The sequence below is a fragment of the Trachurus trachurus genome, assembly GCF_905171665.1.
Source record: "Trachurus trachurus genome assembly, chromosome: 22".
NCBI classification, from domain to species: domain Eukaryota; kingdom Metazoa; phylum Chordata; class Actinopteri; order Carangiformes; family Carangidae; genus Trachurus; species Trachurus trachurus.
In genome coordinates this window covers 10,869,551-10,924,043 of record NC_139907.1, presented here as the reverse complement: position 1 = coordinate 10,924,043, position 54,493 = coordinate 10,869,551, and the positions used below count along the sequence as shown (strand labels likewise).

The following is a 54,493-nucleotide window of genomic DNA, read 5'->3' as shown; positions in this document are numbered from 1 at the left end:
TGTCATGGTCCTCCTCAGTTTCATTCATGTGCCCTGAAATGCACTTTGCTCAATAAAAATGAGTTTTTAAAGGCTTTAAAAAAAAATCTTGGTTTGAATTCTATAAAAGTGGGTCGCGACTTAATGACCATGGGAAAATGTGGAGCCCAGAGTGAGACTAGTTGAGAACCCCTGCTGTAGAAAACCAAAGGGCGTTCACGGACATTATCTCCTCTTTTGATAGAGACACAAAGTTACTTGATATTTCGAAACAACACCTGCTTTTAATCACTAACATTCAACATTCAACATTAAATACATTAAAAAAATTAAAGTGCTTTTTATCAAAAGCATACAACTATGGTTTGATACATCTGCTGCAGAGTTTTACAGTAACATGACTTCCTATTAAGTTAAATTAGGTTCAGACCCTCTAACTAATTTTTTTAGGGAAATAAAGTATAACTATGCTGTTTTTCTATATTTCTTTTATTGTCAGTAAATCCCACAAAAAGACCAAAACCAACACTGAATTGATCATGTTCACATGTCTGTGGAAACGTGTTCCTTTAATACAAATAATGTGGTTCTTATTATTGAAGGATCATGCGAGAAATACTTGCTACTCCTGTTTAAGTAATATTTGCCAACTCCAACAATCCCAAGGTGATTTAATTAGTTACATAGCCTGTTTTAACAATTACATATTCATTTATTTCTAATTATTCACACATCCCAGTAAGAACCATTGAAGGTTAGGCTCAGACAGTTAGTAAAGTATTGAGAAATAGAGCAATTTGTTGGTTTTAGTCTTGTTGGTAATAAAAAAAAAAAAAAAGAATTTACAGTATAATCCTTCTAGATGTGTTTTATTTACAGACTGATAACAGTAAGTTTGGCTTTAACGTCACTTTTTTTTGCTTGTAAACTTTCTTACCAGCTGAAACAAAGTGACAAAGTTTTTACTACAAAGAAAATATGTACAGAAAATATGTGACTTACAAAATATAGCTTTTATACACAGCTAAATGCTAAGTGGCTCAATTATTGTTAGTTAAGCAAAAGCTATCTTGCTGTTTAAATAAAAATCCTTGATTTCTGCACCAAAACAACACTAAACCTTTGTTCAAAACCCCTGTTTACAAACCATCACTGAGCACCTAAAGCGTCTCTGTGGAGATCTGCTCTCCCAGTGCATCCAGAGCACGTTCAGCGGTTTACAGTCGGGTCCACTGAGTATCAGCGTAAAGGCCTCGGGTCGGCCAACTGGAAAAGCAAGCAGGCACAGCTGGGCCTGCGTCACCAAAGGAGAAGACATTTAGGAAGCGCTCAGTCTGTGCCACGCTGCCACCACTTTCTCCGGGTTTGCCATCGTGTCCTTCCACTGGTCCACGACCTCTGGGACGGGGCTGTCGAACCCCAGCTGGATCTGAGAGAAGAAGATCATCTGTTGAGTCTCTGGATCACCAGCAAAACTTTTCTAAAGTTACTGTCACAACATTTGTATTAGGATAAAAGGGGTGAAGTGTCCTAACAATCATCTAAGAAAAGAAAAGGTACATTTACAATCAATACAACTCATTCTTGATCAATTCAACACACTCTCTTGTTGTTGCTGCTTTACTTCATTTGGTATGACTCATGGTGGCTAATGTTACCAAACAATCGATAGACAATAGTTTTACTGGCATAACTGAATGATTCATTGTGCTCGATTGATTTTTCTGCTACTGTTAAACTACATTTTACTATATTGAAAAATGTGGACTTGGCGAAGAAACTCCTGCACACTTTCTTACTTGCAATATTATTTATTGTTAAAAGGCCAACATTTCAGTTGTTTAGCCTTCTTAAGGGCATCAAAAAAAAAAAACCTACATTGATTTATTGAAAAATAAAAGAAATTGTTATTATGTAATCACCACCTGTTGAGCTGCTTATAATGTAGTTTTCAGTCAGATAAATAATTGAATAAAAGTAAAATTTAGGGATTTAAGGAATAATTTTAATTAATTATTAGCACTAGCATTAGCAGCTGTTTACTTACCAAGTTTATATAATAAAAGTGTTTGAAGTCCATCGTCAAACTTCATTATTCAAGAGTTGGAAAGCAACTTTCTTATTCTGCTTCTAGTTATTTCAACTTTTTTTGGGGCTGAAGTTAGCATGCTAACGAGCTAGCCCCAGCCAATCATGTCACTTTCCGATACCGAGTCACTGTAGTGTCCAGTCTGTTGTGCTACTCTTCTCGCATCAACAGCTGGTAATCCAAACGTTGGTTACCTAACAGCAAAACTTAGAAACAGTTCCTTGAGATGAGACCAGGGCCATTATTGGTTAATAAGTAGCTCCTGGCAACTACGGCTATTTAACTTTGTTCAGGAAGAAACCTCTGTAATTAAACATACATCCTCCTTTATTGCTTCCAGTAAGAGGTGGTGTCAGGTGACCTCACCTGTCCGAGACACTGTTTCCTCCTGACCGAGCTGCGACTGTAGAGTTTGACGGACAGCGAGCAGGCGTCGTCTAACGCTGCCAGCTGGAAGTGAAATGTCTCCCCCCACTGACACTGACACTGACCCCCTGAGGTCTTCATCGCCCGAGTCTTCTTCTTCGTCACCATCTGCCCCAGCTGGTGAAACTCTGCCTTGACAAAATATGCTTCAGAAGGAAGGAGAAGGAACAAGTTGGTGTTAACATGCACATCAATTACTCTTTCTAAGACGTTCAAGATAATTCAGTGGTGACACAAACCTTGGGCGAGCGGTGAGGAGGATGCTGGGAGATTCTGAGCAGCCAGGATCTGCAGCTGGATTCGTCCATTGACCGGCTGAAAGCAGGTGGTAAGATGCAGCTCGGAGTGACACACCTGAAAGAGCACGCTCAGTCAGTTAGCATCTTGACATGTGAAAGCAGACTTCTCATGGCTTTGTAGTAAACAGACCTCTGAGTCAACACAAAGCAGATGTGGCCTGCAGCATTTCATCTTCCAAGATGCATCATCTATAATCAGGTTTTATCAAAAGTGGAGCAGCACCGTAGCAGCTACAGGCGTCCAGAGATGTGACCTTTAATCACAGCTGTCCCTTCAGGACAAGAGTGTAAATGTTCGGGACGATTGCTTGGAGCTTCACTGTAGGAGTTTGTGACTTAAAAGCTTCAACAGTGACCTTTCATTAAAAGCCCCCCAAAAATGTAATTATCTTAAAAGGCCAGAAGAATGTACAAAGTGCATCAACCGTCCATGTTTTTGTCATCAAAAATACAGTTCGAGGTGTTTAATATTTTGACCTTTATCTCAGGAACCCCCACCAGGCCGGTTATTTAACACCAGAACAAAGTGGAGAAAGGTTTGAGTCCAGTGTGGACAGATGTCTGAGGAATTACATTTGACTTTTAGAGCGATAGTTACACTGTCACATGTCTAACTAGTCACAATACAGATTTAAATAAACGTTGATGATTCTTGTGTCATCAAGATTTTGTTATATAAGTTGTGTATTTCCTTATCAACTTTAATGAATCTGCAAAACATCATTGCATTAGCATTGTCATTGTAAGCATGTCAGCATACTAATTCTTTGCTGAAAGCACCAAACCAAACACCAGTTTCACACTTCCCCGCAGTCTGGTATGATTCATCTTCGACCACCAGCTGCTCTGCTTCCTTTCAAAACGCTGCTCATACTTTTCTCGTAACAGTGTTCAGCTGTTTTGGCCCCTGAGAGCTTCTACTGAGTGAAAGTGATTTGGACAATGTGGGTCTTTTGTGTGCGGCAGATTGGTGAAATCACTGCCTGTTTGAAGCCGTCCCCTTCCGAGAGCTTAATGACGATTCACTGTCTGATCCCCTAAGTGCAGAAACAGTTTACATCTTACTGTCACTGGCCAGACATGCATGCATTTATCAACAGAGCCGCTCTCTCTGCTGTTAAAACACTCTGAGGTTTGACCTACTTTGCAGGTCTTACATTTCCAATCCACACTCTGGTTTCTCTCTCCACTAAGAGCCTGTTTCCCAATTTCTCCTCATAATGAATCCCCTTTCTCTTTTCCCCAAGATTATGCAACAACATGAGGTCTGGTAGGTACATGCCGCTTGGCTGCAGTGCATTATGGGGACAGTTTTATGAGGCACACACAGAGCTTTGTTCTTATTTACTGTGCACATACTCACGGTGATAAAAGACAGAAGCCAATGGAGGAAATGGAAAAGAATAAGTAGTAAAAGTCTGGGATATTCCCACACAGTTTTTCCTGTGGCCGCAGCAGCTGGGTGGCGGCTATGACATTATCAGCTGCCACGACTGGGAATACCCGCTTGTATTTACCATTGTTCTTCCACTTTCATTTTAGTTGTCACGTTGCCATAATGTCATGTAAACTGTTTGCAATTGAGATCGGGACTTGACCAGAAAGAAGGTCATGACTAAAACTAGATGGAACTTTTTCAGCCAACGAGGGTCCAACACTTCCAACATCCATTAACTTGATTGAATTACTAACAATTCATTGTCATGTTGCAGTTTACATCCTTGTCCGTCCAGATTCATATCATAAAGACTCTTGAGGAATCTATTTAAAGAAATTAAACACCACATGTTGCAGTGAAGTTGACCTTTGGATATATGATCACTTTCACCTTTCTTTAATTTATTCATGATTAGCATTTGAAATATTGGGTTATTATAGCAAAAACATTTTTATTTGAACTTTGGCCTTGAACTCTGACCTCTGATCATCAAAATCTTACCTAGTTCCTACAGTAGTTGAATTCAAGTGAATGTTTTGTACCAAATTTCCTCTTGGTGTTAAAGAGACGTGTTCACAAGAGCATATATTGAATTGCTGTGTAAGTGCTGGGTGCAGCATCTATGCTGCAGATGCGTCATTCAATATTAACAAAACATAGCTTTGCCCAAACAGTCACAGGCAGCCATGACATGTCATCCATAATAAATGAAAAAATAAATAAACCTGTGTTTCCAGCACCAGTATCACTATCACCAGAACCAAAACAAAGAATAAATCTTAAGCTACATGTCACCTGGAGATAAACCAAGTTAAATGTTGATATTTTGCTGAACTAACTGATTATACAGCTGTAAAGCCAAAATAAATTCCCTTCTACAAATTGCTGCTGACTTGAGATAATTAGTCCATAACTCCTCGTAATCGTTGTCAGTGTTTTCAAACTGTTTCACCATTTCAACCATGATCAGCACAAAAACAAAGCCATGGAAAGAAAAACCGGACTTAACACCCACAAACGGACGTAAGTGACTCATGAACACTCACAGAGGATTTGGACGGCGGGTTGAGGTCGAGCCAGTGATCTGTCTCCTGAGGACCGAGCTGTCGCAGGGAGAGGACACACTCGGCCACCGTGCGCTTCCTGGGGTTGTGCGTCTGCAGCCGCAGCACTAAAGCACTGCAGCGCAACTGTTGGAGACGAAGAGCAAACACGAAGGTCTCCATGAAGGGCACGTCCTATACAGCAGAAAGGAACAGAAAGTCAAGATTAGACCTTTTATATGTGTCATCAAACCCTCTCCTAAAGCTGGTTTAGAAAATATTGTTACCTGACTGTACTCCTTAACTGAGCTCTTGAAGTGAATTGGTTTGGGGATGGTGATGATCCCTTTAAATCCAATCTTTTGTTGTTCCACTCCATCTGGAGAAAGGTTGAGGTCTGAACACTGATGAGAGAAGAGGAACAGAAAAATAAAGATGTCAGTCGAGGCTGGTCAAATCTATTTATAGGCTCAACCACTCTTAGATAAACAGGTCAGGGGTAAATTGTACTTCTTAGCAAAAAAACACAACAGATAAAGAAAGAATTCAAAACAATAATAAATCAGTCATTTGTAATGAGATCACATGAATAATTGTTACTGTTTTCAATATTGTTAGAAACAAAAAGCCATTGTAGTTTTCTTCAAGAAGACTGTGCTCTGTTTTTGACATAATGTCAGACAACAAAGGCGTCTGTTCATTCACACCTTCTGTATTAAAATGTAAATAAAGACGTGAGGTTCAAAACAAACTGGGTTGGCGGCACAATTGAAATACTAGTACGATCACACTCATCCGGTCTCACCACAGTGAACATGCAAATACAGGCAGGTATATGGTTTCATCACCAGAGCTTGTTAGTTTCTCTTTTTTTTTCATAGTCGTTTGTGCTTTATTGCATTTTCAAACTACTGTGCACATTCTTAGCAAAACATGTACATTTGATTTACATTGTTCTGCCATTATTGGGTGACATCAGGTGAATTGATTTACTACTTGTATTTACAGTATATGCAGGCCCAAGAAAAAGGATGTTTGGGGGCGTTGATCAGGCCAGTTAGTTAAAGCAGAAGTAAGCGATCCGGTCGTTTTCGCTGATGCTGCGTTCGAGGCAGGCTTTTGAAATCGTAAATTACAGCTTCACGTCACAACTTATGACTTTGTAGCGTTCCAGGCAACCCACTCATGTTTTTCCGACCTGTTTTACCTGTGAAAAGTCACTATAACGGCCACTCGTAACTTCCGACCCGTGAACTCGTACCAGATCAAACTGGTATGACTTCACAGGTCGGAAAAACACGAGTTACGAGTTTCCTTGAACGCACCATAACAGTCCTCGTCCCTACGTCTCCACATGCACGGCGTTCCTTGGCTGCACACACAGCCCTGCATGCCGTTCTCTCTCCTCATTGGATAAAAACTGTAGGATACGATAAATGTTTTCTCCTCGGCTCAGAGCAGAGCAGAGTGACTGACAGACCCGTGTTTCGGTCCAAACACTCTATGTAAGTGATTGCTGTCGGAAGATACAACTATTTAAGACTTATATTAACACAAATATATCACTTACTTCTGCTTTAAGGGAGTGAATAAAACCCATTCATTGAGAAGTAAACGTGTCCTCATTTGTCCTTTGACTATTTGGTCCCTGATCAGCCAGGATCAACCTTTTTTCCTCCTGAGTGTCTGAGCTAAAGGAACAGAGCAACTGAGATGGAGCTGACAGAAACCCGTTTTCTGGACAGACAAAGAGTCCGTTGATAAAATGTTACAGAAGAGCACAATGCAGGTTTCTGTCTCCCTCAGCTTGATGTGTAACCTTACCTGGACCAGAGTGATCCACACCTGCTCCAAAGCCTCCTGGTAGCTCAGCCGGACACATACCTTCCCCAGTTCGCGTTCGTCCCCAGAAAGGGTGATGGAGTCTGTGATGTTTGGGAATCCACATCACAACGCTATGTTATTACACAGTAGAAATATATTTATATATGTATAATTCACTGCTGAGCAACGTCTAATCCTGCATATCATTGTCACATTTGTATGATAAGTTCACACATTAGTAATAGAAGCAGCAGTTTGTGCAGGACCTGTTTGGTGACGTAAAACATGAACTGTGATTAAAAGACTTTTTTTTTTTTTTATCAATACACAAACTGTTTAATTATTACGATAACAAAGCTAAGCTGATTTCACTTCATTGAAAAATACAGTTCTTAGTAATAGGGCTTATCTCTGATTTTGAATGAAGTGATTAGTGTGACTGTGCCTTTCATGTTTACACAATGCAAATTGATCTTAATCAGACTGAGTCACATAGGGGTGTGAGGGTGTTAGAGGCCCATTTTTTTTTTTTTTTTTTTCCTCACCAAGACGAGGAGTCTGTTAGACAAAGTAGATCCAAAGACAACATTTGGGAAAGAAAGTGGAGATAAAGCAGAGAAAAATAATGTTTCACTTACCCAGGCTGCTTTCAATGGAGCCCATCACCGAGGACGTGCCACTGAGGACGCTGGAGACGGAGTCAAAGCGCTGCAACAGGCAAACAAACAGAGAATGTCATGATGACATCTAAATTAAACTTACAACTTCATCATTTAACTGTGAGGCTAGAGTCATCCCTGCAGAGGATCATCACAGTTGTCACATGCATGTCTGCACCATGACATTACCACCCTATAGCTGCCGTGACATTTTACTCATATCCACAAACTTGAACCTGAGGGCGTTTCTCTATATAGTCAGACACCATGAGCTTCAATTGGATTCATCCTCCTGGAAGTCACGGACATCAGTAGAAGATTGTGCCAATTTACCTGATATTTCTTATATATACTACTGTATATATATATTGGCTTTGGTGCCTTTAATTGATAGCTGTAGAGAGACAGGATATGATGATTCAGGCTGATGGGGTCGGTGCAGCGAGGAAAACGACGCCCCAAATGTTGAGATTTGTAACGGCTTTAATCTGCTGGTGGATCACCAAAATCCTTAGGGTTCATCCTCTTCAGACCATGAATGTCTGTATAACATTTCGTGACAGTCCATCTTATGGTAGTTTCTCCTTTTACTTCTTCATAACTAATACTAAGAGTAAGTACTTTCCTACTGGAAACAAGGGGTTTATTTGTTCATTTTTAAATCTATTGCCGAGCCGCTGAACCTTTTGTGCGCTCATGATTTACTACTGTTTGCTCACAATGTCGCCAAACTAAACATTTGAGCTCACTGAAGTTTAATTTGCACAGTTGAGTTGATGAGAAAGAAATTAACATATTATATAGGAAGTGGTGTGAATTGCTGCATGCATCCATATTTGTTGAGTGTATGCAAAACATCAATGACATACTGAAATGTTTGACTGAGGTTCAGGGTGCGTCATCTGATACGCAATACACCACATCCTATATGTGAGAACCAAACACGCCCATACAGTAACTAACTCATTGTTGTACTTAGTGTAACACTGATTAAATAACACTTCGCCCAAGACAATCAGGAGGAGCCTTAATCAGAAGTGATGGAGCTGAATCACATGTGGCAAACAAAGAGATTCAGGTGTAACTGTGTAATTGGAGGAACCGTCGGCCAACGAGTTTTTAAATTCATTTCCATAAACTTTCAGATCACTTTGATGATTGAAAGAAAAAACTTATATGGGACCTTAATGACTAAATGTATTGATAAAATATAGTTATAAAATTAATAGATGTAAAAAGACATCCTATAAACATGCTATTGTGTTTTTTATTTTATGTATATGCTCTATTTTCTTAGGAGCTTTCAATTAATGTTTTACTTGCCATATATCACTGTACACTCACTTCATAGTTTTGATTAAGCCGGTGCATATTCTCATTTGCCCAGGTCATAGTATTTCAAAGGAGGTAAAATCGAAAGCAACTGGACTTAGTTATTTGTCTAGGAAGACGTTTCACCTCTCATCCAAGAGGCTTCATCAGTTCATGTACGCATCTGACCGGCTGGGACTGGTCCAACTATCTGGTGTGGAGACTCACTATTAGTAGAGAAACCATCCCTCAACAGGGGAGGTGGTCTCAGACACCATCTATCTCCAATTTACAATGCTGCCCTTTCATCCCTTCCCAGGAGATTCAACAATCTAGCCTCAAAGAACAACCACTGTTCACAAGTGGCAAGTGACTCCAACGATCGTTATAATCGTTATAACAACATAGGGCACTAACGAAGTCGAAACCAACTTTCCATCAAAGACAGTCATTTAAACGACTGTCGTTGGCACTTGGGGCACAAAAGGGAACCAGTGACATCATCACCCTTGTGAACGCCCACACAAGAGGTTAAATAGAGAGTCTCCACACCAGATAGTTGGACCAGTCCCAGCCTGGTCAGATGCGTACATGAACTGATGAAGCCTCTTGGATGAGAGGTGAAACGTCTTCCTAGACAAATAACTAAGTCCAGTTGCTTTCGATTTAACCTCCTTTGAGAAACATAGTTTTGATTGTTTTCCTCAATTTTCAAAATAAGATGAGACAGAAAACTATGCTTATTTACATCGTTTAACTTTTTTTTTTTTTTTAAACAATCAAAGCAATATGGTAAATATGGAGCTCCAGTTGTCTTGGCTAAGCATAAGGACTCACCTGACTCAGTCCAAAGGTAATGAAAGCCATAACCTCTCTGAAATTTACCAATCAACAGATTAGGCTACGTCTTATTTGTTTCACCCTCCAAGAAAAGAAAGTGTAAAAAAGGATGTTGAACTCACAAGATTTTATGAGGTATTGTGTGTGTGTGCATGTGTGTACAGTGTTATGAGCGCTGTCAGAGAAGTCACCATACAAATAACTCCTCATAAAAACCACAGTACATTGATTTTACACTTCATTTAATTTAATTAATTTAAATCACCACAGCAAACAAGCTGCTGGTTGCAGTTTTATTTTTTAACTGAGACATGAGACTGACATTAATTTTGGTATATAACTCTTTAATAGTAGACAAAGCGTTTGTTTCCCAAAATGTAATTTAATTTAATTTTTGTATTTCGCCACAATTTCCACTTTTCATATTTGCTTTTTTTTTGGTCACATCTGGGGCTCCATAGACCTACTGCCTCTTTGCCGTTAGAGTCGTTTTTTCTGCCTAAAGTGTCTCAATTTCTTCGATAAGGACTCATATTTTGAAACACGTGTTTACATTTTGAAGTTATCTCACACATTTTATAGAATAAAACAATGTGCCTCTGTTTCAGAGTGAAATTACCTCTTCCTCCTTAAATCAAAACTGGTTTATTTAGTTTGTTCTCAATTATTTTTTCCACTATGCCACTGAGGACAGTGGAAACTGTAAAACTATATTTAGTCTTGGTTGACACAGGGTGAGAAACACTGTGTGAGTACAGATTAGATAGAGAACCGGCCTCACCTGCATGTGACTCTGAGGGCTGGACAGATCAAACATGGAGGTGCTCATACGCTGCTGGTCGCCCGGCTTCAGGGTCCAACCTGGAAGAACAGCACCACTTTATATGAAGATGGTTGTGTTGAGCTCTGTTACTCATGATTTTGTCATTTCATGTACATCTATCTATGTATGACTTCCTATCACGGTATTTACAGCACTTTTCTCTCTATAACTGTAAAGATACTGGAAATTAGCACCAACATCTTAATCTATTTTACAAAATGGTTTGGTTGTAGTAGCTACATCATTTATAGTATAAAAGTTGAGTTTTAAAGTTTATTACATGTGAAATATATGTCACTACATCATTATCATGATATGTTATTTAATTGAGATTACAAAATAATACCATTCATCTCCTGTATTCCTTTGTAGTTCAACCATGAATGTGTTTCAGTGCAAAAACCAAGTGCTGTTAACTTTTTATGCCTTTTCTGTCACAATAATTTTGATCCACAGTCTCAGAGGAATGGATTGACTGTGCTCTACTCTACCTGAGCCCTGTGGACTGGAGTTCCTGTTCTTCAGGACGTCTCGGCGGGTCGAGCCAGGTGAGATGTACTCGAACATCTGACCCTCTGGGCCGTAGGTTAAGTGACCTGGGCTCAGAAGCTCTGCCTTCCTCTCTGCATATGTGCACCGGGCTGAACCTGCAGACGAGGAACAGGGCTGGAGGTTAGCATGTTTCTACTGTGACCAAACTATTCTTCTTACACAGTAAACTAAACAGCGATTCATAATTTTTTTTTTATATCTGGTACTTGTCAAACAAAAGAAGAACAACTGATTTTTCAGCAGCGACATACTCTGCAGCCCCGACTGTAAATTGGGGAAGCGGGAACCTCTGGGCTGGATGTATGAGGCCCTGAAGGTCGGCAGGACAAACGGCACCTCTTTGCCATCTGGGGGGAGTTTGGACAAGAGGTAATCTTCTGTGACCCCCCTCCTCCCTTCATCTGACTCCCATCCCACTGCTTTGTTTGGAGGCATCTTGAGTTTGATCACTTGAAAGCACAGGAAAGGGTACAATCAGAAACCAAACAGTCGGTCTGGGCTGTTGGATGTGCAGCCGTGCAGCCGTGCAGGGCAGCAGTTTACCTTGGGTCTCCTGCTCCTTCCCATTTTTCTTCAAGAAGTTCTTGCAGCAGTTCTTGACGCACTCCATGGCTGCAACTGGAAATAGTTCAATGTTGGACGAGTCAGTGGAAAAGTTTTTCTGGGTAGTTAATCAGGAGGTGATAACACCAAATCCCAAACTTTGCAATGGTGGCCTCAAATCCCCAAAGTTTGGTGAATAGCTCTTTCAAAACAAGATAGCTGATTGTTTTGTCTTTACTGGGCTCCAGTAGGGTAAAACATCAAAATAGCTCATTAAAAAAAAAAAAATACAGTATGTGCTGAGATTGCCAATAAATATGTTCTAACCTTAAATTAGTTCAAATGCTCAAATAATTTGTTGTAAAAATACAGTGTACCCCAAACTCAGACTTACCCCACTATTTCAAATCAACATAACAATCATTAAAGTGTATTTAAATATCGTATAATGCCCAAATGCTATCGTCCCAAAATGTGTTATGGTGCCCAGATTGGTACAAAAACAGCAAAAGGTGTTCATTATTAGGATCCCCTAATTTTTACAAGTTCAAAATAATCCTCTAAATGTATCATTATGCCAATGCATTTGTTAATACAATCCAAGAATTTTAAATAGTGCTCAAACCTTGTTGTAATAGTAATTTACTAATCTTAACCTTTCTTGAGGCTGCTGTACTCATAAATCATACAATTTTAGATTTAAAGAAACATTTTTTATAGAGAAACTTTATTTAGGATATCTGTCCTGTCATGCATTTCAAAATAATTTTTTTTTTTTTGGTAAATAAAGATTTAATAGACTATCTCAGTCTGTTTGTGGACCACCTGGACAACTGACAAACACAAACAAACAAAGAGTGACCAGTAATTTCAAGAGCTCAAGGTTAACTAGTCAACAAACACGCTCTTTTCACTTGTTTCACGTTTTTCTACTTTGATAAAAAAAAAACATTATCTGTGATCAGATATTAGTTCAGAAACACTCACCTATTCACACGGTGTCTTTACTGAGAGAGGATGAAGTTTGCACATCCAGAGGAGCAGCTCATTCTCACCGGCCGACTGCAGGGAAATGACTGAGCTCAGGTTTGCTGTTCACTTCAGTCACAGGTCTCTCTCTCTCTCTCAGACGCACACAAACACACACTCTCTCTCTCTCAATCTCCACCTTCTCTTCCTCCTCCCTCCCTCCCTCTCTCTCTTTACCACTCTAATTCCCGGACAAACAGTCATGTTAAACATCACTGTGCTTGTTTCCTCCTCTTTCATCGATGGCCCAAATCCCACATCCCTGTCTACATCATCCTGGTGGGAACTACACAACATCATACAGCTCTGATCAGCTCATTCACTCCTTCTTCAGAGAAACAAAAATTATGTAAAAAAAAATATATATATATAGGAGACGAGAAACTAGCAGGCAACTAGCGGTTGTGTGGTCAGGATGTCTTTTTCAACCTAAAGGAATTGCTCAGGTTGCAAATATTTTATAGGTTTTTAAAAATCTATCAAATTGGGTTCAATTAGTTCATATATAATCCCAAATTTTCCATGTCACTCCCCCATATTGTTTCATAGATGAATTGACACCACACTCATCATCACCCCAGAGCAATTTGTAAGTCATTTGACACCTAAATGTGTTTTGCTTTAATCCTTAAAAACTGCAAAACTTGCAAATGTGCTTTTCAGTCTGCAAGGAGACACCAAAAAACAAGCCCATATCGTTTGTTCAGCAGCTAGTTGTGACCCATAGTAACATTCTTTTAAGCCGACATCTAGTGGCCACAGTAATTATTACAGAAGCAGAGAGACATGTTGCAGGAGTGTTGACCAAAATCATGATCTTTCTCTGACTCAAACAAAGTTTTAGAGTCCAAAGTTCGTGAAGAATCTAAAGTGCCTAAATCCAATGAAGTACTTTTAGTGACTTAACTCTAAATCTAACTAGAGCTAAACCCGAACGAAAAGTTTTTAGTGCCTAAAACGAATTGAGTACTTTTAGTGGCTACATTTAACAGAGTATTTTTTGTATCTGATGAAGCTATGACCATTATTTCATTTACCATGGCAACCATCAATACGCCAGTGCGGACAACAGAGGTCCATTCATCCAGGAAACAGTCATATGATTTGAATGAGATGGTAAAAGCGACCCATGTGGTTGTTATATGGTTGTTTAGGTTGGAGGACCTGTTGGAGAATTATGAAATCCACCAAACCCCCCAGAATTTGGGTTTGGTGTCCACAAAAGGTATTTGATTTAATTTGATCCAACAACTTTCTCGCAGTCTAACAGGATGAAAATCTGAGGTTTTGTTGCTTTAGTAGAGTTCAGGAGACGGTTCATGGCCGGGACAGTCGTGTGGTGTGAAGACATTTATTGGTCTTAAAACAAACTGTGATCAATAATTCAGTTAATGACTGATTGTTACATCGTTTCAAATATTACGACTCCAAATGCACAATTACACATAGACTGCTCTGATAAACCTCCTGTCTCATAATGACAAATACAAAAAGACTTTGCTCCACTTGTGATTCAATGGCGGCTCTTGGATTCAAGCTCATTCACAGCTTATCTGAGGGGATGGAGATTCACAGACAAGTGGGGAAACTGTACTGAGGATACACTGAGTTTCAATGACACGGTAATTTCCATCATTTTCAGGTCATTTTCTAAATAGAGGATGTCAGAAATTGTACACCATAAATATCCCTCTGTGTCGAAAGCACATTTCGCAGCCATAAAAGCTCAGTGTCCATTAAACCAGGGTGGGGATTCAAGCAGATGGAGGATTTCCCATCAGCACAACGTGGCTGAGTCTTTATCGGACGTGTCTTTATTGAGGATGACATAACGTTTAAAAAAAAAAAGAAGTGATGAGCTGTCTCGAACAACAAAGCATTACATCAGCTGCAGATGAACGCACGCAGCCTGATACTTTGGGGGCGATGAAGTTCATTTGGGACTCTCAGAACGGGTGCTCCGATACGTATACCGTCAGACGTATGATGGAGCTGCCTCTGAAGTTGATGACGTTGTTGACGGTAACCATCTCCAAGTCCAGCACCAACTCCTTGGGCCCCTTGATGGGCCGTGACAGGACGAGAGTGGCGCTAACATTACTGGTTTGCTGTATGAAAAAGGAAAAAGAGGAAAGACATATAAGAAGGAGGAAGGTGAGGAGACAATCAACAGAAAAACAATGAGATGTGACAGCTGCACATTCTGCCGTGTTGTATCGTTTTCAGCTCGTAAATATGCACAGGCACAAAGTCAGTAAAAGCTGATGTGTGTTTCAAAGCGCATGAGGTCGGATTAGAGATTGTAGGATAACACAGGAGAGCTCATGTAAAACTTAATGTTTTCTTTTCATTATTATAACTTTATATTCCACTGTCTCTGTATTTAATACATTGAAACTACAAAATCAACCTCTCTCACACACTCACTGTGTCCTCACACACTTATTGCTCCATCTACTGGCTGCACGCTGCACTCAAAGTCCAGGTGCATCATGTTGAACATCCTACTCCCCCCCTTTTACAGTCGCTGAGCCCTTGGCATTTTGACTTGAAAACATATCTACTATGTTTACAAGTGCCCCAGTAATTTAGTCATCATAACTTTTTGCTTTTTCTACTGTAACTTGCCTTGTGTGAAATAAAAATACATGTATGTTTTATGAATTTATAAGAAATGGAGCTCAAAATTTGAGTTACGATTAAATATTTACTCTATTTCATTTTATTTGACCTTTATACACTACACACACTTATATACTAAACCACTCGGTAGAGGGCAAACATTAGATGCACATGGACGCACAGAGGTTAAATATTTAGATATATGTATCCACAAAGATGAGTATTGATTCTTCTCGGAATCGAAAATGTGGCTCTAAATACATAAACCTATCCCAGGTTGTGTTTGGATTCAGACCCAGTGGTGACAGGTTAATGGGATGATGGTAAGCAAAATAAAATGAAGTTTGACTTCCTGTTGGTGGCGATGTTTTCTTTGTCTGTCAACCTGTGGAAGCTCATGCTCCGTTTACTCAAGAGAAACTGTTTTTACTTTCTGCTGTCAACAACACAAAAACCATTGTTTTAGTAACACTTCCCTTTAACCTCCACATTTATTATCACTTATTAAATAGTTTGCAACAGACAATGACGCAGTTTTAAGTAGATATAGGGGTAATGAGGTATATTAATGTTGACTACTTGTCAGTCATTATAACTCTCATAAGGTATATAATGACAGTTTGCAGTATCACAGCAGCTTCACACAGGTTTCCACATGAGTTACAGTTGTTGAAAAAGCATTAGTGAACACTTCTATCATCTTACAAAGACAGTACATTATACTGTATATATTTAATCTCTATCCCTAAACCATTTATTAAATCTCTGCATATTGCTTATAAATGGTCTAATAGGGTGTCACCTACAGGAGTGACTCATTTCATTCCCTCGAGGTGTTGATGCCTGCCTGTAATAATGATGATTGTGTAACTTGGGCTTCACACCTGCAGCCAGGTTCGGTGGAGTGTTACAGTAACACGTCTAATAAATCTACTCACCCTCATGTAAAACTCCCGTCCGTCGTTGCCCGACTTTATCTGGAAGATGTAGAAGGCACCCGGGTAGCGCGTGGTGGCCTGCATCTGGAAGATGTCTGCAGGCACACTGCGCCCCGACGACAAGTCCATGTGTCGGTACAGAATGGTGAAGGGCTTGTCCCTGCAGGCAGGGTTCTCAGCTGAACACATGCACTGACTGCACGGGAGGAGACACAGCGGGTCAGTTAACAGGTTCAAAATGGCTGTGATGGGGGGGGGGGGGGGGGGGGGGGGGGGGGGGGCGACGGCGAAGATGCATTCATTCACAGGACTGAGGAAAACACACGAGTGGAAAAACTCACTTGTCACTAACTTCGATGTAAGGAGCGTGACACTCTAAAGGATCCAGGCATGTGTAGCCTCCCTGGAAATTGAAACATACTTGTTCTGTTGTACAGGTGTTGTTACCAGTGTCACATTCATTGAAATCTTCAAAATCAAACACACAACAGTCAGAGTCAGTTAAAACATCATCATCATCAGAGAAACAACATTTCATTGACAACATATGAACACAGGTAGTGAGAAAAGTGGTGCCTGAAAACGGCACAAAAAACAGAGAAAGAACATAATATCAACAAATAACACAGCATGTGTTGTAAATATTAGCTGATTAATTTTCCTGAAATATCCGTAAAGCAGTTTGTAGGTAAAACAATTTAGGTGACAGAAGGAAAATATTCCTGGGAAAGTAAAACAAGATTAAATCATGTTCCTAATAAATAGTCATAATAATAAACAGCAGCAGCTTTTTGTTTATCTTAGTGTTTCCATCCATCTTCTGCGACACTGCAGCTGTGACATTAACATTAAATATAAACTACAGGCAGCAGTGACTGTGTCGTTAGTGTTACCTTCACAGTTCCTGCCATCCTCATACACATAATATCCGGGTGGGCAGATGCAGGAGAAAGAGCCAGGTGTGTTCACACATCTGTGCTGACACAGAAACTCAGAGAAGCTGCACTCATCCAAGTCTACAGGGAGCAAAAGAGCTGGATTAATACTCATCAAAGAGAGTGACAGAGGGTCACCCGACAGCAGCAACAGTGTTGTCTGGGTGCTCTGGTGGTTTCCTCCGAAAGGTCCACAGTGCTGTCTTTTATGAATGAATAGATAGACAGTGTTACTGTGTTACTACATGTTATTTAATGTCAAAGGAAACACTAACTTTATCCTGAACTATTTAACTATTAAGTGAGCTTATACTTGAATACATTTTGAAAGATATTTTGGTGCATTTTTGCTTTTTAAAATAATGCAATCAGAGATAGATAGATAGATAGATAGATAGATAGATAGATAGATAGATAGATAGATAGATAGATAGATAGATAGATAGATAGATAGATAGATAGATAGATAGATAGATAGATAGATAGATAGATAGATAGATAGATAGATAGGGGAAGAGGGAGGGGATGACACGCAGCAAAGGGCCACAAGTTGGATTTGAACCCATCATGGCTGCTGCTGTTGGGACACTCTTGGAGAAAATGTGAATTTTAAGTCTTCCAGTTTTAATACTTGATATGTTGAAGCTGCTGTCTTATGATGCATTAGTGAACGTCAGCTCTGCTCACCAATGCACGTGGTGCCGTCAGCCGCCAACTCAAACCCCTCGTCACAGTTGCACATGAAGGAGCCGTAGGTGTTGAAGCAGCCGTGACTGCACGGGTCATCTTCACACTCGTCCACGTCTGAGGGAGGAGAAATAGTGTTAATAACGACACTGTGTGTGTGTGTGTGTGTGTGTGTGTGTGTGTGTGTGTGTGTGTGTGTGTGTGTGTGTGTGTGTGTGTGTGTGTGTGTGTGTGTGTGTGTGTGTGTGTGTGTTGTGTATGTATGTACCTTGACAAGTCCTGCTGTCAGGGTTGAGGATGAAGCCGGGGTTACAGGAGCAGGAATAAGAACCAGGGACATTGGCACACAGCTGTTGGCAGTAACCATAGCGACATTCGTCAATATCTGGTTGAAAAGAAAAGAAAAAAACAGATGGTTTATCAAAACATATACTCATGTTTACTGTTATTGTCATCTTGGGAACTGATTTGATTTAACCTTTGCTGATCTGCCTTACTGCTCAAAACCTGAAGAGGGTGTTGTTCTAGTAGAACAGCTGCAGCTACCAGAGGTCACAGGGGCATTTTGTCAACGAGCAAAAGAACGGGTGTTGACTTTGCTCTATAATGCAACAGTGTTTACATGAATTACGGTAATAGTTCATGTAAGTACTTGCACTGATATCACAAATTTAGGCATGGGCTCATTTGTTTACAGTAATTAAATTTAAGTGTAATGGGCCATTTTAGTGGTTTTACATGATTTCGGCCATTAACTACAAATCATGCAACTACTTTACTGCCAGATCCATTCTGTAGCTTGATGGCAGCTATTATTTATTTCTTTATCATTATTATTACTATTAATAATAATAATAATTTGCTAATACTGATAGAGAGAAAACATCTCAATGGATAAATTACTCCATGTAATTTATCATTTACATTATTGCCAGCAGGGGGCGTAAGACAACTCTTTCTTGCAGGAAACTCACTGTTTACCTGTTACGCTGCACACAACTGGAACAAACTACTAGCAGAACTGAAATCAGCCCCAACTGTAAACACTTTTAAAAACATTTCTCTTTTCATGTGCTTATAGTTGAGCTCTTTTTAAGAACTTTAAACTTGATCTATTTTCTTTTATTCTACTTTTTTATTCTTCTTTGCTCCTTCTTTTAACTCTATGTTTAATGTTTACAATTGTTTATGCTGTTTTACGCTGTTCTTTTTTGTGTTTTGTATGTTTTGTCTTTATGTAAAGCACATTGAGTTTCCTTGGTATGAAATGCACTATATAAATAAAGATGCCTTGCCTTGCCTTGCCTTCCTTCCAGATAAATCAGCCAGAAAAGAAATCTTGTGAGAAGCCTACAATGCCGTATTTTACAACAAAATCCCCAACGTCGCAGCTTCCTTGAACACCACATTTGGTAGTAGCTTCTGAAGTAACTGATATAACAGCAGAGCATCATCTTCTTCCAGTTCACTCACCCTGACACTGTCCACCAAGGAGCCAGTAGCCCTCAGTGCAGGAACAGGTGTATCCTCCCAATGTATTGATGCAGACCTGGGTGGGGTTACACTGATGAGAGCTTGACTCACATTCATCGATGTCTGCAACAGAGAAGAGGGGATAATTATGTTAATATTTAAATAATTTTCTTTCTTTTCTGAGAGGAGATTTACTAAACGGCTCAGGTTTGGTGAAATGGCACCAAACCTGGTACACTCTCCGACTACTAAGGCTTTAAATGAGATATAATTAATCCAAAAGTGAAATTGCGTACTATTGGAGCAGCCACACCAAACACAGGACAACGTGAAGACTCACTGAGATCAATACAAAATTTGCAATCACATTAGGACTAATACCTTATTGTTGATTTATGTTAATAATATTAACATAAATTAACAATATTCAGTAAGTGAAAAGACCAAACATCAGTGGAATCCAAAAGTCACAAATCAAGTGTTCACTTACTTGAATGTGTTTCAATTTGACTAAATTACATTGCACACATATTTTCTGGTTAAATTCCACAGTGACTGTGGACAACACAGTGAGTAACAAGATACAAGAATATTTCCTCCAGCAAGTCTCATATATTTCTTTAATTAAAAAAAATGAGTGAAAGATGGTGATTGATTTCCACTGTGTGTACTGTACCTCAGTTCTTGGTCTGTTATTACCAACAAGATGAAAGAAGCACCTCAACATTGCTCTCTTATCTCTAGTTCTTCTACAATTCTGCATGGACTTGGTGTGGTTTTGACTTCAAATGGTTTTGTAGCTTATTGTTCTCCTGCACCTATAAAACCTTGTGCATGTGCATCAAGCCACTTTACATTTTGGCTGACCCCCCCGTTACTACTAATTCATTGATATTAACTCTGCTGCAGCAGTTGAGGGCATACCGGTAAACACGTTTATTATTGTGGTGGACATTTTGAAGTTTTCCATATTCTCTTTAACTTGTTAGAATAGTGTTAAACTATTGATCTCATTCCGATATGATGTCATAAGCTCTGTATATGTGACATAAATGCCATGTGACAACATTCCAATATTATGTCATAACTCTGATGTCATAAATGCCATCATGATGTCATAATTTTAATATTATGATGTCATAAACTCCATGTGACACGTGTCAAAAGCAAACTGGCTTTGATATTTGTGACATCATTCATATTATGATGTCATAGCACATTTCAAAGGATATAAACCAGTTATATCAGTCTGTCTCAGAACCTCAATGAATGCAGTTGTGCCATCAGGCTACACACTTGATTTATGAGAATTATTCCGTAATTAAGTTGTTTTCTGACTTTTTCAAACAGCTCGATTTGTCCGTGGTCGTGCAGGCCGAAGAGGAAATTATCCTTTTCCTTTGTTTAACTAGCCAGTTGTTGCTGTGGTATTCTTTGTTCATCGGCAAAAGACCTAACAACACAGCGAGTAATGTCTCGTAGGAGTTTGCGTCTTGCGTCCGGTGGATACAACAACGCAGACGATGAGTCTGACCCCAACTTATCCTCCCAAGAGAACTCTGTTAGGGTTTTCAAAAAAAGGGCAGGGACCCGCAAGACTTCCCGTACTTCCCGCAGAGCCAACAACAATGCTAGTTCATCCAGCATGGAAACATCCTCCACTGAAAGCCAGTTTGGTTGTCTGAGACAGCCCTTAAGGACACAGTCTGAGCCCATCAAGCGGACAGTACCTTTCTTTTCCTCCACAGTTATCCCTCAGCCAGCCCTGACCCCATCATCAAGCTGGAGTCAGAGGCCGAGATTCAGCAGTTTACCAAGCTCATTCTCTGGACTCTACAGGTCCAGCCGGCCAGCATTACACCTGAGGAGGCCCAACCAGGAGCTGAGTCAAAGCGAAGGGGGAAGCTCAGGGTACTTTTCCTCTGAGGATACAGACAGTAAGTCCACAGCTTCCACCAAAATAAACAGTATAATGAGCAGTGACAATGAGGCTCCCGGTGCCAGATATGGAAGCAAAATCAGCCATTCCTTCTTTAGAACGAGGGACTTACTGTCCACGACAACAAATTCAGAAGTAAAGACAGCTTTAGCTAATGATGTTGGGTTGAGGAGGAGGAGGAGCAGTCGCATGAAGAAGGCTTTTGTTGTGTCTCTCCCAATGGTCATCCTACTTCTACTTGCTTGGTCCTTCCTCCCCTCGTTGAACTCTTTCATCTCTAGCATGAGCGTTATAGAGACCCTGACACAGGAAGAATCCAAGATTGAACCTGTGGACCCAGCTATTGCCAGCCTCAACGCCAGGGTCCAAGCTTTGGAGGCCAGTCTTCCTATGCTGTTCCGGGAGCTGTCAGCCATCCAACAGAAGTCCTTTCCAGCCCCATGCGTCACAGACTTTGGACATCCCCTTGCTGACAAAATGGTTGCATTCGCCCTGGTGACTCAAGGTGCCATTGTGACAACCACCAGGTGTTCGGTGACTTATCGTTTTCGCCCATCGCATGCGACCCTGTTCGGTTTCCCCCTGTGGTATCTAACTGCAAGCCCACAAACCGTTGTCCAGGATAACCCAGTGTTGGCAGGTAAATGTTGGCCATTTCATGGTGGCCAGGGAGCCCTCGCAATCTCTCTGTCTCACCCCATAACGGTAACTCATGTGACGCTAGACCACCTGCCACTCTACAACTCCCCAACTAGCAGCATAGAATCAGCACCCAAAGACTTTGAAATCTATGGAATGAAAAACGACTCAGAAGAAGGAATGCTGCTGGGGACATTCACCTACGATAAGCACGGCGAGCCGTCACAGATGTTTAAGCTTCCTGATTCCAGTGATGAGATTTACAAAGCTGTGGAGCTGCGTGTCCTCAGTAACTGGGGAAATGCAGAATACACGTGTCTTTACCGCCTCCGTGTACATGGAAATGACGCTAACCCATGAGAGGCGATGAGTTAGAAAGTATGTGTGTGATGTGATGTTTGTTAACTTCTTTTTTTATTTAACCAGGAACAATCCCATTGAGATTCAGAATCTCTTTTGCAAGGGGGTCCTGGCCTGTATCCAAAACGAAACAAAAAGGACAACAACGGACAATGCTTTCGTTGGGTTTTCTCCGGGTGCTCCGGTTCACCCACTTCTTTTATTTGAAAAAAAGGACAAAAGACAACAAGATGAAAAAAATCGTAAAGGTCACTCTTAAAGACATTCTCAACTTATCCACACACCAGATTTTCTCAAAAGTTTTCACCAGGCCACACCACCAACACTTTCCACCCACCCCTTAAAGCATTCATTTTGAAGGAGACCAGTATTAGGTTCTCTTGTGATGTTCTTGCACCAATGATTTTCATGGGTACACGCAAAACATCCTTAAACCTAGAGAACTGTTTTCCTTCTAGATGAATGCTTTCAAAATTGGGTTTTCTCCGGGTGCTCCGGTTTGCCCACTAATTTTATTTAAAAAAAAAAAAAATCCTAAACACAAAAAACCCTACCCTTGTTATCTCTGATACCGCCAAGTCAAACATTATTCATCCCATTATCCCATTATTCCCACTGCACTGTAAAGAGGACATCCCAGGCTTTCTAGTGTTACAGCTGTGGGGGTGTGGCTAACAGCACACATGCACTCACTTGGTGGGAATCACCATAGATAAAACATTTTTTTTTTAAACTGTCTCTTTCTTTCACTCACTCTGCCCCCTGCTTCACCCCCACACTCCACTAAATGAAGACCCGGAAAAGACAACTTGATCAGTTCACCTCCATCCTCTACATGCTCCACCTAGGCAAGAGCATCCGTCAACATGGTCTCAAGTTTCACTGCTATGCCAACTTCTGTCTCACCTTCAATAACTGCACTCTGTCTCCCTCATCACACACCCGCACACTTGGAATCATCTTTGACAGTCAGCTAAGGTTTGACCACCACATCAATCAATTTGCACGCACTCCTCGCCACACGAAGGTATGCACACACACACACACACACACACACACATATGCGTGCGCACTCCCTTACACCCACACACAGGTGACTGACTGTCTGTCTTGTGGGTTTGATTCCCATGTTGACAAAGATGGTATGCCTGGCAGTAGCTCCCGTGGCCCTATCAAAATTTCCCAGAGGAAACCCTTTTCTTCTTCTGCAGGCTTCACCAACAATATCAAATCAACAGTGCCCGACTATGAACTAAATGTAACATAGCATGAACATTACAGATACCATGTTTCTGTTGCATAAAAAAAGTCTATTGTTTCTTTAATGTGAAAGTCTTGACTTTGACCGTGGCTCAGGAGTTAGAGGGGGCCGGTCGTCCAATAACCAGAGGGTTGGTTGTTTGAATCCCCCTCCATCCCAGTCGCTGGTGCAGTGAACTTGGACAAGTCACCTTACCCACCTTACCCACCTTACCTCATGTGAATGTGTATGAATGTGTATGAATGTTTGGTGGTGGTTTGGCACTCCTTCTGCCCCAAAGCAGCTGTGGCTACAGTCGTAGCCTACCACCACTAGGGTGAACGTGGTATGAATGAATAATGGTTTCTGTAAAGCACTTTGAGTGCCCAGAAAAGCTCTTAATAATTCCAAGCCATTATTATTGCTATTACTTCAATTTAGTACGATTTCAGAAATGTACAATAAATCTACACAACTTTTATTCAATGTACTTTGTAGGGGACAGCAGGACTTGCTACCTGTTTTTCACCAATTTGGAAGAATGGATTTTACTCAGAATTGTAGAAGAAAGGGAAATTAGAGCATTTTTATTGAACACAGACGCACAGACACGCACATACACACCCACACACACACACACACACACACACACAATTAATTAAAACCTTGATTTGAGCTTGAATGCACATCCACTGCACTTGATTTTTTCCTGTTGACTTGGGCAGTGCACCAACAGAAGTCTAGTCAAAAGTTTGTTTCTGCAGCTCTCAGGTTTTCACCACCCTGAGTTTGAAAAAACTCTTAGCACAACACAGTGCATATCAATACATTATCAGCTTACAATTGTTTTTGCACAGGATTAGAGATTTCTCCGATTACAATCTGAATTCCTCTAACGCCCCAGGAGCAGCTCGCACACTTCATCATAATAGCCACATTTCCTTATCAGGATATGACATATCAAAAATTCCAGCCTCTGTTTATGGTTCTCGGACCATGAAGTCACCAATCTCCTGAAAACCGGTAGGGGGAAGTGGGTGGGGGCCGGGCTTTTTGTTTGAACAGGCAGCTATGATAAGCGATAACGTCTGTCGGTGGGACCATTGCCCTTTGTGCCAACTTGGACCACTGGTTCTTCTGGGGGGTGGAGGAGGCCCAGAGCATTCGGCCACCGGCCAACAGCTACACAACCCCGGCACCTGCTTGCCGTTACAAGTCAAAACCTTTCTGAGTGGCCCTCATCTGCACCCCATGTGTAGCCTGGCTGCAGATTTCCAACATACACACACAAACTGTTTCAGTTCAGCTCCTTATATAGACTGTTTCATGAGCAGCTCACAGGCGTAAGGGGTCGACACTGACAATCCTGATCAGTTTTACAGAGGATGTGACCAAGGGGTTTTGTTTTAAATGTCTGCAAATCAGTCACAGTACGAGTCAGACAACTTAACAGCTGAATGATTATGATGCCAAATTTGTTCCCACACTGGCTTTAAATCAGACAAGGCCACCTCCTCTTGTTTACAGAGAGATTAACATGTCAGTCAAATTCATCATCTCCTCTCAAACAACATGGAAAAATGTTACAAACTATCTTGTTCTCAGAGGGACTATTGTGAATTTTTGAGTTTATCTGATGTGTTTTAGGAATCCGCAAGGTCGAAAATGTTCTCCTGAGCCACAGAGGAGTGTGTAATTCGTCACTCAAGCAAAAACATGAAAATACCCCCAAACTGTAGCCATGAGCGGAAATTAATATTAGTCGTGTGGGAAATGAAAAGCACAGGACGAGATGGTGTATCTGAACTCCAGAGGCTGAGAAATTGATCTGCTGCTAAAAGGGTCAGTTGACCTAAATTACAAAAACATATTCAAATGCAAGTTCAGTCTGTTGTCTTACTTGTGGCTCTGCAGAGTTAGACTTAACATTAACACTAACACTAGCATGCTAACATGCTCTCAGTGACAATTCTGCCATGCTGTATTGATAAATCAGGGCCGATGGAAACTGACAGGTATTTTGACACACACACAAAAAAATAGTGGACAAACTGAACTTTTACCCAGGTAATGTCACTGGATGAAACGTTTTTAAGAATAAGTTAGTGCAATTCATCTTGAGGGCGGCAATGAACATGTGCACCACATTTCATGGCTATGCAGATATTCCATTGTGGAGCAAAGTGGTGGTCTGAGTGATGAACCACAACATGTGCACTTGGCTAGAAAAAAAACAAAAACCTTGAGAGCAACATTTCTTTCCAGAAACAGTGTCATTTCTCTGATTCAACAACTTTGGCATGTACACTACTCTAACAGTGACTGCTGGACATATCTTATCACCAACATCAGTGGCCAACTTCAGTAATTCTCTTGCGGCTGAATGGGGAAAAAAATCCTGCAGTCGTCGGGCTAAGAAACATCTCGTTAATGGAGGCTATAGTTTAATCTGCATGATTAGAAATCACAGAGGGAAGATTAAAAAAACAAAAACAATCTGACTTTTTGTTATTTAGGTGAAATAGTGCAAGGATAGATTATAGAAGAGTGGGATAATACATTGACACACCATAAAAAATGATTATCAAATGCAACTGCAATGCTATCTGGCCTTGTAAAAACAAAGTTACAGATGCATTTAGACCCAGGGGCTAATTTCTGCAATTGTTCTCCCAGACTGGTGCCATTAGTGACACTGATGGAGCTTATAGCCATTAACTTAGAAACAAAGCCATGTTTGTTACAGGTTCAGAAGGGAAGTCACAGTCTGTGGAGTTTCTGCCCCATAGCGGCATCAATCAACAGCCCATTACATCACCACACACACACACACACACACGCACACACACACACAGAGCAGCCTTTAGGGGTGTAAGGACTCATTACGATTGGCCCCCACAGAGGCATGCCTGTTCTCCAGGCCCAGCTCGGGCACAGATTTGGCAACAAATGACCTCATCTTTGGCGTTCTGATGGTCTAGTTTACCCAAACAAGGTTGTGAGCGATTCCCTGACAGGCCGTCTCCCCTACGAAGAGAAACAGTCCGTATTTGTGCATGACCTAAACTCTAAAGCTCTCTGTCGAGGCAGGAAAACTGTACTGCATGTGTACATTTTCCAATCATTACATGGTAACGGCTGATTTATCCAAAATGACACTCCAAATGGACTCTAAAGAGGCAATTTTCAGCAGCTCGTCTCCGCTGGACTCAATGGGGCAATTATGTTAAGATGTATTTAAGACAGCTGGGAGGGAACATCAGACACTTGAGTGTTTATCTGACAGCTGGGGTCTCTTGTGGCTATGAAACGCAACAGAATCAATCAGAGAGCCCGCGTTTCCTCAGTGTGAGGAGTCAAAGGTCCCTTTGCTCCAGCGGGGTGACGGCAGACAGGCCGCTGCACCGAGCATCAAAAAAAAAAAAACACATCTGTCCCTGTGAGCTGACGAATTTGGTGCATTCCCCTCAGAGTTCAACCACAATCTTTAATCACTCACAATGAAATGTTGGCCTTAATCGCCTTTTTTCCCTCATGGCACCTCGTCCAACTAGCTGCACTGTTACATCTGATAAACAGCAGGAGGTGGCAGATGTCAGAGCTGTTTCTTTCTCATAAGATTCACATGTTTAGAGCAGAGTCGCTCGCCGCAGAGACTCAGGAAACAGCTGCAGCAGAGGACAAACACCCTTCACCTTAAGATCTCATACAAGAAACAGGGAACAAGAACAGGTATTTGAGATGATAAACAGAAGGAAAAAAGATATTATTTTTCAGGCATGGTTGCACGAAGACCGTAGGGATGGCTGAATTGCTCTGATGATCTTCCATTTTTACTCCAAACAGAAAGATGGACAAATATTGGATGGATTACAATGAAAATTTGCACAGGCAAGTAGGGGTGGGAATCACCAGAGGACCTAGAGTATGATACGATATTATCATGACACTTAAATCTTGATATGATGTTATTGCAAACATTTTGCAACATCCTGTCTGTGTGTTACAATAACATAGTGATACATTGCAATTTATTTTCATTCATTTTGTCTTTATCTCTCCCTGTTTTTTCTTTATTAATAAGATAAAGTGTGTTTTATTTTTGCACAACACAATCATAAAAAGCACTATTCTAGTACTAAAAAAAAAACTCCAGTTGATATTTTTTCTATTTACATAGTTTTTTCCTCTAAATTTGGTGCTCCCCTGACTTTTCTTTCAGTGCAACCATAAGCTTGCAATTTTTGGACAACTATCAGATGGATTGCTGTGTAATTCACACACATTTATGTTTCACGTTCCCTTCAGGATGAACTGTAATAACTTTGATCCTCTGATTTTTCATCTGAAGCCACCACCAGGTCAAAGGTCAAGACTAGAAATGTGTTTTCTCACAACAGAAACTGATAAGTGAATAACATCCACATCTGTGTTTAGTGAAAAGGAACCAAACATGACGAGTGAAGATGATGAGCACTGAGCATGGTGGATATCACATCCTCTAAACATTAGCATGTTAGCATTTTCCTCAGACACTATTATGTCTATGCACAGCCTGGCGGAGCTGTTAGTGCATCTGTGGGCTCCTGGATATATATATATATATATATCAGAGGAGGCTGGTCCATTGAGGCAGAGGAGGTTGGTCCTCCTCTATTTTTGAGAGGCAAAAGGAAAATTTATTTTTTATTTAAGAAAGAGTAACTGGTTGAAATAATTCATTACCAAATCTCAGTATAATTTATAAAATATTATATATGTATTTTATCATAAAAAAAGTTTGTTTTTTGGAAGAAAATCCACTTAAAACGGCTCAACTGCGCCGCCAGCAGGCTCAGGAGACAGAGCAGGCTGTGTGAGGAGCAGGGAGCAGGAAGGTGGGGGCTCTACGGAGGTGGCAAGATTTTTACCTCCCTAACTGGCCTCGGGGCGGGATCTTCTTCCATTGACTCAATGCATTTAGGATGTCTTCATCCTGACCTGTGATTGGCTAAGACACGTAAAATGACGTCATGACGGAGGAGGCTCTTCTGTACCAATCAGCAATCAGAACACAAGATTGACAGCAGGTTGGTCCAATGACAGTTCTCCAACCCCCCTTGGTTACTGTTGCTATGTGCGCCAAACTTTCACTCCCAGCCGTGCTGCTTATGCTGCTCCTAGCACAAGAAATACGGAGTTTTCAGAGATATTGGCATCGATTTGAAAGGAAATATCAGCAGATTTCTGGATAAACTGTTAGGAGATATCAGAGAGAAGCAGTCAGAGAGATTGTTAATAGTTTTCAGTTACGTGACCTGGGCAGCTGGAGGGTAAACAAAGACACGACCGGACTTTTTTTTTCTTTTCTCCGCCATCAGCTCAGGTAAAAGCATAGCTATATCTAAGAGGTAAAAGCCAAATATGTATGTAATTTGAGTGGAACACTTTGTTTTGTTATTAATAATTACAGATTTTCATGGTTTTTGTTTTTCCTTTTTAAATCAGAGGGTGTAAATCCCCACTGTGGCATTTACAGGTGTTGAACACTGGTCTGCTTTTTTTTTTTTTTACATCCCACATCCAAGATCATGGCTCTGTCTTTTTCATTAGGCCTGTGTTAATCTGAAAACAGTACGATTTAATAAAATTATGTTGTTTTTAAGAAATCTTGTAAGACATTGTTTTACTGTTTAATTTTCATTGAATATAATAAAGTAGGGAGAAGTAGTGCTATAAAATAAAATGAGGCCGTGGACTGGTGTTCCTCCTGTCCTCCCTAATTTTTTCAGTCACCAGCCGCCACTGATATATATATATTTTTTTTTTACACCCTCAGGCCCCGTAACGTAAAATAAAACACAGTGAGATGAAAAAGTTATTAAGTAGACACAGCTTCATTTTGAGGAGGGGGTCACAGTCCCACTCTGCAGCCACTGTGCCTGCAGATTTATCAAACTGACCTCAGGCTCGTTGGCTGCGTTCACTGGCTCTGATGAATGGGAGTACACACTGACCCAGTGTCAACAACCACACAAGGTATAAGCAAACAACTGGAAACAATGATCAGGACTTTTAGGAAAAAGGTTTTGATGTGCGAGACCACTCGACTTCTTTCGCATTTTCCATCTGTCTGTAAGTTTTCAGCTCAACAGGAAGTAAACTAGCGATTGTGCATGAGTTTAAATGTTTGACATTTTATATGGAGTTGCATGAACTGTCCTGAAACTGACAGTTGTTACATCAGAAGTAAATATGTGCATTCACTCAGGTTACTTGTGCACTATTTGAGCCTTTCAGTTTCATGCATCTTTATATTTCTAAGCCACAAAAGTGAAAACATCCTTCACATTTATCTTACGGCTATAGTTACTTTACATTTAAACCATATTACGAGACTGTGAAACACAAAGCTTTGTTAAAAATGAACCCAGCTGTTCCCGGCTCGGTTCTGGTTTGTAGCCCCCTCAAAGTGTCTTGTTGGGTCTCCTTGTCATGAGACATGTGCCCATGGGTTAAGAGGAGACAGATCTTCTCTAAACTTTCTCAGATGGTTTCATTTCGAAACCCTTTGGAGCCCAGAGCAGTAAAATGACCTTATTAAGGAAAAGACAAAGACACAACTATTCTCCTATCAGAACTTTGTTTTTTCCTCTTTCCTACCACATTAATCATGTCAGGATCAGGTGACCCTTTGGAAGGCACCCGAACACTAAGTAGTTCCTGTCCCACTGCGTTCACTGATATTATCGAGTTCATAATCTGCTATTCTTATTGCACTTTCACTTTTGTTTGTAGGGCTATGTTTAATTATGTTAAGCATTGTATGATAATGAGCTATAAAAAAAAATCAGCCTTTCCTGTATATCATGGTGTGTTTCTCTGCAGAAATTTGGTTGCATGTTGTTGATGATACTGTTTAACTTTAACTTTTTCCATTGTTGCACTGATACTTTTAAAGCACCAGAGTTCAGGCTCCTCCACTGAAACCATGCGCTCACACATTGACGTGACTCACCATTACAGGTGCCGTCCTCTGCAGCAGTATATCCCAGGAGGCACTGCGCGGTGCTCCTCACTCTGGGGTAGCTGGGCTCCACAGCCCTTCCTCCACCAGGGAGGAAGGGCTCTGAAAACCCCACCGATGTGTCCGGGTAGGCCGGCTCGGGCAGCAGCGGGGGCTCCGGTCTGAAGGGCTGGTTGTACAAGGCCCTCGGGATGCATAGGTAGCCTCCATTCTGGTTCACACAGCGCATTTCTCCCCGGCATGCATCTGGCAGGGTCCGGCACTCATCCACATCTGGAAGACAGAGCCGTGCACTGATAAGGAAATTCCTTGCATCCAGAACATCTGTGGCCTTGTGATTCATGGACTTCACACACTGTTGGTTTGGAAACTTGATCTGCTTCACACTTCACTTTTCCCTTTTCCTGATAAGATTTTCACATTATGAGACAGTAAAAGTCTCATCACTCACCTATACACTGTCGAGCCCTGCGGTCATATGCAAACCCCTCAGTGCAGGTCTGTGGAGAGATGATAGAAAGATGGTCTGACTGTTGCATGTTGTCTGGAGCTATAAACTATTCATGCAACATGGTTAAATTTCTGCAAAGCACGTCCTTCACTCTGTAGAGTTGGATTTACTGGCTATTTAATCACTATTTAATCTAATTAGAGCTGCAGCCTACATCAAAATCAGATGGCAAAGCATTTGCAGACCATGACCGTGACCTTCCGTCTGTATGAATGAAACTTGAAGAGAGGGAAGGTGTTGTGTTACCTGTCCATGTCCGGGCTGGATACAAAGCAGACTAAATAGCAGAGCTGCCAACATCCTGCAAAAGAAAGAATTTCAAGTTAGAAAAAAAAACTCTGAAAAAAACAAACAGGAAATCTGTGCAAATTCATTCAAACACATAACTGAGACAAAACGGCTCAACTAAATCTGCACCTCAAAGATAAACGAGGATTAAGGAAAGAGAAAGATTACTGACCTTGGAGAAGATGAAAACCTGAAGCCACGTATTTCAAAAAGCATGGTTTATAGTTTCTACTGCGCTCTTTCTCAAAGGGAAGACTTAGACGACCCGTAAATTCTCCCCAAATCCCCGTCGTCACTACCCAGCAGGGCTCTCAATGCCCCCCAACTATGCGCCTTTACGCGAAAGCCGACACCAGGTTTTCATTAACCGCTGTCTGGTCGAGCTGGAGCTTCGGTACATTGACCAAGTGTTGCAGGAATGCCTTTTCCAAAATGGACTGTGCCGTTTCTGCCCCACTCTGTCGGCTCTACAGATTATTTAGCAATGCAAATTGACGGGCCCCCTCCGAGCACTTCCACAACAGCTGGATTCAATCAGGGAGAGCCAGCCCCCTCCGGTCAGAGCGCGCAGATCGGCAGCGGCGCACACACTCCAGCAGGCGGTGGCTGCCGGGCTGTTGGGGGGCAAGAAGGCATAAAGCATATACACAGCGACAGTGTCTGTTTTCCAGAGATATAAACAACCCCCCCTCTTCTTCTTCTTCTTCCTCCCCCCCGCCCCCCTTCTCCCCTTCTCCCCCTCCTCCTCCTCCTCTTCACAGCTCCTTCCCATACAGCTGAATAACTCTGAACATCTGGCGCGGCCAACGCAGGCTGTATCCACGCAGTAGTAGCCACATCTGGTTTGCAAGAAAGGCGCGTTGGAGAAAGAAATGACAAAATGAACACCAGTGCGGGGTCGGGAGTACCTTTATTTGATTTGAAATTCCAATTCGGTCACGGGTACTTTAACCTCTGGGCCAAAGATCATCCAAGTCCAAGGTGATCCAACTCCTGTTTGACACCTCTGCGTAAAATCTCCTTTTACAGTCTATGCTCTTTAGTACACCTGGAGAAACCCTGTAACATTCCTTCTGCAGCGCCTGATTGATGTCTATACAAAAATGTAGAGCAGCTCAACCTTCAGTGCTGGCCAGCTCTGGTCAGGTAAAACTTTTTAAATGTGCAGTTTTTTGTTTTGTTTTTACATTTTGTAAATATATATATTTATATTAACCATTTACAATCCTGATTATACAACTATCTAATTAGCAAAAATGCAGGCACTTTACTTTCAGAACTTCCTTAGTGCCTATAAATAGGAGAAAAAAAAACGCCACCCATTTACATATATATAACTATATAATAGTACTGTACTTAAACATAGGAGCAGTCTGGAGCCTCTGATCAACCACAGTCAGCAGTTACAGCCATAATTACAACGCTTGTTGCATATCACAGTCTGGCTATCTGGAGAAGACAAGATTTAGGAAAAAAATGTAGTTATGGTTTTAACAGATGTACTGAACCACATAAATCTCTACACGAGCTGCTGCCAGAGAGTTTTTAAGGAAAGTCCTGGATCAGAAACAGTTCACTGCATTGTTGAAAAGAATAAAAAAGAAAAAAACCCATAGGACAAGAAAAATAAAAATGAAAGGATGAAAACTGAAAGACAGGAGATGTTTCCTCTTGCAAACAGAGGTGACGATCACTCAGCTCACATGTATTGAACTGCACACAGTGAGTGTACAAGGTCACTTGCGTTCAGAACCGGTGCGATGAATAAAAACATAAGAAGTAGCTAATGAACTACTCCTACTCCTCTGCTCGCGCTGAATGACCCACATCTTGACAATGTCCTCATCCTGCGTCCTTGTGTGGAGTTACTTCATTGATCATTTCCAACTTTTGCTTTAACACCTACAGTAATCATAATGCTGAATATGAAACACTTTGACTGATGTCTAAAGGGAGACTCTGTTGCATAGAACAGTAATTGCAAATACATCTGATTCTAAAAAAAACAAAACAAAAGTTACATCCCCTCCCAAACGAGAGAATATTAATCCTTTGTGAATTATCTGGCCATTTATTTTGGCAGGAAATTAAAAAAAAGAGAGCAGCAATTAAGTAGCAGACCTGCTCAAATATCTCAGTCTGTGTAGTGAAAAACTCATGTTGGATGAATTCAGGCGCTCCGCCGATCACTGCTTTAACAAGTCTTTGAGCACGGCTCCGCCACTGGCCTCCGCTGACACTGGCACAGGTGTGAAGGAGGGCAGGGCTTCAGAGATGGGCTTCATCAGCAGGTGACCCCCCGAGCCGCCGGAGCTGGAACCGGCGAGCAGAGGCACGGCAGCCGAGCGAGGGGCCAGGAAAGGATTGGACTCGCCGGCTCGCTTGCTGGCCGCTGCTGCAGCTCCTAAGAGGAGAGAGAGACTTCGATTTAAATAAGAGGCGACGTGTTTGGGAAAGTAATAGACTAACAGCTCCCGTCTGACATGACTGATTAAGCGGGAGAGAGAGAAACATCCTGGCGGCGGTTTCTCTCCAAAGGGATCGTTTACCTGCGGTGGAGCTGGAAGAGGCGGCGCTGGTTCTTCTTGGAGGCACGGCGCTCAGAGGTTTGATGTCATAGACTGGAAGCTTTGGTGCTGGCAGTGTAGGTGTCGACTCTATCTCCAGGAACCTCACAAACATCTCTGAGAAGGACTGCAACAGCGGAGGACAAGAGAGGTGTTTTAGACAAGTGAATTACTCAGAGGTTTTTTCTGATCCAAGCAGCAGAGTGAAGCCCGTAGCTTCAGAATAAAACCCTGGCTATATCACTGTCTTACCAGCTACAGCTAATCTGGTGTAATAAATGTGGATTCACACTAGCAAACATGGATGAATTTAAATTCTCTGCGTAATGCATACACTGTTGTCATCTTTTTGTAAATTCCTTGAGCACAATCCTGTAAGATCATACTGGGATGAGGAGACTTTTATTTTGAAGGACACGCATAAACACTGCAATATTTCATACATTCACTTAAGTGTTGTTAATATATCATACTAAATGAAACATTGTGATGTAGCAGGAAGTTCACACAGATTTTTCATCTTGGACTCGATGGGAAGCATTTCCTTCTCTTTCACACTTTCACCGAGGCCGGATAAACAAGTGCACACTCTCATGTAAACAATAGTTAACATGCATTATTCTCTCCTCTGTTTGTTCTGGACTTTCCTCTGAGAAAGCACAGGGACCCTGTTGATACCCTGTTCCTCTGTAATTGCAGCCTGCTGAAAGACAGTCCTGGGAAGTGCGACCACTGCTCATTATACAACACAAAGCAGAGTGAGACTCTCTGTTCGTGAGCTGCTCTCTGTCCCACTGTTCAGGTTGGAGTGTACACACAACAACAACTGTCTTTAATTACTACATTATTACATTATTATGTTATTATCGTTACCGAGTTGAGCCCCTGGCCGCTGGTGGGCCTCTGTGGAGTATTTGGGACACTTTGCGCTCCTCTGCTTCCCAGCCAGCCCGACATCCACCCGGTGACGCCGTGCCGTCCGTCCTCCTCCAACATCTACACAGAGAAAGACGAGAAAAGGTTGTTGAATTCTCAGAGGAATTAAACTTTTCAAAACATCTCAGACTACTAATATTCTGCGATAAAAATACACAACTGAAGATTTTTTATCCTTATTTGACCAAAAAGAGTTAATGGTTCTGTCTGCTCCTGTTCATTCAGACCCTTTTTTTTTTTTTTTCTTTTTCAAGAGTGGATTTTCTTCTGTTTTTAAAATAATGGCTGGATTGTTTCAGTTTTAATTGCTCTTGGTTTCCTCTCTGCTTGCCACCGCTTTCTGGAAAATTATTTTGTGGATTCACTCACTAGTTAAACTCGTGTACAGGCACTGCGATTCACTGCTGACAGCCCACACTCCTAGAAGGAACTTGTGGCTTTATCATTCACTGCCATTCATACTCCCCTAATCATCAGCGTCATTTGCTTGGCAGGATTCAGCCAGATGGACCCCATATATAGGCTGTATGGATCACAGCCCTGGGCTTAAAACGGCCCTGGAAGGAGGATACAAGCTGCTCCACTGAGGCCAATTCTGAAGAAAACGGCTGCTTTTGTAGGACACTTGGCTGCCGTCAAACACGAGTTGAGTGGAAAATTTAAATAGCATTAACAGGAGATGAGGGCAAGATAAAAAAAAAAGAAAAGAAAAGAAAAAGTGGAACGACCTCCAACACAATAAAAATGGGTCTTATGATGAGTTGTAATCACATTTGCCCCGCACCCTGTATCTGTTTTCTCTTTAGGAGTGTTGGGTAATTTACTTTGCAATCGCTGGACGGAGTCCCACAGGGCTCCTGCCAGAAAATCTGCTTAAGGAAATGCTTTGTCTTTTAGGGCAGGCAAGACTGCAACTGTTGGACAGTGAGTTTTGCAGTTGACTGTCTTTCAAGGACATGTTTAACTAATCAACCATTTCAAAAAACTGATGATCATCAAAACATTACACTAGAAATAAACTGAACTTGCTGTGTCGGTGAGTGGTGGAAGCCCTGAAGTATTTTAATGGTTATTATGTCTTGAGAAATACCTCTGTGAAGCCGAAGACTGTGCCACAGCAGTGTTGATTTCACTCTGTAGTATTTATGAAACTATTTTTATATTTCAACTAGAGAGCTGTAAATGAGAGACCTGGACTCAAGTCAGACTCACTGCAACTTACAAATCTGACAACATTTTCCATGAGAGCTTGATTTGGTCTCACCGACAGTCCAGGACACAGTCGCCTGTAAAACCGCAACCTGTCACTTTTTTTACAGGGATATAATGTGTGACTTAGTGAGCTTTAGACAGACTGTTATTTTTAGCCTCAGACAGAGTTGGGCTTTCTGTTCTGTTTTCTTCTGTCTAAACTAAACCATGCTAACAAATGCTAGCTTCATACTTACCAGACAAACACTTGGGAAACATTAGAGAGATTAGGGGTGGGGGAGTGGGGGCGATTCATAACAGCATAGTATTTCAATATTTTGTGTGACAATATTGTATCAACACCAACTATCAATCTTTTATTGTGTAAACTGCAATTATGAATCTACGTCCTTATTGCTGGAAAACTAGTGGAGGTTTTATGACTGTGTTTATCAGTGTGTGTTTGATTGACGGCCCCATTTTGCAAGAACAACAGACTTAGACCTTCAACTTGATCAGATGAATTTGCAGTTGCAAAAGGTAAATCAATCAAAATACACCACAAAATGTTATTGCAATATTCAAGATATCCAAGTGCTTAAAATCACAATAATATTGTTCTTCGCACAGCATAACCAGAAGCTGTGAAGTGGTTATAAACATAATGTATGAGTGTTTGTTTTGAATATACATACTATAATTCTCCTGCAATAATAAAATGTAAAATCAAATTAAAAAAACAAAATTAATTAATCACCCACAAATATTCACTGCAACTAATGCCAAGATGCTAATAAGAGATTTAGAAAAGAAAAAAAAGGTTTAAAATGACACAAAATATTTTTTTTCCCATGAACAGAAGAGGAGTATTTAAAGGTTATTATGACATATATGATTTGAGGCAGACGCCGCGTTTCTGTATTTATCATAAGTCACTGACTGATTAGAAACTGGATCATTTATACAGTCTGCTGCCTAAACACATAATCATCGCATTGCTCACGCAAATTCTTTGAATGCGAGTCAAGACATTTCTCACCTTATCGACGTCTTCTCGGCTCAGGCCAAGAACACTTCCCATGAGCCTCAGTACGTCGGCACGCTTGGTCTTAGGTGTGTGGAAGTATCCCAGGAACAGGTTACGCATCAGGACTCTGGATACACAACAACATCAATAATAACGAGTCATGATGTAATTTAAGGTTCAGAGGACGTGGTCTCCATCCAGCTTTTCTTCAAGCTGTGTAAATTATCGACTAACTAGACATGTATGATGCTGAATATGTGTTTATCTTTGATTCTCCTGGGAAACAGCTTTATTTTAAGCTTTATTTCAAGCAACACTTGACAGCAATTACTTAGGGATGGGAGGGTTTATCTCTTCCTCATCTCATTTATCTCCAGAATAACTTCAGGAGCCAAGAAACACAGCCTTATTTTCAGCTTTGTAATGGTCATCTGACAATCGAACATGTTTTTTTAATGATTTTTGCAGATAAGTAGCCTATCAAGGAACAATTAGTCAGCCTGTAAACGAGAAGCCTTATCTGAAAATAAAGAAACACTAAAATCAGAGACACACAGTTTTCTAAAGTGCTAAAATGCTAAAGGTTCATGACTGGATTTTTTTTTTCTTCCAAATTTACCACAGTGCAATGAAAACCATGTGAGCGTCAATTCATTATCTCATTTCGCAAACGAACAAAGGACCGAATGAACCTACTTGTCTATTTTTCCCTCTGTGCTGTTGAGAAGATTCATCAGTTTCCTCTGCGCCTCCTCCAGCATCTCCTGTCTCACATCCACTGCAACACACACACGCAAGGACAGTTAAGTCAGTTCAAGTCCCTGTTGACCCCGTTTGTGCCTCTCAGGTATTAACATACCACTGAAGTCATAGTCTCATGAATGATAAGATCTTTGAATAACACTTGTCCATGTTCTGAGGACATTTCCCAAATCCCCAAAGAGTCTTGTAGTTATTGGGATGAAGAAATATCCTGTCCATTGCACAATAAACATCCTCAACCCATGAGAAGTTGTGGATATACCCCCCTGGCCTTGTAGTCAGAGATATCCTCGCTTTTAGTTAAATGAGCAAAAGTTGAGGATATAAGATATTACATATTAAGACAGAGGATACACGAGAGGTATAATATGAGAAATGGATTTATGTTATAAACAAGAGAGAGAAAGTTTTATCCCCAAAAGATTAATGTTACTTTTTCCACACGAAATATGTGTAATATTTGGTTTAGATGTTACCACAAGACTGATATACACTATGATTTCTTGTTACTTGGAAGAGAAATTTACTTGAAATTTGAGAAATAGATTAAAAACACTTTTATACTTCCAGCTGCAAACTGAATACTTTCTCATCCAGATGGATTTAAGAGGCTTTAATGATCCTGGAAATTCCTGGAGAAGTGTTGTAAGTGTTGTTACAAAGATGGTCAGGTATTTACTGGACATCGCATTCTTGGCTCTGTGGCTTGAATGTAATAGAAACTCAGTGTTTGCTTCTCGTCGCAGCACAACACTAAATCAACTATTAATAGACCCAATGTACATTTCCCATAGGCAACTGAGTGGTAAAGAAAACACATGGCCTCATCAAGTTTAAACAAATGTGTGAAAATCAGCCAGAGGAGGCTGAAAGAAAAGCAGTCTGAGAATTTGCTGTGACGTCATGTTCATATCTGAAAGTGATAAGAGTCAAATCTGCTGAGTATCACTCTAAAAGTAATAGAGGAGACTCTAAGCAGTGAGGTTTCAGGGGGCTTATAGTTTCACTTATTATGTCTGCTATTCAGCCGGTGATAACACTGAAATAGAAATATGAGCTGGGAGAAAGACAAAAGACGTCAAAGCTGTCGAGACAGTGAAAACCATAAAGAACTGCAGATTCCTACCATAACGTCGGACATAAATTGTGCAGAGAAGACATTTATTAAGCCATAAAACGGGACAGCTGAAATCTATAAGGAGTCTTCTATCATAATCTAGTCGTTCCTGTTCAATGTCTGCAGTGGGGAAAAAAACCCTGTGTGGATATGTAGAAACCGACTCACCTTGATTTTTCAGCTCCTCGAGCTGCTCCTCCTTCAGGTCGAGCTGATCTGTGAGACGAGATGCTGAATCTAGAGCAGCGTTGGCCTCGTCCAGGTTCATCTGAGCACAGAACCATTAAAGAACTTCACTTAATGAAAAGTGTAGGAACGTCTTCACTTTTGAAAGCATACGTTGACAATAAATGAAGTGAATTGATTCTTGAATAATCAGTTATTGATTGTTGGTTTACCTGTAGGGCGGCTGTTTGGTCTTCTAGCCTAACAGCCTTGTTCTTCCACTCCTGCTTCTCCCTCTTGAGCTTTTCAAGCTCCGCTGAGTACATGGCTTTCTCTTCTGATGGAGCAAAGACGGAATAAAAATGTACATACAATTAATAATCTTATAATATATAATTAAACTACACCATGGCAAGATACTAACAGGCTGGTGAAATCTACATGTGTGCATTGACTAGGAAGGTATAAGAAGCTGTGTAACTTGCCTTGTTGAAACTGCTCTAGCACCATCTGCAGGTTGGACAGCGACACTGCGTACTGGTTCACCTGCTCCTGCGACGTTCTGAGCTGAATGAGCGCGTCGTCCCTCTGCTTCACCACCCCGCTCAGCTGCTCCTGCAGAGACTCCACCTGCATGGAGGCCTGTTGGCTGGAGGACGAGGAGAAACACAAGATAAATGACATAAACATCTGAACTTAATTTGTTCCCCACAGAATGAGATGGAGCGCTCGACAGTGTATAAAAACAATATCTAGTGATAGTGAAATACACTTTGGTGTTACGCCCTAAAACATGCTTATTAAAGACAAATAATATGGGACTGAAGACTCAAAAGAGAGTTGGTATCAGAAAATGAGGCGCCTTGTACCACAACAAACCACAGTAAGATGTAATAGACAGATGTGAGCTATCATACACTGCCTCACCACTTGGATGTAACACCGCTAATAGGTCAGAGCCTGCCCTCCCATTGGATAATTATTGCATGGATGATTATGATTCAGCTGGCAACAACTTATCTAACCCTAACTGGTGCAGTCTCATTTCTTAAACAACCATGTTGGAGGAAGACGCATCCTGTGGTCGTGGAGAAGATATCAATCTGTTTCAGAAGCCTCAAATTATTGGTATCAACTGTGAGACTACTAAAATTGGGGTAATAACTGTCCAACGCATTATTAAAAACTGGAAGGATAGTGGGGAACCATCATCTTTCAAGGAAGAAATGTGGTCCAAAGTGACCCCAGAGTCCAGACCTCAACCCCATTGAGAATCTTTGAAAAATAAATCCAACTCTGGACAGAAATAAATGTTGTGACATTGCAGAAGCTTATTGAAACGATGCCACAGCAAATGCATGCCGTAATCAAAGCTTAAGGCTTTCCAATGAAATATTAGAGTGTGTGACTTTTTTTTTTTGGACGGGCAGTGTATCATGTTTACACAACACGCCATTTTGTTTAATATTAAGTGGTTCATCATAACATCAGTCAAGGAAACCAGAACAAAGATGCAGCTCTTGTCCTAGAGTCTTGAATAGAGCTGCTATAAATCCCTGTCTTTTATTAGCCTGCGTGGAAAGTGCAAGGACACTCTTGTGTAAGATATTGACTTCTGTGAGGTTATTCTAGGTATTTCTGCTTTTTTCTATTTCTTCCCGGCCGGTAAATCACTGTCACCACTATTTTATGCAGTTCTACCATTTCCAACAAGTTGCAACAGACACCAACGTGTGTAAAATCCAGATCACATGTGCTATCAATGTTGTATTTCAGCATCACATCTGATACGCATAAACTGTAGGTTTAGTTTATGCTAACCTGGCATTCTCCACTGCATTAGAGGAGGTGGCCAGTTTCTCGTCCAGCATGTTCACCCTCCGTCGCAGCTCAGTCTCCCTGTCTTCTGCTGCCAGAGCTTCTCTCGTGTACGAGTCCTCGATCTCCAAGAGGTGATTACGCAACCTCTCCAGCTCCAGGTTGAGACGCTGTTCTTTATCCCGCACATGCTGAAGCTGTGAAGGAAACAGAAACCACTGTCACGTATGCGGATCTGAGAGAAATTCATAATCATGGTAAGATTAATTCTTTTTCATTATTTCTAGTCTTTGATAAAACTTAAATGTGTTCACTGAGTTATTGAAGATTATACAGTGTGATTCATGACAGAATATCTGCAGCTGGATAACAAGAAGCATTATCACCTGTTAGTTGTTATCTAAAAGTATGTATACTGTGAACTCTCCTTTTAAAAGATGGAAAAAATTTGGAGATTAATAAATCCTCTGTATTTTTCTTTGACATACCCAAAATGTTTCAACTCCAAACAGTGAGCAAACACAGATGCAGGGTCTCAGGCTTATTGAGTAGAGTTTTCAACGGGCCCAAAAATTCAAGAGTTTTCAGAGTTTTTTTTTTTTTAGGGAGGGTGCAAAAAATGTAGACCCCCCTGTGCGCCAAATACTGTGACTTAAATACAGTATCTTTAATCACTGAAAGTCAATCAATCAATCATGTCCCAAAATTATATTACCAATAATATTAACAGGCAGGCTTCAACGTCAGCCTGTCAGCCGTAGCGCTGCATTTAATGAGCCGCCTCTGCACCTGAACGCTGACTGAACTTCGCTCACACTTCACACAGCTCAGCATATCTTGTTTTAGTATTATTATTTTTTTAGTCAGAACGGAATTCAGCATTCTTTATTTTTATAATTTGCATATTCTTCTTGCTTAATTATTATAGCCCCCTACTGTTAAACTAACCCCCTTACACACACAGCAGACAATACTTAAACTTTAACTCGAACAATTTATTAAAAACTAATAACCAAACTTCAACAACATAACATTGAATAATGAATTAAATAATTTTAACAGATAAAAACTATTCTGTTTTTTTTTTTTTATCTCTCTCTTTCAATTAGTTGGCCCAAACTGACCCGACCTGTCGGGCTTACTCGGGTCAGGCTCAGGCTGAAATTGAGAACTCTGTACTATTATTGAGTAGATATCATCGTTCATCCTACCTCACTCTGTACTGCACTGGTCTCCATTTGCTTCTGCTTGAGCGCCATCATCACCTGATCCCTCTCGTGCTGGAAGGCCACAGCTTTCTCCTGCATGGACTTCAGTTCGTTCAGGAGCTGATTCAGCTCACCAGACTTACCCTGCGTCACATTATCAGAAAGAAATCGCACATCAATGAAACTATATGACACGCATAAAAAAGAAAAGAAAAGACATAAAAGCTAAAATGATGCAAATTTTCCTCTCGCTGACCTGCTCTTTGTCCTTGAGCATCCTCTCCACAGTTGCAGACTTCTCACTCATCGCAGTCAGTTCGAACTCCTTCTCCCTCAGGAGGAGAGACACCTGCATGTTGGTTTCCTGCAGCGCTCTGAACTCCGACTCTTTTTCCCGAGAGCGTGCAGCTACCAGCTCGTTCTCCTCCTTCAGCTTCCTCACGTCCATTTCCAGAATGAGCGCGCGCTCTTTCAGGTTGGTCACGGCCTGCTTCAGCACCTCGTTGTCATTCTCGCGGTTGCGGAGCGCCTCGCTGACCTGGATGAGCTGGTCTCCTTTGGTTTTGATGAGCAGGTCTTTCTCCCTAACTGATCTCTGCTGGGCGTCCAGCCTCTCTCTGACCTGCCGAACCTCCTCGGCCTGACGACTCTGCTCGTTCTCCGAGGCCGATGCGGAGTTGGAGAGCCGGTGGTTGTTCTCCTGGAGGGTCCTGATTATGTTCTCCCTCTCAGCCAGCTGTCCTCGTAGTTGTATGAGTTCTACCTGCACTTTCCCACTGCTTACGGGTGAAGATGTTTGTTGGATCGGAGCATCGGCTGCGAGAGAGAGTTCGCCTGACTGAGCAGCTACAACGTCCGGACTCTGCGCTACACTGTCCAGCTTACCCAACAGGGCGTCCTTGGTGGAGCTGAGCTGAGTGATGGTCTGCTGGACCTGCGCCAGCTCCTGACTCAGATTTCCCAGCCTCCTCTCCTTCTGCTCGTAGCTCTGGATCAGTCGAGTGTAGTCCACCGACAGCTTGGAGCTGCAGTCGCTGTCGGCGGAGACCTGACCCTGAAGTTTGATCAGCTCCTCCTGCAGCTGGGCCGACTCGTGCTGCATGTTCTTCACCGTGGTGATTACCTGCTGCTTCCACTCCTCCATCTTCTTCACCTGCTGCTTCAGCGTGTCCCTCTCCTGCAGCAGCTCCTCGAACTGGTTGCTGCTGACGCCCCCGGAGCCGGAGCCTGGTTCTCCTCCCGTGGTCTGCAGGACGGTCACCAGGGTTTGGCACTTCTGGGTCAAGGCGTCGATCTCGATGTCTTTCTCCCTGATGATGCGCGACAGGTTCTGGATGGTCTCCTTGAACATCTCGTGGCTCCCTGAGGGGTCGGTCATGTTGGAGAGGCGCTGATTCTCCTGCTGAAGCTTCAACAGAGCCGCTTCCTTCCCCGCCATGATGTCCATGAGGCGGTGGTAGTCGGAGCGGAGCTGGCTGTTCTCTCTGGTTTTCTCGTTGAGCACGGCCAGCACTTGCTCTCTCTCCACAGCGTAGGCCTGCATCTGCTGCTGCAGGAACAGGACGTCCTGGCTGTGCCCGCCGACTCCGCCCATGGAGAGCCTGGCGTGAAGCGCCTGGATCTCCAGATCCTTCTGCAGGATCATCTGCGAGAGCTTACCCACCTCGTCGCGGGACACCACCAGCTGATCCAGCTGTTTGGTGAGCGAGAGGTTCTTCTCGTTCAGCTGGCTGATCTCCGTCTCCTTCTCCTTGATGCCTCTCACCAGTTTCTCTATCTCTACCTTCGACAGGTCGTGTTTCTCGTTGCCGTTCTCCTGGTTGAGAGTCTGCGTCTTGTCCTCCTGCAGGATGACCTCGCCCTGCACGGGCGGAGAGTCGGCGCGGCCTCGACTCACGCCGAGCCCGTCCACCGTGTGCTGGAGACGGGCGATCTCTTCGTCCCTGGCGTGTATGAGGGTGTCGTAGTTGAGCGTGGTCTGCTGGTGGCGAGCGTGAGCCTGCTCCAGCTCGCTCTGGAGAGCCTGGAGAGACTCGTGGGAGCGGAGCAGAGATGCCTGCGTCTCCTCCATGGCTCTCCTCAGGGTCTGGACCTCTTCCTCCAGGCCGTTCCTGGCCGATTTCAGCTGAGTGATCTCCGTCTCCAGCTCCGTGATGATGTCCAGAGTCCTGGGCTCGGCCAGAGGTTGAGGTCTGCTCTGCTGGTCTCTGAGACGATCGATCTCTTCTTTCAAATGGCTGTTCTCCTCCTTCATGCCCCCCAGCTGTTTATCCTTCTCCTCTAGTGCCAGCCTGAGATTCTCGGCTTCTTTGGTTGCTACTGAGATATTGTTCTCCAACTCCGCCTGTAGATCCGCAGCGTTCTGCTTCAAAGTGTCCATGAAGACGTCCTTCTCCTGCAGCAGGTCCGTCAGCTGCTTCTGTCCCGAGACTGTGATGGAAAGCATCTCGTTGGTGTCTCTGTGGTCGGACGCCAGCTGCTCTATGTCTCTCTTCAGCTGAGCTATCTCCATGTCTTTCTCCTGGTTCAGCTTGATGGTGCGTTCGAGTTCCGTCTGTAAAGCCGAGGCGTCCATGGAGCGGGATCGCGTCAGCTCGTCGACCGTCTGCTGGTACTGCTTGGCCTGTTCAGCCACCGTCCTCTCGCTTTGCCTCAGTTCGCCGTCCAGCTGATTCTTCTCCAGCTTCAGAGCTTCGATGCGAGTGTCCTTCTCCCTCACCGTTCTGTTCAGAGCAGCCTGGTTTTCCTTCAGCTGCTTTGTTAACTCCTCTACTTTGCCCAGAGCCTCCTCGCTCTCCGTCTTCAACCTCCCGTTCTCCATCTTCAACTCGTAGTCTGCGGACATCACCTTCTCCTGAGAGCTCCTCATCTCATCCAAATCTGTCCTGAGGTCAGACAGCTCCCTTTCCTTCTTCGCCAGCTCCTCTTCAGCTCCTTGTGCTTCAGGTCCTCTCTCCCCTGCATGATCCAGCTCTGCTTTAGCAGCAGACAACAGCTCCTCTTTCTCCTGCAAGTTCTTCCTCAGCTCTGTGATTTCTTTTCGTGCCTCCCTGCTCTGCTCGTGAGCTTGTCCCAGTTTGTCTTTCAGCTCCTTCGCCGTCCGTTCCAACTGCTGTTTGCCCATGTGAAGGTCATTCAGGGTGAAAGCGCTCTTGCTCACTTTCTCCTTTTGGTCTTCCACCTCTTGCTCTAGTGTCCTTTTCTGGTCTTTGGTTGTGTTGAGCTCTGCAGTCAGTCTCGTCAGCTCTGCTTCTGCCTCCTTCAGCTGTCCAGAGAGCTGCTCCTTCACTGAGATCATATGCTAGAGACAAAGAAAAGGTACAAACAAAACCAAAAGTCAATAAACTTAAGTTAAAAAAAAGCCCCTTAGTGGACTTTAACCACATTTTCCTTTAAAATGTCTTACTTTTGCAAACCTAAATAATATTCAAGCGTGTCACTGCCTGATTTTTTAAAGACAACACATTGACACGTTATACACGAAGGAACCCTCAGAGGTCCCTCTGTCCTTTTTTGATTTGCTGTATGGATTTCTCCAAGTTTCTTTTTTGACAAATTTTTAAAATCTAATGTCAGTTACTCTTACAGGTCATTTATACACTGGTAACAAGTTTTGCACCCTTTCAGGTCCCTCGTGTCCAAAAATGGACACACAAAAGAACTGCTATAAAATCATCATATCAATATTTTTTTCTGCTTGTTTTGCATAAATCTCTTAAATCACTCCAGCTTTGCTCAAAACTGAACTTAATGTTCATTAATTTGGGGGATTTTAACCCTTTATGCCAGTTTGAAGACTGTTCAACTGACTACTGCCTCTTGTTTTATTAAAAACACAAAATATGAGATTTTATTAATACAATTAATAGTGGGGGGTTGGGGCATTGCTGTTATCAGAGTCTTGATATGTCAAGCACCAACATTGATTTCATTGCATTACTAGTTTTTATGTGGTGTCAGATTTTAAATTTTGCACCCATAGTTTTGAGCAGAGCTGGAGTGGCTTAAGACATTTATGCAAAAAAAAAAAAAAAAAAAAAAAGGAGAAAAAGATATTGATTTCTTTTGTGTCTCCATTGTTGGACACAAGGGTCCCGAAAGGATGAAAAAAAAACCCACTAGGGTTAAAAAATCAGGCAGTTTATATATTATTTCACACATAAATATGATCACAATATCTGAGATCACAATGTGGTTAAAACCACAGAATACGTTGTGATTATTTGTTTTTATATCTCAGCCCTTAGAGCTGCATGTGAATGTCAGAAAAAAGACTCTGAGTAATGTCAGTGACACGATAACAGAGTGATCCACTGTGATGAGTCGGACCTGTGTTGCCTCCTGGTTCTGTCGGTCCAGTTCTTCCAGCTCAGACATCAGAGTGTCTCGTTCCTCCACAGTGGCTCTCAGGACCTTCTCTCTCCTCTCCAGCTCGACCTTCAGATCCTCCACCGTCTCCGATTCTCCAGAATCAGCTCCGTTATTGCTACTGCCCATTTGTTCCTCTGCCACTTTGAGTTTTTCTTGCAGATTCAGCTGTAATAAAACGGTGAAAGATAAATAAATAATTAAATAAAGGTTTGCACCTCAGGATCTGTTATAAAAATGCAACAGAGCTCAATTATTTCAAGTTTTTTGTATCTTGACATTATTAGATCAGGAGTTATCAAGTGCAACTAATCAGTGACATAAAATAAAAAATGTTTCAGTTCACTGATGATCGCTCAGTAAAGCAGTCAAAGATATTTTAGGCAGACAGTAATTAAAACAATCAGATCAGACCTTCTCTTGCTCTAGGACTTCCTTTTCTTGTCTCAACGCTCCAATAATGGTGTTCAGCTCTAAGATGTCTGCATGCTCAACTTCTTCCTTTGGTTCTGCCTGAAATAGTCAAAAAAGTAAAAAAAAAAAAAAAAAAGAATCATTGAACCAAAACTGTAGAAAATAATCAGAAAAACCTACAACTACATGTTTTACAATCACACTTACTTCATCCAGGTTTTTTAGTCTCTCAATTTCTGTCTCTGCAGCTGGAGGGAAAGAAATATTTAACATACATGACGGAAACACAAAATAATGCATCTATACAGAACAGATTTTAGGTTTCAAGAGTAAAAAGTATCACATAACAGAAAACTGATTCAGCGTTTCTTATAGTAATTAGAAGCTTTAATTATGTAGATTAGAAACAGCTGTGTTCAGTAGAAGTGCACCTGTTAGATTCTGTCTCAGGACTTGGATCTCGTGGTCCAGCTGAGCTTTCTGCAGAGCCTTCCCCTCCTGCTCTTGTACCCGTGTCTGGAGCTCAGCGACAGACATCTGCAGCCGGGTGTAGTTCTGCAGCAGCCCGGCGTTTTCCTCCTGCGCTTCGTCCCTCTCCACCTGCAGGGAGGCCTGCTTCTGCTGCGCCTCCTCCAGGCTGGCAGACAGCTCGGCCAGCTGCTTCTCCCGCTGCTCTGCTGCTTCCTGCAGGGACCGTATGGATTTCTGGAGTTCAGGCAGCTTGGAGGTGTCTGATGAGGGACTGGTTTGACCACCTGGAGAGAAGGAGGTGGCGAAGGAGTTCATTTTGTGTCTTGTATCTAAGAAGAAACACTAAACACTAAAGGCAAAGTAAAAAAAAAGTTTGACAAAAGTACAATATTCGGTAAGACACTGCAACACATTTTAATTTCTGAAGTGACAATAACAAATGTCAGAGTGAGGCTGACCGCTCTGAATCTGCTCCTCCAGCTCCTCTATCCTCTCCTCGTACTCCGCCAGCTCCTCTCTGTGTCGCCGGGTGACGTCGGCCATCTTCTGCCGCTGGGCGTCCTGCAGGGCCGTCAGTTCATGCTGATGTTCGTCCACCTCACGACTCATCTCCTCTCGCAGCTCCTGCGCCACAGCAGCGAGGACATCGAGGTTACACTCTCTGTTATTAATCTGTGCGAGACTTATGGCCTACAACTAAGGAGCTGTAATAATTACCTTAATGGTCCTTTGAAGTTTGAGAATCTCACCCTGGTCGCCATTACCAGCTCCTGCTGCTGTCGACGCCTTGAAGAAAAATGTAGGTATGTGATTTCCAGGGATACAATTCTAATGTTTGTTTTTTTTTAACATATGGCAGAAAGGAGGAGTTGAAACAGTCACACTAATAATACTCTGAGATGGTTTATTTAAAGGTCCAGTGTGTAATAAATGGCAAGGTTTTTTGGCAAAATCTGAATATAGTACCCATGAATATATTTGTGTATAATCGCTATAAAATAAAATGTATTTGGCTTTTGTAGCCTTATAATTATTCTTTCATATTTACATATAGCAAGGGCCTTGCTAGAGAGTGTCACCATCTTGTGCCGCCATGTTTGTATGGCAGCCCGAACGGAAAATCCAGCCAACCAGAGAGCTTCGTGTTAACCAATTAACCAACGAAGAAGAAGGCAGAAGGAAAGAAAAAGCAGTAGGAAACAGCAGAGCGTGAATATGGTTTGGATCTTCACCTCATCGCTACATGCTCCTGAAATACTCCCAGTCATGATAAACAAGTTTTTTTTGTCCTCGGGGGGCCACCGAGTGAGCGCTGCAATCTAGAATCTGAACGCTAGATATCACGATTTCCCCCTATTTTAAACACTGGACCTTTAAAAGCATTAAAAACTCTTTCCAGAAATAATCTATTTTTCCAAAGGGTAAGATTTATTTTCACTGGGATACTTTCTCCAGGAGGAAGTATTGTGTGGTTTAACCTGAGGACTGTTTCTGGAGAGTAGAGTTGGTATTGTGTATTTTAAAGGTTCATTTTCATTGTTTTTAGCAAAACAAACAAATATTTGTCCAATTTGAGGTCCATTTGTGAGAGGTCATAATGGTTGTCAGTGATTCAGAACATCTTAACGGTCCAGCATCTCGCTCTGTTTCAGAAACTCTGATATTCTGGTTCTAATGATTTTTTTTTTACCTGAGACATTCTCCTCCAGTGCGCCACCTCCGCCTCCAGACGCATGACCTCCGTCGACAGCCGGTTGATCTCTTGCTGTGACCAGATGACGTCGCTGAGGTCCATTTCGTCGCCATGGAAGCCCTGGTTCGCCCCCGAGGGCCGTGACAGGTAAGACGAGGCGACGGAGGAGGAGGTAGTGCTGGAGGAGGAGGTGGTGACGGGCAGCACCGCGGCGCCCAGGGAGGAAGACTGGGCCGTGTGCTGCAGCTTGTGGACTTCCTCCTGGAGTCCACTCTGCCGAGCTTTAAGGTGACTGATCTCCACCTGCAGGACACAAGTTTAACTTCAGGCCCATTTCATGAATTTTAATTAACTTGACTGACATGACATGGATGTGTACTTTCCAAATATGGACGAAAGCAAATGCACATACATCTTTCTGTTGGAGAAGAGCTCTGTATTCTGCAGACTGTTGTTTAATCTGGATCTCCGAAGCCTCCAGCTTCTCCTCCAGCTCTGCATGCAGCTTTCTTAGTCTGTCATGCTGCAGCACAGAGAAAGAAACACAAGTAGTAAACAACACAGAAATATGAAAAAATTTACATATTTCTTGTCTCCGTTGCAGACAGGTCAGACATCACTGTTATGGTGGTCTTATATCTGTCAAAATAGTCGGTGCTTCTCTGCTGTGTTTGTGTTTTATGAAGACAGAAATCTGTGTGCACAAAACCTGAATATAATCAACTCAAAATAAAAGGTTTGTTCTTCTATTAACCCAAAATGGCCCTGGTGACCTTTGACGGCACAAACATGGTAGAAATATAAGGTTTTTGCCTTTTTCTTTTCGCCATACAGAAACGGAAACAAGCCTTAGTTTGGAGCCAAAGTTACAAGTCTGAACGGTTTTTGTGTCTTCAGTCTGATACAAACCAAAATGCACGTAAAATAGCTCTACCAGAGTACTATGCCTGTGAATGTGTATTTTCAAGGTTATGTCTTCAAATAATATATACCTTCATCTTTAAAAGAGCTTAGTATTTTATTTTCCTACAAATGGCATCAAGCCCTTAAGTTTTTTTTGTTGCAGAAGTTACTTCAACAGGTCTAAAGAGTGAATTAGCTGGGAGCTATTTTAGCTGCAGATTTCATAGCACTCCTATAACATGTGTTATGTGGTAGAGGTGAGAGCATTCTTACCATACTCTTTCCAACCCTGACATTACTACAAACATCAACTCAGGAACTGCTGCAGCTCTGGACCATACAATCCTGAGGTTGTGGTATATGGGTCTTTTTTTCTTCACAGGAAATATTTTACTTGCCAAAAATGGTGTAAATAAGCAGCTTCATTGTTTCAGGGCCCTGGTGTCAGTTACATTACTGGCTCACTGTGGTGGCTCTCTGGGACAAAGTCTGTGTTATCATGTTATTAGTTGCACCTATGCCGTTCCTGTTATGACAAGTGAAAAGGTCCACAGTGATAAAGGCCTGCAGAAACACTCCCGACTCTGAGTCAGTGAACATTACAAAGAGTCTAACCTCAGATTTCTGAGTGGTAAATGAGGCCTCCACTTCAGCCAACTTGGAATTGGACACCTGCAGCTCTGTGGCAGCATCTGTTGTTACATGGAGAAAAACATTGAATATATCACTTACAATGAGTAAAGTAAATACTTGAATAATACCTGCAGTTGGAATAAAATGAAAGAAAATCAAAGCTGCATGGATGATTCCCACCATAAACACAGTAAAATAACCAAAAAAAACCATCATTAATATTATTATTCCGATATTTGATAACATAACTTTTAAAATGAGGAATGTTTTTCAGGTTTATCTGCCAAGACTCAGAGCACAGTCAAGAGATAATAACTGCTGACTTTTCCAATCTCAATCTTCGCCACTGTCTCTCTCAGACAGAGACAGAAACACACACACACACAGATACACAGAGGGAGGGAGAGAGGAGACGGATCTGTTTAGCTCTTCTCACATGACAAACAAACACATGCCCGGCTGAACAGACCAACATTTCTGGAGATCTTGTCTGAGCTATGTGATCTTAACAACTGGATGAGGCTCAGCCAACAACGGACGTTCATTCCTACACAAACTGAAAAGGAAACGTACAAGAAGATCCAGAGTCAGCTATCGTCTTCAGTTTACTGAAAGGACGGGCTGCTACGGCCTAATGCTGCACAGCTGCTCCCTGCACAGCGATAAGAGTTCACTTCATAGTTTTTTTTTTGTCAGGAGCTGTGAGGTGGAGATCTGCGACCAAAGTTCTCTCAGCGTCAATGTTTTATCACTCATGGTCTGTTTGCTTTAGCGCACTGGCGCATTTGGGTTTAATTGGACAAATATGACGGTGGACTTTAAATATGAATCATGACATCTTGATTTCATTAGAAATCCAGTCAAAGAAAGGAAGTTATCTGACAAAAATAAGTGACACAAAACTGTGACTGAATGTACATTTTCATCGTGCAACGGCATTTAGGTAGAATAATTACAATAATTATTGTGAGCAACCTGCTGTCACAAAACCGAATCTCTGTAATCTGTGTCGCCATCAGGGCTGTTACAACATCTCGCTGACAATGAATGAAAGAGTGACTACACACTCTGACTATGTTTGCTTTAGATTTTATCACCAAATTAATTTCTATTTCAAACTTTTACTTTAAATGGGAAACACTGCTGTAGATGAAAACGTTAGACATGCAGCCTAAGCCTATACTTCAGAAGAAAAAAAACCAATGCCTGACTTTGGAAACATCCCTCTAATGTGGACATTTAAAATCAAACTTTATAGCCACATTACAAGAAGCAGCTTGCATGAGGACAACAGCAAACAAACACACTGACAGAAGTGACAACATTAATATCACTTCATAAGCTGTCATTTTTCTGTGTCCTCTTGTCCAAGCGTCTAAACTCTGCTGACACAACGTCTGTGGCCTGTTGCTCCAAATTCCTTCTCTGGTGCTGAACAGTAAAGTGATCTTCACTGGAAAACCTTGTGGGACGCTGCTACGTGGTGGAACTGACTCAGTGGAAGGAAATCCAGGGTTTTGGTTGAAGTTTATTCATACTGTACGTTCAGTGAGCTTGTACCACAAGAGCACAACTAAATACACATTGTGTAGCATTATTTGAACATATATTATACACTGTGACTCAAAAGTAATTAAATACTTAAGGTGTTAATTCAACGTTACCGTTAATTTAGAGGATGTAGTTTCCACACATCCTCTAAAAGTATATGTCAAACACTTAGCTAGTAGTTGTCAACCAAAGATTAAATTGTGCAACTTGTAAACATTCACTGATTCCAATTAATTCAATTTTTATTGGCAATTTTGGAAATTGCATTAGACATTTGTACTATTTTCATATATATGGTAGGATTTATTTCAAGACGGTTGCAATAGACAGTACTAAATGACAACTGAACGAGTCTTAGGATTGTTTCTTGCACCATTTAAGCAGCTCTCCTCTGCTATATGACTAATATAAATGCCTGGCTGGTTCCCTATAAGACAGCTTTTCAGAGAGAAGTGCAGTGTCTAGTTTTAGTGCTGACATTTGCTTCACATAATTACAGCTGAGCATGCACTTACAAAACAAAATCTTTGTGTTCCTGGGTCCATTTATTGACAGATTCACTAAAAACACCAATTAGCCAATATGTAGGCTACCTGCAGTATGTGTCTGAGTTTGTTCATAACACCATGTAGCCTAATGTTTCCCAGTTCTCAGACTCAGACAACTTTATTTATCTCCTGGGGGCAATTCAGTTTACCTTGAAAAAAAACAGAAGCAAACAAACAGGAGGAGAAACAGTGCAGCACAGCTAAATCAAAAAGCCTTAAATCAAGATAAACTAGACAGTGTAACCACAAAGTACACAGAATAAGTAAACTGAGTGAATAGATGACAGCTAACTTTTTTTTTTTTTTACTAGGAGCACAGTGGCCCATAATTTAAAATTTTATGAGTGCAACCAGAAAACTTAGGGGTAGACACAATAAATTGACTTGGAAAGCAAATATTCACATTTCCTTTTCATTCATGATCCTCACACACACATTGTCCTGACACCTGTAATAATGACAGATACCAGATTCTACTGAGTTGCCGCTTCCATGTTTCACCAGTGTTAAAAATAAAAACAGCCAATTAACTGGTTGTACATGTGCAAGTAGATGGAAGTGTATTTTACTTGCACTGTCTCAAATTTTAGGGGCAAAGTCTGGAGCCCTGAAACGAGAGCTGAGTCTGATGATGTGGACACACAAGACACATGAACACAAACTCACCTCCGACTTCTTCCACTCCCTCCAGTAACATGTCTTTGGTAAAGTTTGATATCTGTCCGGTGAAAGACGACAGGCTGCCGCCGACCTGGCCCAGAGACTGACCCAGGCCGGAGCCCAGTCCACCCAGCCACGATGACATGATCCTTCAGGTAAGTTAGGGGTTATAAAAAAAATACCCCAAACAAAAACAACAACAAAGCCGAGCCGAGCCAAGCCAGGCAAAGAGAAGAAGGACTGGGGAAGAGGAGGACGAGGCGGAGCTAGCTTAGCTTAGCTGCTAAAGTTAGCTTGGTCATTAAAATCAGCGCTTAAAACAAAAACTACGGAAAGGCGGTTCACTTAAAGAAAAAAATCCGCTTTTAATCCTCAGCAGCACAGTGTCTGTCCAGGCGGAGGGTCGCTCATGTAGCTCCGAGCCGGTCCGGGGCTAGTAACAGCTGACGGTCCAACCGGAGGAATTTGTCAAGACAAGCGACATTTTTATCCCCGGTTTAACGGCTGCAACGGCTCCGTTAAAGTGCCGCTGTCCTCCGCTGCGGACCGGAGGGAGGGAGCGGTGTTCACAACGGGTTGTAGCCGGGAGTCCAAACAACACGGCGTCCAGAAAGTGCCACCTCAACTGCTGCTGCAGCCATTATTGTCAGCTCAGCTCGGCTCAGGCTCAGGCTGTGGTGGTGGTGGTGGTGGCGAGCGGCGATGGCTGTCAGGTTTGACGTGGACACGGAGCGAGGAAGTGGTGCATTGTGGGATACTGGAGGACCAACAAGATCAAGGTGCGTTCAAGATCCTCAGCCGAGAGTCAGGAATGCCGAATTCTCCATTCAAAGATCACGCCCCCAGAATATGTCAGATCCTTCTTTTTACAGTCTATGGTCAGATCTGATAAACATAGTTATAATTTTGGGCAAATATACACTGGAAAAAAATTCTCCTTCAATTGTGTGGTTTAAAAAACACACACA

At 41.9% G+C, this 54,493-nt stretch overlaps 3 protein-coding genes across 3 annotated transcripts; all 3 read right to left on the bottom strand.

Moving 5' to 3' along the window:
• Positions 1-1,286: 1,286 nt before the first annotated feature.
• On the bottom strand, positions 1,287-12,894 carry tc2n (tandem C2 domains, nuclear). Its single transcript, XM_083998951.1, has 12 exons — positions 12,814-12,894; positions 11,827-11,901; positions 11,535-11,732; positions 11,223-11,378; positions 10,690-10,769; positions 7,737-7,806; positions 7,099-7,199; positions 5,562-5,678; positions 5,278-5,469; positions 2,734-2,848; positions 2,435-2,640; positions 1,287-1,408 (listed from the first exon to the last, which is right to left on the bottom strand). Exons 2-12 carry the CDS (start codon positions 11,891-11,893, stop codon positions 1,298-1,300), a joined length of 1,413 nt encoding a protein of 470 aa, XP_083855077.1. The 5' UTR covers positions 11,894-11,901; positions 12,814-12,894; the 3' UTR covers positions 1,287-1,297.
• A 1,304-nt stretch (positions 12,895-14,198) lies between these two features.
• fbln5 (fibulin 5) lies at positions 14,199-32,119 on the bottom strand. The gene is made up of 11 exons (XM_083998285.1): positions 31,666-32,119; positions 31,452-31,506; positions 31,146-31,194; positions 30,686-30,967; positions 19,511-19,633; positions 18,306-18,422; positions 18,038-18,154; positions 17,309-17,431; positions 16,757-16,883; positions 16,416-16,611; positions 14,199-14,963 (listed from the first exon to the last, which is right to left on the bottom strand). Exons 1-11 carry the CDS (start codon positions 31,707-31,709, stop codon positions 14,802-14,804), a joined length of 1,395 nt encoding a protein of 464 aa, XP_083854411.1. The 5' UTR covers positions 31,710-32,119; the 3' UTR covers positions 14,199-14,801.
• Positions 32,120-32,398: 279 nt separating this feature from the next.
• Positions 32,399-54,225, bottom strand: trip11 (thyroid hormone receptor interactor 11). Its single transcript, XM_083999025.1, has 21 exons — positions 53,532-54,225; positions 50,749-50,825; positions 49,643-49,753; positions 49,228-49,533; positions 48,255-48,323; positions 47,996-48,161; positions 47,498-47,821; positions 47,274-47,314; positions 47,067-47,165; positions 46,614-46,820; positions 42,541-45,585; positions 42,288-42,428; positions 41,080-41,273; positions 39,744-39,907; positions 39,492-39,595; positions 39,262-39,361; positions 37,911-37,992; positions 37,227-37,341; positions 34,934-35,056; positions 34,043-34,187; positions 32,399-33,897 (listed from the first exon to the last, which is right to left on the bottom strand). The coding sequence occupies exons 1-21, from the start codon at positions 53,668-53,670 to the stop codon at positions 33,680-33,682; spliced, it is 5,970 nt and encodes a 1,989-aa protein (XP_083855151.1). The 5' UTR covers positions 53,671-54,225; the 3' UTR covers positions 32,399-33,679.
• Positions 54,226-54,493: the final 268 nt, after the last annotated feature.

What these genes read in the sequence shown, in the direction of transcription:
- fbln5 (XM_083998285.1), bottom strand. Translation starts at nt 31,709, where the DNA reads ATGCTTTTTGAAATACGTGGCTTCAGGTTTTCATCTTCTCCAAG. An exon ending in TGACAGCAGGACTTGTCAAG is followed by an intron (nt 18,155 to 18,305) that starts GTACATACATAC and finishes CTCCTCCCTCAG; the next exon opens with ACGTGGACGAGTGTGAAGAT. An exon ending in TACATCGAAGTTAGTGACAA is followed by an intron (nt 16,612 to 16,756) that starts GTGAGTTTTTCC and finishes CCTCCCGTGCAG; the next exon opens with TCAGTGCATGTGTTCAGCTG.
- trip11 (XM_083999025.1), bottom strand. Translation starts at nt 53,670, where the DNA reads ATGTCATCGTGGCTGGGTGGACTGGGCTCCGGCCTGGGTCAGTCTCTG. An exon ending in AGAACCAGGAGGCAACACAG is followed by an intron (nt 45,586 to 46,613) that starts GTCCGACTCATC and finishes CTTTGTCTCTAG; the next exon opens with CATATGATCTCAGTGAAGGA. An exon ending in CTCTTCCAGCTCCACCGCAG is followed by an intron (nt 33,898 to 34,042) that starts GTAAACGATCCC and finishes CTCTCCTCTTAG; the next exon opens with GAGCTGCAGCAGCGGCCAGC.
- tc2n (XM_083998951.1), bottom strand. Translation starts at nt 11,893, where the DNA reads ATGGAGTGCGTCAAGAACTGCTGCAAGAACTTCTTGAAGAAAAATGGG. An exon ending in TTTACAGTCGGGGCTGCAGA is followed by an intron (nt 11,379 to 11,534) that starts GTATGTCGCTGC and finishes CCTCGTCTGCAG; the next exon opens with GTTCAGCCCGGTGCACATAT. An exon ending in GCCCTCAGAGTCACATGCAG is followed by an intron (nt 7,807 to 10,689) that starts GTGAGGCCGGTT and finishes TGCCTGTTGCAG; the next exon opens with CGCTTTGACTCCGTCTCCAG.